The sequence below is a fragment of the Helianthus annuus genome, chromosome 16, assembly GCF_002127325.2.
Source record: "Helianthus annuus cultivar XRQ/B chromosome 16, HanXRQr2.0-SUNRISE, whole genome shotgun sequence".
Classification (NCBI taxonomy): Eukaryota; Viridiplantae; Streptophyta; class Magnoliopsida; order Asterales; family Asteraceae; genus Helianthus; species Helianthus annuus.
The window spans coordinates 133555188-133627276 of NC_035448.2; the positions used below are offsets into that span (position 1 = coordinate 133555188).

Sequence of the window (72089 nt, forward strand, 5' to 3'; positions counted from 1 at the left end):
ATAGTGTTCAGACAGAGATTGTTAAGAGCACAGCTGAAAGTGTTTTGATGTCTGATTCAGCTGAAGATGATGGATGTTTCTTGGATAAATACATTCCGAAACAAAAGTCCAAAAACAACTTAAATGATGAACCTACTCTTGTCATGTACAAGATGTCGGGATCTGATAAGTTGTATTCGGATTCAGAGTTTCCCATTGAGAATGTGAATGTGAAAAAGTTAACAAATGTTTTCAAGTTGGTTTAAGTTGAATTGTCGGAAGTGAACAGTCTGAGTCAAACAAAGAGACAAATGAATTTTGAAAAAGATAAATCATACTACAAAAAACCTGTTGTTCCACCGCGTTTTTATAACAACAAGAATCGAAACAATTGGTCGGGTGGTTATCAGGGTGGTAAGAGTTATCAAAAGAGAAATGTTCAGAACAAGAGGTTTGTTGAACAGAAAAAGTTTGTAAACAGTTCGAGTTCACTTGCTGATGAAGAGAAAGAAATTTTTTCTAAATCGAATGAAGAATTCTTTGAGAAGAGAGCTTCACAAGCTCAGTCTGAAGGCACAAGTTGAGTGGTTGATACTCGAACATGCTTCAGATGTAATCAAGTTGGTCACATTGCACGTAAGTGTACCAACGTGAAGCCTAAGACTGAGACTGTGAAGATTCAAAAGAAGAAAGTTGACGAGAAGGGTAAAGCAACAATGGTTGTTGAGAAAAAGAGTGTGAAAAATGACAACATCAAAGTGAAAAATGAACCCGTAAAGAAAGTGGTAACTAAAAATGACAAATTTTACAAACGGGTAGCATTATCTCAACAAATTTGGAAACCGAAAACTGAGAAAAAGATTTCACCTTCTGAGGATTCAATTCCGATTGATTATGATGCAAATTTTCCACCTCTAAAGGCTGAAAACTTTAAAAATCAAACTGCGAGAGTTAAAAGTGTCAAGATTACACCCAAGGCTGATGAGGCCTGGGTGGACACAATGTTTGACTAAACAGTTTGAATTGCCGGAGCTTCCTTGATCGCGAAGCATGAATCGGCATCCTTATTGAAGTGTTTGAATCATGTTGTTATATGTGCAGGATCTTCCGAGATTGGTCTCACGCTGGATTATGGACAGTGGAGCGTCTCGACATATGACAGGGAAGACTGCATTGTTATATGATGTGAAGAATATCAATGGAGGTTATGTTGGTTTTGCGGGTAATCAAGGAGGAAGGATTATTGGTGAAGGAACGTTATCCAACGGGATTGTGACGTTTGAAAGAGTTAACTACATTGCTGAGCTGGAGAACAATCTGCTGAGTATCTCGCAGATCTGTGACAGGATGTATACCACTCACTTCACTGATAAAGAATTTTTGATCTTGAAACCAGGATTTGTTATCCCTGAGGAATGGATTATCATGAGGGCACCAAGAGTTAATGATCTGTACGTGTTGGATATGAGCGTAGCTACTACAACCACGGGTCAGGCTCATTGTTTCGTGTCTAGAGCAACTGAGAAAGAATCGAGATTGTGGCACCGGAAGATGGGACATATACATCTTAGAAAAATGAATCACTTGGTGCACAATGATTTAGTTCTTGGAGTTCATGTCAAAGGTTTTCATCTGGAAGGGGAGTGCATTAGCTGTGTTAAAGGCAAACAGAAGAAAAAGTCACACCCTACAAAGCAAGTCAATTCAGTCTCAAGACCCCTGGAGAGACTTCACATGGATTTGTTTGGTCCGGTGAATGTCAAGAGTATTACGGGAGACAAATATTGTCTTGTGGTTACTGATGATTATTCCAGATTTTCGTGGGTTTCTTTCTTGAAGACGAAAGACGAAACGTTTGACAGTTTGATGGCGTTGTTCAAGAAGATTGAGAATCTGTACCAAAGGCGTATCAAAAGAATTCGAAGTGATAATGGTACTGAATTCAAGAACAGCAAGATGGAAGAATTTTGTGATGAAAGAGGTATTTTGCATGATTTTAGTGCTCCATACACTCCGCAGCAGAATGGAGTAGCAAAACGCAAAAATCGGACACTAATCGAGACGGCCAGAACGATGCTCGCAGATTCAAAGTTACCAATTAACTTTTGGGCTGAAGCTGTTTCCGCCGCATGCTATACGCTCAACAGGGTTCTCACTGTCAAAAAGTTCAACAAAACATGCTTTGAGTTAATCAATAACCGCAAACCGAATTTGAAGTATCTTGAACCGTTCGGGTCACCCTGTACTGTTCTAGAGCCTTATGGAAAGTTTGGTCCGAAATGCATTGAGGGTATATTTGTTGGTTATTCAAGTCCTTCGCGACGTGTCTTCGTTCCAAGTGAAAAGCGGATTATTGAAGCTGCAAATGTTGAATGTCAAGGTTATACTATGCCGCCACAAAATCCAGGAGATTCATGGCGTTACCATTATGACAAGTTGTGGGATTCATTTGACATGAGAGAAGAAGAAGAAGAAGAAGAAGAAGAAGAAGAAGAAGTAGAAGAAGACTTCTTTGATGAGTTGGATATATTGCGCGAGTATGAGTCACAGCAAAGGTTCCCAGTTGAGTATTCGAGGCGACCACGGGAAACTTCAAATGATGATGAAGCAGGTCCGAGTAATGCTGGTGAACATGATGATGTCCAACAAAATGAAGTTGCTCAAGATAATCAGTCGGTTGAGAATGATAATCAAGAAGCTGAAAACATGCCGATCTTTGATCATGGAGATTCAGATTCTGAGGGGGAGCAGATTCAGGATTTAAGTCAAATAAACCAAATGAGTGAACAAGGTGCAAATCAAAATGTTACTAATCTGGAAGGCGATGTGGATGTTCCAAGCGAAGTAATGCCGCGAACTCTTTCATATCATCCAGAGGAGTTGATCATAGGAGAATTGCAAACAGGCGTTCGCACGAGACGTCAAATTGACCAGGGCTTTACATGTTTTTATTCTACAGTAGCACCGTTACAAACTGAATTTTCATTAAGTTGTTTCATTTCGCAGATCGAACCGCGAACTTATAAAGAGGCGCTTACTGAAGACTCTTGGGTCATTGCGATGCAAGAAGAGTTGAGTCAGTTTGAAAAGTTGGGAGTGTGGAAGTTAGTGGATTTGCCGGATGGTCATAGAAAAATCAATACAAAATGGGTTTTTAAGTGTAAGAGAGACGACAGAGGAGTTGTTGTAAGGAACAAAGCTCGACTCGTTGTTCAAGGCTTTCGTCAACAGGAGGGGATTGATTTTACTGAACTCTATGCTCCTGTGGCACGACTAGAGGCAATCAGAATTTTCCTTGCATTTGCGTCTTGGAAGAACTTCAAAGTATATCAGCTAGATGTAAAATCGGCGTTTCTTTATGGGAAGGTTAAAGAGGAGGTTTATGTCTGTCAGCCGCCGGGCTTTACTGACCCAATCCACAAAAACAAGGTCTACTTATTGGATAAAGCGCTGTATGGTTTACACCAGGCCCCGAGAGCTTGGTACGAGACTTTGTCTCAACACCTACTAGCCAACAGCTTCATACGTGGAAAAGTGGATGCCACTCTCTTCACTAAAGAGGTCGACGGTCATCTTCTGATAGTTCAGATTTATGTGGACGATATAATATTTGGGTCGACAAATGAGAATCTATGCAAAGATTTTGAATCAATGATGAAGCAAAAGTTCGAAATGTCATCAATGGGGGAGATGAAATTCTTTCTGGGTCTACAAGTTGAACAACTACCTGAGGGAATTTTCATTCACCAGACGAAGTACGTTTGTGATATTCTAGAGAAATGTGGGATGTCAAGTTCTACTCCAGCTGCTACCCCACTTGCAACAAATCATGGGATTCACCCAGATCTCACCGGAGACAGGGCTGATGAAACGTTTTATCGATCCATGATAGGTTCTTTGATGTACCTAACTGCTTCACGTCCTGATATCATGTATCCAACGTGCCTCGCAGAAAGATATCCATCTAACCTGAGAGCTTCGCATATGATTATTGTGAAGAGGATATTACGCTACCTGAAAGGAACTCCTTCATTGGGGTTGTGGTATCCTAGGAAAGGCGACTTTACGCTCGAAGGGTATTCCAATTCGGATTTCGGATGCTGCAAAGTCAATTCAAAATCAACAACTGCAGGATGCCAGTTCTTTGGACCTAGATTGTGATATCATTTGTAACCATTGGAGCGAAACCAGGTCATGCTATAGGTGTCGAAACTCTGTCAAAATCTACTCAGAAAGCATTAATAGAGAAGGAATTGAAAGGAAAAGCTGTTGTTACTTTGTCTACATTGATTCCGCCTTTGTACACGAAGATGAACTGCCTTAACTGACTTTTTCGGGTCAAACAACGGTCCAACACACTGCAATTTCTGCAAAGCACCAGGACACAAGGAAGAAGATTGTAAGAGGAAATCTAGTAATGGACTGTGCTGCAACTGTGGAGAAAAAGGTCACATCAAGCCAAATTGTCCGAAATTGGCTCCAGCTGCGAACAACAAGAATACTAAAAATGCTAGAGCATTTGTTCTGACTGCTGACAAAGCCAAAATGATTCCGGACGTAATAGCTGGTACGTTTTTAGTTAATGATGTTTTTGCTAAAGTATTATTTGACTCTGGTGCAAACCAAAGTTTTACTAATACTTCGTTTTTCAAACTTCTAAATCAATCATTAACTAAACTTCCACAAGAATGTCTAGTAGAGACGGTAAATGGAGAAACCGTTAGGATTTATGAAGTCTTGCAGGGAGCAAGAATAGAGTTTTTAAATCAAAAATTTATTGCAAACCTTTACCCAATGAATCTGGCAGGATTTGATGTCGTGTTAGGAATGGATTGGTTAACAACCAATAAAGCTAATATTTTGTGTGATCAAAAGTCAATCCAAGTAAATTCACCAAGGGGTGAAAAGATCACAATTAAAGGAGATAAACCATTTAGATACACTAAATTCATCTCTGTGATGAAAACTGCAAGTTATATAAGAAAAGGATCTATAGTGTATTTGATTTCTGTAATCACTAACACTAAAGGAAAAGAACTAAAAGACATTCCAGTAGTGTCTCAGTTTTCAGATGTATTTCCAGAAGAATTACCAAGGCTACCGCCAGACAGAGTAGTTGAATTCAGAATCCACCTGCTACCAGGAACAACACCGATTGCCAAAGCACCCTATCGTTTGGCACCTGCCGAAATGCAGGAACTGAAGAAACAGTTAGACGAATTATTGGAGAAAGGATTCATACAGCCAAGCTCATCACCGTGGGGAGCACCTATTTTATTCGTCAAAAAGAAGGACGGATCACTGCGTATGTGCATTGACTACCGTGAATTGAACAAGGTCACGATTAAGAACAGGTACCCATTACCAAGGATCGATGATCTGTTCGATCAATTTCAAGGAGCTCGATTTTCTCTAAAATCGATTTAAGATCAGGATATCATCAACTAAAGGTACAGGAAGAGGACATTCCTAAAACTGCATTTAGAACAAGGTATGGCCATTATGAATTTACTGTCATGCCATTTGGTTTAACCAATGCCCCAGCCGCATTCATGGACATGATGAACCGAATATGTAAGCCGTATTCGGATAAATTCATAATTGTTTTTATCGATGATATTCTCATTTACTCTAAAAGTAAAGAGGATCATGCAAAGCATTTGCACGCACTTTTAAGTTTATTAAGAAAGGAAAAGCTTTATGCTAAGTTTTCAAAGTGCGAGTTTTGGTTAGAACAGGTACAGTTTCTCAGACACTTAGTTAATCATGAAGGAATTCATGTGGATCCAACAAAGATCAAGGCGATTACCAAATGGAAAACCCCTGAGTCACCAACCGAGGTTAGAAGTTTCTTAGGATTGGCCGGTTATTATAGAATATTTATTAGAGATTATTCTAGAATAGCCATTCCCTTAACCAAGTTAACCTGTAAATCCATTAAGTTTGAATGGGGACCAAAACATGAAGAAGCCTTTAGAATCCTTAAGCAAAGACTAACCCATGCACCTATACTAGCATTACCAGAAGGAACTGAAGACTTTGTAGTCTATTGTGACGCTTCTAAATTAGGTTATGGATGTGTATTGATGCAACGCCAAAAGGTCATAGCTTACGCATTTAGACAACTTAAGAATCATGAAGAGAATTATTCAACCCATGATCTAGAATTAGGAGCCATAATTTTTGCTCTTAAGATTTGGAGACATTACCTTTATGGTAGTAAGTTTACCATATTCACTGATCATAAAAGTTTAAGGTATGTTTTCGGGCAAAAGGAGTTGAATATGAGACAAAGACGCTGGATGGAAATGCTTAGTGATTATGATTGTGATATTTAGTATCATGAAGGAAAAGCAAATGTAGTTGCTGATGCTTTAAGCCGAAAGTATCACGAAAAGCCAAAAACAGTACGTTCTCTTAAATTAACTCTATAAGTAGATTCATGGTTGCAAAAGTCGCTAGGCGCTCCATAGTCGGTCGACCGGGGAGTTGAGAGTACTCGGTCTAGGCGGAGAGTATTCGGGGAGTACTCGGACATGTTAAATTATAAAGAAATTACTTGTTGGAGATTAAATATATGTAAATAACATAAATTTACTAATATTTATAATAAAATATGTGAAAATAATATTTACTCCTTAATATGATAGGCATAGAAATTATGTTTTATTATTATTTAAGTCAAACTAGGCCCGAGTTGACCTACTAGATCCAATTCTGGCCAAGGTTGACCGCGTTTGACCAACTCCGAGTAATTAGGCGGATTCGAAGAAAGTCGGCTCGGCAGCCTACCTTGTAGCGACTACCCGGAGAGTACTCGGCCTTGGAAACCTTGTTTTACAACCATGAGTAGATTTAAATGATCAAATTAGAAAAACTCAAGAATAGTAATCAAGGATGATACTGAAAAATTAAAAGGAATGATTAAGGAATTAGAACAAGGAACAGATGGAATTTGGAGATTCCATAAGAAGAGAATGTGGATACCTAAATTAGGAAACCTACGTCACCATATATTAGAAGAAGCCCATAAATCTAAATATACGATGCATCCAGGAAGTGATAAGATGTATCAAGATTTAAGAAAGAATTTCTGGTGGATATAAATGAAAAAGAATATAGCAGCTTACGTTTTTAAATGTTTAACTTGTTCACAAGTCAAAGCTGAACATCAGAAACCCTTAGGATTGTTGCAACAACTGGAGATGCCAGTGTGGAAATGGGAATTGATAACAATGGATTTTGTTACCAAATTACCCAAAACAAGAAAAGGTAATGATACAATCTGGGTGATTGTAGATAGGCAAACTAAATCAGCTTATTTCTTACCAATGAAGGAAACTTTCAGTATGGAACAATTAGCTAAATTGTATGTAAATGAAATAGTTTCATTACATGGAATACCTTTATCAATTGTTTCCGATAGGGATCGCCGTTTTACCTCTCATTTTTGGGCAAGTTTCCAAAGAGCAATGGGAACCAAGTTAAATCTAAGCACAGCTTATCATCCTCAAACGGACGGACAAAGCGAAAGGACAATCCAAACAATGGAAGACATGCTTAGAGCTTGTGTAATTGATTTCGGAGGTAATTGGGATGATCACTTACCTTTAATAGAATTTTCTTATAACAGTTATCACACAAGTATAAATGCTGCACCATTCGAAGCACTTTATGGACGAAAGTGCCGAACCCCAGTCTGTTGGGCAGAAATTGGGGAAAAGCAACTATCTGGACCTGAAATAGTACAAGAAACAACCGATAAGATCATTCAAGTCAAGGAACAACTAAAAGCAGCACGTGATCGACAGAAAAGTTACGCTCATAACAGACGTAAGTCGTTAGAATTCCAGGTAGGTGACAAGGTATTGTTAAAAGTCTCTCCTTGGAAAGGAGTGGTAAAATTCATCAAAAGAGGAAAGCTAAGTCCTAGGTATGTTGGACCTTTTAAGATTATTAGAAGAATAGGAACTGTAGCCTATCAGCTACAACTGCTAGAGGAAATGGCAGGAATACATGATGTATTCCATGTATCGAATCTCAAGAAATGCCTAGCTGATGAATCACTCATAGTACCTCTTAAAGATATAGAGGTAAATGAGCAACTCAAATTTGTAGAAAGGCCTCTACAAATTGAAGACTAGAATAATTAAGAATCTCAAGCATACGAGATTAGTTCTGGTCAAAGTAAAGTGAGACTCCAAAAGAGGACCCGCATACACATGGGAGCTTGAATCAGAAATGCAAAAGAAATATCCACACTTGTTCCATTAGACCTCGAGGACGAGCTCTAAAACAAGGTGGGGAGGATATAACAACCCTAAACCGACACCCTCGTAATATTTTCCGACACTCTAAAAATATTTAAAATATCCCAATATGTCCCTAAAAACACCCCATACACGAAAACGGACCCCGAATACCCTAAATATTATTAAAAATAATTAAAAATTGAATTTTTGGGGTTGTCGCGGGCCACGTAGACCCTTAAGGATCGTACGCGGACCGCTAGAGATCAAGAATGTGGCACAGCCCGGTGCTGACACGTGTCTGACTCGTGTTGAACCTATATGCTGACCCAGATCACCTACGCTGTTGACCAGCGTTGACGTGGGCCGCGTAAGCCTTTGCTTACATTTACGCGGGCCGCGTAAAAGTCGAAAACCAGCCCTATAAGTAGAGGGCATCGGATCTTCAGTCTGTTCGTTCAAATTTCTTTTCTCAATCTCAAAACTGAAGTGTAGGCATTATACACGGGTATAATACCCCCCCCCCCCTTAATAGCGAGGTTCTGCTCCGATGTAAGTATCATAACCCCTGGAGACGTATTAGATACTCTGGCCGATTGATCTAGGGTTCCGTAACGGCTGTCGTGGTTCTGCCCGACGTAGTCGTTGGAATGCCGTCTCGGGGAGGGTATTACTAATGTTAAAATGGGTTATTATACTAACACGCGTGCATTTGTGTAATTTATAGATTATCACCAGGAAACCGTAAAGGATAATCTAAGACAGCAATGTGAGTTTATCCGCTTTTTGTAAACCTTCTGTTAACTGTTTTTACAAAACCTCACATGAATAATTATATATTAATCAGTTATTGAGTATTTGTAAGAATACAATTATCGTGGGTATGTTGGGGTTTTGTATACAAAATTTGTTACTGGAGGGGTAACATTTCCACAAGTCAGGTCTGACAGTACCACGGGTGATAATTGGTATAACTTGGAAACAAATGTAATTGCGAGACCGCCCTCAATACTGTACAATGGTTTTTATTAAAACTTGATTAAACCGGGATTCACTCACCAGTATTTCCCACTGACAAAATGTTTTAAAACGCGTTCCAGGTAACAAAATGTGAAAGCCAAATAGAAGCCAGCTGGACAGCACTGAAGGCTTGGAAAAGTGGCAATAAAGTTACCTAAAAATAAATAGATGTTATATTAAATAAAATAGGGTGTATCCCTATGAAAATGTGTGTACTGAAAACTTGGGTTTTATCCCATGTGTTTATTATTATGAAAGTGTGGTATTTTACTCTGATAAAATATTTCGTAACTACGGTCCTGATGAAAATTCCGCTGCCAAATTAGACAAAAACAAGATACCACCAGAATTGGTCACGGCCGCCCGTTCCCGGGTTTTGTACTAGGGGGACGGGGGTTGCGACATTGCAAAATGTCTAACATGTTCATAAGTGAAAGCGGAACACCGAAAAGCGTATGGAAAATTGGAACCGTTGGAAATACCGGTGTGGAAGTGGGAGAATGTAACCATGGATCTTGTAACCAAGCTTCCCAAGACAAGGAAGGGGCATGATGCCATTTGGGTTGTTGTAGATCGCCTCATAAAGAGCACCCATTTCTTACCCATTCGGGAAACTTACTCTTGGAAAAGATGACGAAAATTTATATGAACGAGATAATATCTCGTCATGGGCTACCTGTGTCTATTGTGTCAAATCGGGACACTAGGTTGTCTTCTCTGTATTGGCGGAAATTTAATGAAGAAAGGGGTACCAAGTTGCACCTAAGCACCGGTTACCACCCCTAAACGGATGGCCAATCAGAAAGGACCATTCAAACACTCGTAGACATTCTTAGAGCATGCGTTTTGGATTTCGGGGGAAACTGGGACGACCACTTGCCATTAGTAAAGTTTTCATACAATAATAACTACCATAATAGTATTCAAATGGCACCCTACGAAATGTTGTATGGACGGAAATGTAGAACCCCTGTGGTAGCAAGAACGAATGAGAAGATTGACTTAGTTCGAGCTCGTTTGAAAGCGGCTCAAGACCGACAAAAAGCCTATAAAAACCATAGAAGATGCCCCCTTGAATTCCAAGCGGGAGACCGAGTGTTGTTGAAGATCTCCCCATAGAAAGGAATAATCCGATTTCGTAAACGGGCGAAGCTGGGCCCTCAATATATTGGGTCTTTCAAAATTTTAGCTCGAGTTGGAAAGGTAGCGTATCCAGTTAGAATTATCTTTGGCATTGGATAGAATACACAACACGTTCCACGTATCACAACTATGGAAGTGTCTTGAGGATGAAACGACCTATGTACCCTTTGATGATATTGAAGTCGCTGAAAGAATGAATTACATGGAAAAGTCGGTAGCTATAAAAGAAGCACCTTCGTAACAAAGCCATTAGACAAGTCTTGGTCCAATGGCAACACCAGAAGGGATCCGATCTTACATGGGAATCAGAGGACGAGATGCGGGAACACTACCTGGCTTTATTCGGTACGTAATCAGCTTTCGGGGACAAAACCTTCTTTAAGGGGGGTAGACTTGTAACGCCCCAAAATTATATTTTTTTTATTTATTTTGAGTATTTAAAACTTATAACTTGAGGTGTAATGACTAGGAATAGCTAACCAAGTTAATATAGCCTTTTAATAGAAAGAAAAGAAGGTTATGACCTGATAAACTAACCAATAAAACTGTAGGGACTAAATGGGTGCATGTGGGATACTTAATTTAATAAAAAGAATGAGAAAAAGAAGAAAATGCAGAATTCTTATGTGTGTCTAACGTGTTTTGAGAGAGGGAGAGAGAAAGAGAGCCTCAAGACCTAGATTCACAAATCTAGCAAGTTTGGGGTGAAATTAGAAGCAAAATCTTTGCATGAACTCTAAATCTTAACCATCTAGGCTTGCTAATCATAAGGTATGTTACATTATTTCATTTGGTGAAGTTTTAGTATGAAGGTGAACTTGAAAGCATCAAAAAGTTAAATGGGTTTTGATAATAGGGCATAAATTGAAGGAGAAATTTCGTTTAGAATCATTGATTGAATGAATTTGTGTGAGTAATTTATGTATGAAATCAATAAATGTAAGAACTCATATGAAGAACCTAAAAGGTTTAAGTGGGTTTTGTCATAATTATGAAAATTTGGGCTTTAAGTAGGAATTTTGGTGTTAATCAGATAACATGAAGATTAATGATTAATGTTGTCTACTGACTATTGTGATGATTAATGATTCTTAAGATATAAATTTACATGAAAAAATGGTTAATGATACCATGGAAATGGTAGTTTTCTAAGTATCTAAAATTGCTGCACACCAAATGTTTGATGAAATGCCTTGAAAGCGAATTATGTGATATTGTGATAAAAGCATCAAATTAATCATGATTTGAACGTAGGAACCTATGTGTATGGTGATTTGACATCTCCGTGTTTTATAAGTGTGTTAATGAATGAAATTCATGAAAACTAAGAATGAATTATTCAAGTGTAGGAGTGAAAAAAGAAGGTCTAAGCAACAAGGAATTCAAGATCGAGGTAAGTTCTTTTAGCTTTCAAGTTTGTTTATTAGTTGTTAGTAGTGTCAATTGAGTTGAGGTTTATATGAAATACATAATATAGATGGTATTTTAATGGCATAAAGTTGATCCGTCGAAACGGGTCAAATGGGTAAAGAATGACAAAATGAAAGAAAAGACAAGAAGATGTTGAGCTTGGGTATGATTAGGTTAAATAATTTGATACCAAGTATGTTTAGAAAGATTTATTTAGAATGGAAAGAAGATAAATTCGGATGGAGTAAGAACTATGTTTTGAAATATCTTAGTATGTTTATGAGAATGGAAGAAATTGGAAGCATGGTTATCATGTTGGATGAGAAGTTTGAATTCATGTTTATATGCATTATTTTCATTAATTTGTGTTGTCATAGTTGTAGGTAAATCCTCTTTCTAGGTAGTTAGTGAACTTGGAACGAATGCACCACCCACAAGCGCTTCCGAGATGTTACATGGCCAAACGAGTCAAAAGAAAAACTTTTGTAGAAAACTATTATGATCAAAGTACAGTGGTGTTAATCACTTTTTTTAAACTCTTGTTTTGTATGTTAGTTATGATGGTTTGTTTAGTACAACTATGTATTTTAAACTTCGGACTGTTAAACTTGGTTCTTTTGGAATCATGTAAGTAATCTGATTTTGTTGTGATTGTAAATATTTTTGGTTATGTAAAGTTTGAGCATTACAAATGTGACCCACTGTTGTTCACTGCTTCAATGTTCTTCAACAATGTTTGAATATGATGACGAACTGTTGTTAGTGTAGATGCGTACAATATATAAAATAATTCTCAACCGACCACTGCTCAGGTTTGTAGGAGATCATAGAATTCTCAACCGATTAATACCACTGCCCAGGTTTGTAGGAGATCATGGGTGGCAAAAGGTGAAGGTAACCACTGACTGCAAAAACTGACCATGACCTCCGGCAACCACTACAAGAGTGGTTATTTTTGTGAGTGTAAATGGTTGAGATTTAATATCATCCGGATCTAACGATGGAGGTTGAATTGAGAGTTGGTTAGGCTATGTAGGCTTAATATAATATATAATTCCATAACTATACATATCAAAAGGTCAAGTTAACTTAATATCAAAATAACCATTCTATAATTAAGCATACTTGAAACATAATGACTAACTTAATAATTAGGCATAATCAAAAGAACCAAATTAGTATTATACTAGTCTTGGTGAAGGCGGGTGGTGATTGCTCTGTGATGGCGGTAGTGAAGGGGATGATGGTATTGCTGGGATGATGGTTGTGGTGATGGTGATGATGTTAGGGTGATGGCAAGAACATTACAACAACGTTGAACGCAAAGTTGTTCAACCATCTTACAACCACCGTCACCCGCACAACGGTGTGTTGGTTCCGGGTCTCTGTGACCCTCACTCTAGCTAAATTTTGAAATAAAATAAGTAATTCAAGTGAAAATGGCGTAAAGAAGCTTAATAAAGTTAAATCAAGCTTAATCAAGTTATTATTCAAGCTTAATCAAGTGAAAATCAAGCTTAATAAAGTGAAAATCATGCTTGCAGTGGTGAAAATCAAGAAGGAAATCATTCCATGAATCAAATCGTTTTCAACTTCATCGGAGAACTCCATGATCGGCGGTGATTTTGCTTGATTCCGACGACTGCGTGTGTGTGGTAGAATGTGACGGTTTGGTAAAGGGCGGGTGTTAGATCGTAATTATGTAACGATAAGTTCTTCAAGCATATATTATAAGCTTCAGTATATTATAAGCTTCAGCTGGTGAAATGACAATTATACCCTTCATACTGATAATCAACATAACGTCTGACTAACGTTGGGTGTCAAGGAGTTATGGAATGTCCACCAAAGGGTATCATTTGGAAAAAAAAAAAAAAATGGAAGATAAGGTGTCAATATGCAATGTGAACCAAACCACAAGGATGGCAAATTGCACTTTACTCTTTTGTTTATGTATTATTCAAAATGATTAAAAAATATTAAAGGAACTTGTTGGTGTTAATCATTTATTTAATGCTATTAACGTTTTGACAATCACTATGGTTTTTCTTTGAAGGGACTACAACCACAAGATATAAAGCAACTTATAACATGTCCAAACATTCCATCATTAAAACATACTTGATTATTAGTTGATTATAATAAAAGGTTAAAATCATAATTCATAGTTTCGTATAAATTCATTCACTTTTGTGTGTGAGCATAGAAAAAAAAACATAAGTATTGTCAATTATCGGTCATCTAGGTTGCCAGCTGGATTCTAATCATATGTTGTTTTCATTGCTCCGACCAAGTTTTTACCCGATCCATTTTAACCAAAAACTAAAATTTTTGTAGTTGTCATTGCTAATGACTACCAGCTCAGCTGCTAATAGATGTGAAGGTTTACTCACAGGTTACAGGTTTGATTTCGGGCAAGTAGGGTTTCTATACGGGGCTTAGGCCAGACCGACCGGAAGGTGCCGCATTACGTGCCTGCGGATTCAAACTTGAGCGGATACGCCTAGAGACGGCCAAGGTAACCGATTGATCCACTCCTTTCCAAAAAAAAATAATCTTCTATGCATCTCTTTCTACCATTTGTCATATAATTGCACACTATGTCATCCAAAGGCACTATTGTAGGTTGGCCACTTAGGGGAGTGGGGGTGGTCATAAGTGATAGAATTTCATCACTCACAAACATCCAATCACATTCCGTTATGTCATCAACCACTATTCTATCACTCACAAGCCTTTTTTAGTGGCGGTGGTCATCACTAATGATGGAATTCCATCACTCACAACTTTTTTTTTTATTTTTTAAATTAGAAATTAACAATAAAACACTAAATTATAAATTTCATTAAAATTAAAAAATAAATTACATAGCCAAATTAAAAACAACTAAACATTGGAAAAAAAAAACTTAAATTAAACGGATGGCATTTTCCAACCCCACCTTTCGCAAATATCGCGCTTCTGTTGAATTACAACCGACTTAAACGGTTCGTCGAGATGGGCGTGCGGCTTACACAAGATTTTTAAATCATTTTGTCTTTCTACCGTTTTCAAGTGTCCCATGTACGCGTGCTCGCGTTCAACTTTTACGGACACAAGTTTTTCTTTTCTTTGTTTGGCCTCGTTGTATTGCGCCAATTTCACCTCTTCGATTTTGAAGATCGACTCCGCCACCGCTTCCTTTCCTTTGCTTGACGATTCACCACTTTTCTTGCGGCGTGGCCTTGTAGGTGTATCTTCTTCAACGGGTCGTGAACGGGTTGATCGGGTTCGTCAAGGGGGTCTTCGTTTAAATTCATTTGGGGCAAGTTATCCGACGCGGAAGTCGTGTAGTTCCCCGAATCGGATGTCTTTGATCTTTTCGGACCTCCTCTTTTTTTTGGAGCCGTAGGCCCACGCATGTCGACCAAATCAACCGGGACCCACTTCGGGTGACGTCTCGCAACCTCCCACGCCGCCACGTGTGAAAAACTCCTCTTATGGTAGAGTTGACAATACTCTTCGGTAGCTTGTTGCATGATTGTCGTCTCGCTCGCTCCACTTTGTGGATTTCGGTTCTACAAAAAATATAAAAAGTTATGTATTTTAAAAAAAAATTGTTTTCTGTTTTAAAAAAAAAATCTGTTTCGTTTTTAAAAAAAAATAATAGTGGAACGAACGGTTGGTTTTGATACGTTTGAGATTGAAAGGGTGAATATCGTTGGGTTTGGAAGGGTGGATATTGTTGGGTTTGAAAATGTGGGACTTGCTCGGGTTCGTCTTGCAACCTAAAGCGCATCGGCTCACAAAGATTCGCTCGAACCTTGGGTCTTACGGGATTTTTCTTCATACCCGAACCTCTTTTTTTCGAACCCGCACCTCTCTTGCTTGAACGTTCCATGTTTGTTGTAAAATTTTTGAGTTGAATTGGAGAATTTTTGAGTTGAATTGGAGAGTTTTTGAGTTGAATTGGAGAGTTTTTTAATTTTTTTGATTGAGTGGGGGAATGATTTGGATTTTATATAAAAAAACCCTAAAAAAATTAAATCCCAACGTTCATATTTGTGCCAAACGGTCAAAAAAGGAAACGGTCATCTTCATTTTCCACGCGCGATATTTTCAACGCGTTGAATTGTTCACGTGTGATGTTTTGTGGTGGCGGCGGTGTGCAAGCTTGTTTAACGCGTGATGGGGTGTCATCACAGACCACCCCTAGTCCCCTTAGTACAATCTTAATAATTGCATTTTTTTTTCATGAAGCTGAAACAAAACTACAAACTTTAATTGATCAATTATTTATGTTGGAAAATTATTCTTTTGAATTATTACCTTATTATTAACACCTTAATAATATTTTTCATTACAATGTATTAAGTAATATAAATATAAAATAGTTAAAGAACCTTTGAAAAATATTTAAAAACGTATGAAATTTAAGAAAATGAAAGTCAAAGAATGGAGTTGGCTGTGGCCTGTGGGGAAAGATCTGGCATGGCTTATACCACAACTTGGGAGGCATGAAGTGTAACAGACAGCGTGATAAGCCATTTAAGTAATAAGTTTTTTATATTGAAAAATAGCTTTCTTTAATTGGATCATATATATTTTTTTTATCAAAACGTTGATTGATAAATAATTTAGTTTTTCTTTAATAATAAAATCACGTTGCTTTTACTTTTTTTCTTTAATCTTAGTAGTTTATCAATACCTAAAGAAGGGTAAAAAAGACCAAAATTTATGACTTATAACATTGGTGACAAATGCAGCGATCATATACCAAGTATCTCATGGCCTAGTAGTCAAGAGGAGATGGGAAGCTTTTACTTCTCTTGGAGGTCCCGAGTTCAAATCCAGGCAATGATGATTTTAATACTAACTTGATGATACTAACATACTAAATACTAAGCCAGTTAACGACATCCTAAGCGTACGCTGTTAAAAAAAGACGACGATCATATTAGGTACCTAGAGGAAACGGTCACAAAAGTAGCTACTGAAAATGTTTCGGTCGTAAGAAGTTCACACTTGTGTTATAAAACACAAAAAAAAGGAATTAAAATAATATTTGATCGCAAAACTAGTTGCTAAACCTTTATAAAAAGTGAAAGTAAAAGCCGTTCGCAACGTTTATTTGAAAAACTTATAGAGAAAACCAGTCGCAATATTTATTTCAAAATCTAACAAACATCAGTTGCAAAACCGGTTTTAATAATTGTTTAAAATATTATATAAAATCAGTCACCGGTCTCAATATATATTTAAAATAATAACATAATTAAAATAAAATCCAGTAATGAAAATCCGTAGTAGTTTTTATTGGAAAAAGTTAAACAGAATTCCTTAGCAAAATGGGCAGAAAATGGTTATTTTTGTTGATAAAAATCAAACTTCTTACTAAATCTATGGGATAATTTGTCATTATTTTCAAATTGTATTCTTTGGGTTATTTAAATCTCTAGATTATCGGGAAAAATGTAGGAATTTTGTATTTATTAAATTAATATTTTACTGTCCATATTTTAATTTTAACTTAAAAGAGTAAAATGCAATTTTACCCCTTGGGGTTTGACTCTGTTGACACTCTTACCCTCTAATTCCAAAATCTTGTTGTCTTACCTCCGAATAAGTCCTAGTTGCATTAATCTTGGCCCATGCTGTCAAACGACTTAGCAATTCTGTTAGTTGTCATGTGAAATGACAATTTTACCCTTTCTTATTACCCCTTATTCTTTGTAACAACAAATAATCTTACCCCATGCACCACTCTTTACCATTCCCGCCTAAATTAGTTGACCTAGGCAAAGTCAAAGCCTGCAACTGTTAGGAATGCTATGAGACTCAAATGCACATCAATTCCTAATCCTAATTCTAAAATTGAGATCACTTCATAATCAAACGAGTTCCCAAAACTGTGATTATTCCTAATGAAAATGGTGTATATCAATAACTGTGACAAACCTATAATGCCCTAAACTGTTATCAATAAATGTGATCGATTGATTCAACTGTAATCCAAATGCACATCATCTAATCCGATCAACAGGTAATGCTAATCAACATATAATGGCCAGTTTATCAACAAAGTTCAACTGCATGTTTGAACTTTCAAAGTCAAATGCACAAATATGATCAATTGCCTGTCTAAACTTCCTGTTATGACCAACATATAATTCTGAATGCACAAATATGATCAACCAAACACTATTTAATTAAACATCGGTTCATTAGAATTTCATAAAATCATCATCCATATTTAAGTTAGCGCACATAAAAATTAACATAAGATCATCAAAATATCTTACAGGTATCTATATAAATATTAATCAGAATGTCTTGATGGTCACTACTCAAGCCTTTTATTATCAGGGGGATACTAGAAATTAAGGAAAGGGCAACCGCACATTGTGACCACAATGTGGAACACCACAGCTGTGAATGATATACACATTCTCATCTCAACTGCAAACAAACAATCAACAAGTAATTAGGAACCCCTGTGATCTAATGAAACAAACATTGAACATGGAATTTGTAAACAATTATCCTTGTTTCAGTAAACAATCAACATAATCATGAACCAGTGTTTTAGTATCACTTAATCAAAGAATGATCCATGTTTCAATATACTAAATCATTTGCACTTAACTATACACATTAGCACTTAATCAAACAAAGATCCATGTTTCAGTATACTAGATCATTAGCGCTTAATGAGCAAGTAATCAACATTTTATCTTCATCCCCTTTTCAATATACTAAGAGTGAACCCTATGAAACTTGTATACTCTATTTCAATAGACTTACACACCAATTAATCGACTGAATTGTATACTCTTTATATCAATGTAGGTGTCTAGTTCATCATGAACACTTAAGTAGAAACAATCGACGATCGGTTGATGGATCGACCTAGTATAAGTAGAAACATACATGCCATCTCCCTGATTAGGTTTCGAATCATATTCCCTATCGGCATTGTACTGATCTTGAATCAATGAGTGTGTGATGATAGATGGCCGGAATTCTCACCGGAGAATGAAACAAGTGAGTCTTGCGAAGAAGAGGTGATTCGTGTGAATGGTTGGGGGTAATTTCAATGTACTTTACATATAAAGAGGTTTGGGAATGATAGTGTTAAGTAAAAGGCAGTGGAAATGACCAACATACCCTTTGAGTGTTTAATAGGAACGTTGACATTTAACAGCATTTGGTGTCAGGGGGTAAGATTGATGCAATTGGGACTTATCCGTGGGTAAAACAACAAGATTTTAGACTTAGGTGGTAAGAGTGTCAGCATAGTCAAACTCCAGGGGGTAAAAATGTATTGTACTCTAAAAATAATATTTGGGAAAATAGACACCAAATTGTTAACTTTAATATGTACATTTATTTTTTTTACATAAGGGAAAGAGAATTAATTTTTAAATTTCCTTTATATATTTAAAATAAGAGAAAAAATAAAGTAAGTGGGACAATTGTATCTGACCTTTGATACACTAAGTCAACAAATTTCAGACGCATATTATTGCACCGTCTCTTCAATTGCTGAATATCCATCTGTTGGTAGGCCTTGTGAGCTTGTATTGTCTCTTTCATATGAATAGTTATAGTTTACACACTTTGTTTTTATTAAAAAAGTATACATATATTTTAGGGACAATCACGGATGGACAATAAACGTTAAATTAAATAAATTTTAATTTTAATTAAATTATTGGGACCTATACAAGATATAGGAATTTATAACTAGTCAAAAAAGTCATGTGAACATTGAATTTCTAACCCAAATAAAAAACGTCACGTGAACATAACATGAACATAGTTATTATCTTTAGTGGCGGAGTTTAACTAAAAATTTTGTGTGGGTAAAAAGTTATAGGATTCAATTTTTTTTTCTATCGTTATATTTCAGGTTATATGTTTGGGTCGGCTATTCGATTCGGGTCGGATCAAATAATAATTACTCCAAATAAAACTAAATAATTTTTATTCATTCAAACGACTTGTTCTTCCATTTAAAAACCTAAATTAAAACCCTCAAGTTTTATTTATATAAAAACTAGCCAAACTTTATTTAAACTCACTTCAACTTTAAACACAATTATAAAAATTACTAATAGCCTTACTTTTCATGTTATGTGTAATTTTTTTTTGATAATAAACTTGGTAGGAGCAGAGAATTTTTAGGCAAAATAACTGGCGTGAGCGAACCTATATAATTTTAAATTTTTCGAATAAAAATCGGAAAAATTACACCACTAAACAAAATATTGGTGAAGACGGGTGCACCCTCTTGCCCCTTAAAAGCTCCGTCCCTGCCTCCCTGGGCTTGGTTTCGTGATTGAAAATCACCAAACTTTAGCCTAAACATATGGTTAATGTTGTCACGTATTACCTCCGCATTGGTGAAATATCTTTCTATTTTGACTAAACAACCTTTCAAAGCCTCCATTTGCGCCACTGGTTCATCTCGCGCGGCCGTGCAATTTTCATGCATATATGTGTAGCTAAATTCATCATACAAATAGATGGGAGGTGACATGTGTTACATGCAATTATATATATATATATATATATATATATATATATATATATATATATATATATATATATATATATATAGTGTGAGGTTCATTGGGGAACACCAAAAAAGTGGGGAACCGGGGAACCCCCTTAGAAACCCTTAGATCAAATCGATCAATGGCTGTGATTTAATCCATTGTTTTTCACTAAAAAAGACACGGGAGGGCATTTTAGTCAATAGATTCAACTAAATCTATTCACCATCTTCCAGACTTCCAACCTTTACACCGCCCTATCACCTCCGCCCTCCCCACCGCAACCGCCACCACCACCTCTCGCCGAGTCGCCGTCACCTCTCCTCCACCTTATTGATCTAATCGACAGATTACACACTGTGTAGAGGTTTTGGAGCTTATATTTTCGGTCACTGTTGGTTCCAAACCGATGAATATCGTGATTGCTTTTCTAATCGATCGTACCTCCCAACATAAAATCAAAAACGGTGCGATTAACATGACGTAGGCTATAGATTTTTTATGGATCTCTTCGTTGATCTCTTCTAATTCATCTTCTTCTAGGTGTGAGTATGTTTTTCATTGCACAATTTAGGGTTTCTTTGAATTCTGATTGTATTATGTAGTCTGATTTTGAAATTACCAGTCGTTTTTTTGCATAAATGTGGTTGTTTTGCTATAAATTTGGGTTTCTGGTTATAAAACATTATGTTTAACATGTAAAGCAATTTAGTACAGACAATTAGTATTTAACATGTAAAACAAATTTGACTTAAAATCACATAGAACGTTCTATGTGATTTTAAGTAACCTCATTTGTTTAACTGAACACTGTTCTTAAATGTGTTTGGAGATAAATCTGTTTCCCAACCTTAAAAGTCAAATTTGACTTTAAAAATTGTGAAATAAACTGAAAGGTTCAAAGAAAAAGAAGTTGATGTCTTTCGTAAAGTAGAAAGTTTTACAAATGATTGTGTTGGTGGTATGTTGGAGCATTTTGGAAAAGCCGAAATGATCTAATTTTCTCGGGCGAAACAGTTGTGGTGGACGGGATCTTTGCAGTTGCATAAGCCATGACGTTGATGTGGATCAAGAGCTAAGATAGGCGACAAGAATTAGGTTGGAAGGAGTAGCATAATTTTAATTTTTAAAATATGAAAGTGTAACTGTCTAGGTGAGGAGTGTTTTTGGGTGTAAGGTAATCTGTCTTTCTAGCTGCTAGCTAGAAGAAGATATGTACATAATTTGGTGATTAATAAAAGTATCTTGCTTTGTTTATACATAATATCTTTGTTGTGTGTGCTTAGGTTATGATTGTACTTTGACACAAGGCTTACGCATGGCTTTGACGTGTAATATCAGGATTGTTCTTTTAGCGGCGAAAGGTGGAAGTTGTTAAAGCAAGAGAGAGAGAGAGAGAGAGAGAGAGAGAGAGAGAGAGAGAGAGAAGAGAAGCGACAAGGAAGAAAGAGGATCCGAGATGTTCCGTTCGCCGGTCACGACGGAGCGGTGGTGGTTTGGGGTGGAGGTGGAGGTGGAGGGTTTCGTTGTTTATTCAAATCAACTCAAAAGATCAAGATCGTACACATAATTATGATAGTTCAGGAAGATGTTAACAACCAAGAACAAATATGCGGAGATCACTAAAGGCATCGATGGCTTACAATAAGTCATCCTACTTGAAATTCACGGCAGCAGTGTTGAGGTATGTAGACTGATTCATACTTTTTCTACTCTGCTTCGTTAGCCTGGAGTGATTTCAGTTTTTAATTGTGTGCTTCGTTGGTTGCTGACTCGTGCATCTAATTTTGATTTCAAATTTTGCAGTCAGGTTACTTTCAAGAGGGAAAAGTGAAAACTCCAACGACTCTACAATATCGAAAGGTAATTGTAAATTTACTAATGAACGACTCTTCAGTTTGCCCTTTTTTTTCTGAATACATTTTGGTGGTAGTTAATTTTATATCTAAAGAAAAGGTGTGTTGATTGTTTGTGTCTTGAGTTTGAAATCAACTGAGTGAATTGCAGTCATGTTTAGGCTTGTAATATTGACGCCTTGATGTACTTTAGGCTTGTAATGTTGATGGAAGCGGTGCTAATCTCTAGCAGCGGAAACTCCAACGACTGCAAATTAGATGAATGATGATTATAGTGTTCCATAGACTTAAAAAATGAGAATACTTATGGCCATGAGATATAAAATCAATACATTTTTCGACTTGGAACTTCATCTATGTAGCCTACCAGAAGTATTACTTTCTATATTATTTGTTTTCTTGTGACCGCTGCATCAAGACATTGTACTATGTGCATTGATTTTTGTAACCTATAATGCATTATAAATCCATTAATTGCATCATATGTGGGTCAACTATATAATTAGCGAGTAGGCTTGCGTATATTGTTATAGTAGGCTAACAAGGTTACTTTCTCATCTTTGAGAGCGTTCAATGAGCTTGCATTTAGTTTCACAAATGCGCTTTCATTTGAACATGCAGGCTCATTTACAACTAGAGGGTATGCATCATTGGATTACAATTTAGTCAATAGGCCCAAGCTAGAAATTGTTGATATGATGTAAAATCTAGTAACTAATAAAAACGAAGCCCCACATAAATCTCGTAACGGCTTCAATTTCTAAGATTATGAAAAGACTCGGTTTAATTTGAATGTTATTTTGATTAACATTTACAACGGATTTATGTTATGAATTGAGTTCAATGTGGAACACTTAAAACATAGAGAACCGGGGAACCATACATTTAACATGTTAAATATATCATAAAAAATCTTAACATGTTAAAAAATCAAAATTTCTTTCATAGTTTTTAAATATAAATACACGTCGAAACTTTTTTAATTAAAAAAGTAAGTAAATAAAAAATGCTTTGAAAACATTTAAAAATGTTTTTTTAAATGATTTTTTTATTAGAGTGATTCCACGCATCTTTACATACAAAAGACCTTAAAAGTTTTTGAGAAAAAATAATTTTAACATGTTAAATTTATTTTATTTATAATATATACATGCGAAATACATGGTTCCCTAATTCACCATTCAATGTGGAACACTTAAAAAATAGAGAATTGGGTAACAATGCATTTAATATTTTAAATATATCATAGAAAATTAATTTAACATGTTCATTTTTTTTCCAAAATTTCTTTTGATGCTTTTGAATATTAATACACGCAGAAACTTTTTAATACATCTAGAAGCCTTTTTAATAAAAAAAATTCAAAATAATTTTTTTTTTAAAAACAGTTGATAAAAGGTAAAAAAAAATTACAAATTGAGAACCATATATTTAACATGTTAAATATATTATAAAATTAGATTTAACATGTTACTTTAACCAAATAAACGGTAAAACAAATTAAAAACCAAGGAACAATGTATTTAGCATTTTAAATATTTAACATGTTAAATATATTGTTTTTTTTTTCACAAAATGCATAAAACACTTAAATAAACGGTAAAAAAATTAAAAACCAAGGAACAATGTATTTAGCATTTTAAATATTTTATAAAAATTTAATTTAACATGTTAAAATATATTCTAAAAAACTGTTTTATAAAAATTTAATTTAACATGTTAAAATATTTTATAAAAATTTAATTTAACATGTTAAAATATATTCTAAAAAAAGTTTTGGAATAAATACATCTAGAAGCCTTTTTTAATAAAAAAATTCAAAAATAAAAAATTTCTAATTTTTTAATAAAAATTTAATTTAACATGTTAAAATGTTTTATAAAAATTTAATTTAACATGTTAAAATAATTTATAAAAATTTAATTTAACATGTTAAAATATATTCTAAAAAAAGTTTTGGAATAAATACATCTAGAAGCCTTTTTAATAAAAAATTCAAAATTAAAAAATTTCTAAATTTTTTTTATAAAAATTTAATTTAACATGTTCAAATGTTTTATAAAAATTTAATTTAACATGTTAAAATATTTTATAAAAATTTAATTTAACATGTTAAAATATATTCTAAAAAAAGTTTTGGAATAAATACATCTAGAAGCCTTTTTTTAATAAAAAAATTCAAAAATAAAAAATTTCTAAAACTTTTTTTTATATAAAAATTTAATTTAACATGTTAAAATGTTTTATAAAAAAATTAATTTAACATGTTAAAATATTTTATAAAATTAGTTTAACATGTCAAAATATATTCTAAAAAAGTTTTGCAATAAATACATCTAGAAGCCTTTTTAATAAAAAAATTCAAATATAAAAAATTTCTTAAAAACAGTTGATAAAAGGTAAAAAAAATACAAATTGAGAACCATATAATTAACATGTTAAATATATTATAAAAAATAGATTTAACATGTTACTTGAACCAAATAAACGGTAAAAAAATTAAAAACCAAGGAACAATGTATTTAGAATTCATATATGATAAAATTCAAAGTGAATGAATAGGGAATTTAGGGTATAATAGAATATGGGGTATGGGGTATGGGGTGGGGTTGTGGCGTGGGTTGGGTACAAACGCCTAAGTCATCACTCCGAGTGGGTTTGGGTTTCGGCGTGGCCCCTTGGGCGGGGGTTTCAGCCCGGGGGCGGGGGTTGTGGCGTGGGTTGGGTACAAACGCCCAAGTCACCACCTCGGATGGGCTTAATGAACAGTGAATTTAGGGTATATTAGAATATGGGGTATGGGGCGGGGGTTATGGCGTGGGTTGGGTACAAACGCCCAAGTCACCACCCCGGGTGGGCTTGGGTTTCGGCGTGGCCCCTTGGGCGGGGGTTTCAGCCCGGGGGCGGGGGTTGGGGCGTGGGTTGGTTACAACCGCCCAAGGCACCACCCCGGGTGGGCTTGGGTTTCGGCGTGGCCCCTTGGGCGGGGGTTTCAGCCAGGGCGTTGGACGGGGCTATTAAGATGACATGGCAGGATCTCATTGGCCAAGACAAGTAGCCGTTTGGGCTAATCGTTGGCCAACGGCTATGTGTTAAAAAAATTATTCACTATAAATACTCACACTTCTATTCATTTTTTTACCACAACTACTCCACCTCTTCTATAATCATCTCTATCTTATTTAAAAAAAAATTCTCATCCAATCACAATACGAAAAATGAATCCTCATAATCGTGGTTTTGACCCGAACAATCCGTGGTCATTCCAAGAAACACCTAGCCCAGCATCCAATCGTCCAATTGCTCCCTTTTTAATACACTCCACGATGCCGGATATGGCTGGTTACGCATCGTTTATCTCGAATCGTTTGAAGAATGACGTCGGTAGAAAACATCAATGCCTTTCGCGCAACGCGCGTCATTGAAAAACACTAGTTTTAAATATTTAACATGTTAAATATATTTTTTTTTCACAAAATGCATAAAACACTTAAATAAACGGTAAAAAAAATTAAAAACCAAGGAACAATGTATTTAGCATTTTAAATATTTTATAAAAATTTAATTTAACATGTTAAAATATATTCTAAGAAAATATTTTATAAAAATTTAATTTAACATCTTAAAATATATTCTAAAAAAATTAATTTAACATGTTAAAATATTTTATAAAAATTTAATTTAAAATGTTAAAATATATTCTAAAAAAATTTGGAATAAATACATCTAGAAGCCTTTTTAATAAAAAAATTCAAAAATAAAAAATTTCTTAAAAACAGTTGATAAAAGGTAAAAAAATTACAAATTGGGAACCATATATTTAACATGTTAAATATATTATAAAAAATAGATTTAACATGTTACTTGAACCAAATAAACGGTAAAAAAAGTTAAAAAAAAAATAAAAACCAAGGAACGATGTATTTAGCATTTTAAAAATTTAACATGTTAAATATATTGTTTTTTTTTTCAAAAAAATGCATAAAACACTTAAATGAACGGTAAAAAAAATTAAAAACCAAGGAACAATGTATTTAGCATTTTAAATATTTTATAAAAATTTAATTTAACATGTTAAAAATTCTAAAAATGCTTAAAAACACACTCACATAATAGGTAAAAAAAATAACGAAACCGGGGAACCATGTTAAATATATAATAAAAATTCAATTTAACATGTTAAAAATTAATTTTTTCAATATCACTTTTGGGTCTTTTTCATATAAATCTATCTAGAAGCCTTTTTAATAAAAAAATTCAAAAAATGCTCAAAAGCCAATTAATAAAAGGTTAAAAAAATTTACAAACTGGGGAACCATGTATTTAACATAATAAATAAATTGTAAAAATAAATTTAACATGTTAAAAATCATTTTTTTCAAAAAAAAACGTTTTGGAGCTTTTACATATAAATACATCTAGAAGCCTTTTTATTAAAAAAAAAAGTTAAAAGCTTATAAAATTTCAAAAAAGCGCTTAAAAACAATTAAATAAAACGTAAAAAATTACAAAACCAGGGATCCATTTATTTAATATATGAAATATATTATAAAAATTTAATTTAACATGTTAACAATTAATTTTTCAAAAAGAAAATTCAAAGCTTTTGCATATAAATATATCTAGAAGCCCTTTTAATTAAAAAAATAAAAAAAAATGCTTAAAAACACAATAACATAAAAGGTAAAAAAATCAAGTTTAGTTGATCAAAGCAAAATTTTCTTTAACATGTTAAATTTATTTATTTTAATATTTTGAGCACGCATAAACTTCGCACAAAACTTTATTTTAGTATTTTATACTCTAATCCAAAAGTTAATATATAATATGGTCAAATAAAGTTAAATCGAACCTAGTAGATCAAGGCAAAACTCTCATTTAACATGATAAAGTTTAATGTACAAAACTTATTTTAACATGTTTGGTCAAATAAAGTCGAATCAAGTTTAGTTGATCAAAGCAAACTTTTCTTTAACATGTTAAATTTATTTATTTTAATGTTTTAAGCCCGCATAAATTCCACATAAAACTTTATTTTAGTATTTTATACTCTAATACAAAATTTAATATATAATTTGGTAAAACAAAGTTAAATCGAACCTAGTAGATCAAGGCAAACTCTCATTTAACATGATAAAGTTCATAATACAAAACTTATTTTAACATGTTTGGTCAAATAAAGTCGAATCAAGTTTAGTTGATCAATGCAAACTTTTCTTTAACTTGTTAAATGAATTTATTTTAATATTTTTAGCATGTATAAACTCCATACAAAACTTTATTTTAGCATTTTAAACTCTTATCCAGAATTTAATATATGGTTTGGTCAAATAAATTTAAATCGAACCTAGTAGAACAAGTCAACCTTTCATCATGTTAAAGTTTATTTAACAAAAATTATCTTAATATGTTTCTTCAAATAAAGTCAAATCAAGTTTAGCTGATCAATGCAAACGTTTTTTTTAACATGTTAAATTAATTTATTTTATTATTTTGATCCCGCATAGACTACACACAAAACTTTATTTAAGTATTTTGAACTCTAGGCCGAAATTCAATATATAATTTGGTTAAATAAAGTTGAATCATACCTAGTTGATCAATGCAAACTCTCATTTAACATGTTAAAGTTTATCGTACAAAAATTATTTTAACATGTTTGGTCAAATAAATTCCAATCGAGTTTAGTTGATCAATGTAAACACTCATTTAACATGTTAAATTTATTTATTTTAATATTTTAAGCCTGCATAAACTCCACACAAAACTTTATTTTAGTATTTTATACTCTAATCCAAAATTTAATATATAATTTGGTCAAATAGAGTTAAATCGAACCTAGTAGATCAAGGTAAACTCTCATTTAACATGATAAATTTTATTGTACAAAACTTATTTTAACATGTTTGGTCAAATAAAGTCGAATCAAGTTTAGTTGATCAATGCAAACTTTTCTTTAACATGTTAAATTAATTTATTTTAATATTTTGAGCCCGTACAAAATACACACAAAACTTTATTTTAATATTTTGGACTCTACGCCGAAATTCAATATATAATTTGGTTAAATAAAGTTGAATCACACCTAGTTGATCAATTTAAACTCTCATTTAACAGGTTAAAGTTTATCGTACAAAACTTATCTTAAAATGTTTGGTCAAATAAATTCGAATCGAGTTTAGTTGATCAATGTAAACGCTCATTTAACATGTTAGATTTATTTATTTTAATATTTTTAGTCAGCATAAACTCTACACAAAACTTTATTTTAGTTTTTTAAACTCTAATCCAAAATTTAATTTATAATTTTGTTAAATAAAGTTAAATCGAACCTAGTAGATCAAGGCAAACTCTTATTTAACATGATAAAGTCACTACAAGAAAACTGGGTTCTTAGTACGCACAAAAGCGTCCTAAAATGTTATTTTATAGGACCTTTCATTTAATAGGACCAACGGTAAAAGCGTTTCATGTAAAGGGGTCGTAATAAGTCCCGGAACTAAAAAAGCGTCCTAACATCTCAAATAAGATTATGAAACCAATTTTATGGTCGCGTAATATGTCTTTGAACAACCAAAATAGTGTTCTCATAAAAACATATTAGGACACTTTTACAATGTTCTATCATGTGTTTACATACTTTTAATCTTTTGATACACTTACAAGCGTCTTTAGAAATTAATTGATAGGACACTTATGATGTAACATTATAGCTAATTTAGTACCAAGAAAAGGGTCCTAATATACCAAATAAGATTATGAAACCAATTTTATGATCGCATAATATGTCTATAGACAACTTAAATAGCATCCTAAAAAGAACATATTAGGATACTTTTACAATGTTCTAATATGTGATTATTTACTTTTAATTTTTTGATACACATACAAGTGTACTTAAAAATTAATTTATAGGACCCTTATGATGTAACGTTATAGCCAATTTAATATCAAGAAAATGGTTCTAATATCCCAAATAAGATTATAAATTTTATAAACAGACCATCAACATATAAAATCCTAATAGTTATTGTATAACATCAACTAATGAAAGAATCATTATATTTCAAATAAGCATGTTCATAACAAAAACACTAACCATAAATAAGTTATAACATTATCTAACATAAAGTCTTAACATTTAACACAGAAATTAAAAGCAATTAAAGAAATAAGAAGCATAAAATCTTGAGTCATCGTGCGTCCTCAATCCTCATGGACTACCTACAAAAAAACCATCCATGTATAAGCATTAAGTTCCATGATATTAAAATTATTTGTATCACAAATTTAACAAATACATACCGAGATGAATGGATAGGGCCATGTGATGGATACACCAATACAATCTTTGATTGTAGAAAGTAAACCATATGGTCTTACCAAGTTTTCATCTTTTTATTGATACTTGAACGTTACCTCACACCATTCTGGTCCAATCTCTGTACCACCAACTAGATCATTTGGGTCCAAGCTCCGGACCCTTCCTCTTGCTACAATCTCGGTAGAGTTTATAATGCTTTAGAGTAAAACTTCATCTCCGACCTAGATTTTATTTTTCAAGAAATATTTATTAAACTCTAGATTTTATAATGCTTTAATGTGTATGGCGTAGGATTGATGTGTGCTTGAAAAATAAAATACTGGAATCAGACATGTATCAAATTAGATTAAAATAAAATATAAATTTATTTTACCTTTTGACACTTAGTTATGACGACCAATATGAAACCGATTATCAAAATTTATTTGACCCATAAATAGCCAGAAGTGATGTTATTAATCCAAACACCCTGTTAACTTATGCTACATTTGGCATAACTACTTGCGCATTCATTTAATAGTAGATTTGTTCATTTCATACACATAGTTATCAATAGCGAACATAGCGTTCGCTATCGTGCGCTTCGTAGCGAATCAACCATATCTTGCAATATGTTAGTTAGCGACTCCATAGCGTGATTATAGCGGGATTCCGACCACCAATTCCGAATCTGGTGCTGTAATTTCTGCCGGAAACCTCTCAGAAGTCAGTAGGAAGAAGCGAAAAAGAAAAAGGGCGGTTGTGTTCTGTTTTTAGCTTTTTAGGGTCAAATAAATTTTTGGATTGTAACCTTTAACCCCTCTATCTTTTCACTAGTTAACATATAATTTTGCAGTTTGAGTTATAACTTTGATTTAAAAAAAAAAAAAACCTTTCATTATTAACTTATTTGAAGTTACCACTTGGGTCGTAGCCCAGTGGTAAGAAGCAAAGCTTCTTTGGAGAAGACCCAAGTTCTAATCTTGAGCAACACGTAATTTGGAAGTAGTGTGGTGAGTGTGTGTCTAGCTTTTAAACAAAAACTAATTTGCAATAGGTTACAAAACAACGATTAACAATTTCAAAATTCTATACCTGTTTTGGTAAAATAAGCCTATTGATTGTTTTGCTCAATTATGAAGCATTTGCATATGCTAACAAAACCTAAACTTCACATTATCTATTTAAAAATCCATTTTTGTTGTAGTGAGTTTATTGTACAAAACTTATTTTAACATGTTTAGTCAAATAAAGTAGAAGCAAGTTTAGTTGATCAATGCAAACTTTTCTTTAACATGTTAAATTAATTTAGTTTAATATTTTTAGCCTGTATAAACTACATACAAAACTTTATTTTAGTATTTTAAACTCTTATCCAGAATTTAATATATAATTTGGTCAAATAAATTTAAATCGAACCTAGTAAAACAAGTCAACCTTTCATCATGTTAAAGTTTATTGTACAAAAATTATCTTAATATGTTTGTTCAAATAAAGTCACATGAAGTTTAGCTGATCAATGCAAACGTTTTTTTAACATGTTAAATTAATTTTTTATTATTTTTAGCCCGCATAGACTACACACAAAACTTTATTTAAGTATTTTGAACTCTAAGCCGAAATTCAATATATAATTTGGTTAAATAAAGTTGAATCGCACCTAGTTGATTAACGCAAACTCTCATTTAACATGTTAAAGTTTATCATACAAAAATTATTTTAACATGTTTGGTCAAATAAACTCCAATCGAGTTTAGTTGATCAATGTAAACGCTCATTTAACATGTTAAATTTATTTATTTTAATATTTTAAGCCCGCATAAACTCCACACAAAACTTTATTTTTGTATTTTATCCTCTATCCCAAAATTTAATATATAATTTGGTCAAATAGAGTTAAATCGAACCTAGTAGATCAAGGCAAACTCTCATTTAACATGATAAAGTTTATTGTACAAAACTTATTTTAACATGTTTGGTCAAATAAAGTCGAATCACGTTTAGTTGATCAATGCAAACTTTTCTTTAACATGTTAAATTAATTTATTTTAATATTTTGAGTCTGCATAAACTACACACAAAACTTTATTTTAATATTTTGGACTCTACACCGAAATTCGATATATAATTTGGCTAAATAAAGTTGAATCACACCTAGTTGATCAATTTAAACTCTCATTTAACATTTATCGTACAAAACTTATCTTAAAATGTTTGGTCAAATAAATTCGAATCGAGTTTAGTTGATCAATTTAAACGCTCATTTAACATGTTAGATTTATTTATTTTAATATTTTTAGCCGGCATAAACTCTACACAAAACTTTATTTTAGTATTTTAAACTCTAATGAAAAATGTAATTGGTCAAATAAAGTTAAATTGAATCTTGTAGATCAAGGCAAACTCTTATTTAACGTGTTAAAGTTTATTGTACAAAACTTATTTTAACATGTTTGGTCAAATAAAGTCGAATCAAGTTTAGTTGATCAATGCAAACTTTGCTTGAAAATGTTAAATTAATTTATTTTAATATTTTGAGCCCACATAAACTCCATTCAAAACTTTATTTTAGTATTTTAAACTCTTATCCAGAATTTAATATATAATTTGGTCAAATAAATTTAAATCGAACCTAATAGAACAAGTCAACCTTTCATCATGTTAAAATTTATTGTACAAAACTTATCTTAATATGTTTGTTCAAATAAAATCAAATCAAGTTTAGCTGATCAATGCAACCGTCTTTTTAACATGTTAAATTAATTTATTTTATTATTTTGAGCCCGCATAGACTACACACAAAACTTTATTTAAGTAATTTGAACTCTAGGCCGAAATTCAATATATAATTTGGTTAAATAAAGTTGAATCGCACCTAGTTAATCAACTCAAACTCTCATTTTAGATGTTAAAATTTATCGTACAAAAATTATTTTAACATGTTTGGTCAAATAATTTTCAATCAAGTTTAGTTGATCAACGTAAACGCTCATTTAACATGTTAAATTAAGTTATTTTAATATTTTAAGCCCACATAAACTCCACAAAAAACCTTACTTTAGTATTTTATACTCTATTCCAAAATTTAATATATAATTTGGTCAAATAAAGTTAAGTCGAACCTTGTAGATCAAGGAAAACTCTCATTTAACATTTTAAGTTTATCGGACAAAACTTATCTTATCATGTTTGGTCCAATAAATTCGAATCGAGTTTAGTTGATCAATGTAAACGCTCATTTAACATGTTAGATTTATTTATTTTAATATTTTTAGCCAGCATAAACTCTACACAAAACTTTATTGTTGTATTTTAAACTCTAATCCAAAATTTAATTCATAATTTGGTCAAATAAAGTAAAATCGAACCTTGTAGATCAAGGCAAACTCTCATTTAACGTGTTAAAGTTTATTGTACAAAACTTATTTTAACATGTTTGGTCAAATAAAGTTGAATCAAGTTTAGTTGATCAATGCAAACTTTTCTTTAACATGTTAAATAAATTATTTTAATATTTTGAGCTCGCATAAACTCCATACAAAACTTTATTTTAGTATTTTAAACTCTTATCCATAATTTAATATATAATTTGGTCAAGTAAATTAAAATCGAACCTAGTAGAACAAGTCAACCTTTCATCATGTTAATGTTTATTGTAGAAAACTTATTTTAATATGTTTGTTCAGATAAAGTCAAATCAAGTTTAGTTGATCAATGCAAACGTTTTTTTAACATGTTAAATTAATTTATTTTATTATTTTGGGCCCGCATAGACTGTACACAAAACTTTATTTAAGTATTTTGAACTTTAGGTCGAAATTCAATATATAATTTGGTTAAATAAAGTTGAATCGCACCTAGTTGATCAACGCAAACTCTCATTTAACTTGTTAAAGTTTATCGTACAAAAATTATTTTAACATGTTTGGTCAATTAATTTTCAATCGAGTTTAGTTGATCAAGGAAAACACTCATTTAACATGTATCTTTTAGCCTGCTCCTGAAAATTCAACATGTATTCCATGTATCAAATGTACACTCGCCATACCAGCATTATCCAGTCGAGAATTTGACCCATTTAGCTATGAACAAAACCCAAAAACATCTTAATTGCATGAGTTAGAAGCTGCCCTAAATTAAAAAAAAATAAAAAAATGAGCCCAAAGAGGAGGGCACTGCATATACCATATAATTAAATAGGAACTACAACTATCACTCACTACACTCGGCCTTATAAGATTACGGACACGGTTTGCTAAATATTGGGTTGTCACATGCTGGAGACCTAATAAGCAGTGTCATTAGCCCTCTAATACGAGGATTCCCAGTAGGGGTGCAAACGAGCCGAGATACTCGAGCTCAGTTTGAAAAAATCTTGAATGAGATGAGCTTAAACAAGCTCGAGCCCGAGCCTAAAAACAAGCTCGTTTAGTAAACGAGCCCAAGCCTGAGCATTGCTAATCGACTGAGGTAACAGAATAAAAACATGCACATAATATGTTAATGACACTTTTCTCAGGTTTTAAGTCAATTAAAATTCAATATTTGACAGAGGTGACATTCTTAAGAAGCATGTCAACATCATCTGAAATTATACCAGCTTTTGTCTTTAGATTTTGAATCTTTGCCTCGGTTTCCTTCTCAAGACCTTTCACATTATCACCCGAATCTCCACCAGTCTGTTGGGGATTTCAAATACTTTAGGCAAAACATTTAGTATAATTACTGCTTAGTCTAGGGTGTGCACATGTCGGGTTTACCCTCTAACCGTACCATAACCGAAGGTGTCAGTTATGGGTAACTTCCAACAAGTCAACTCCATGTAAACGGTTTGGTTAATGATTGTTTTTACCCTCTTTGCCGTTTCCAACTTCTATTCTCTTATCAACCAAAAAATGAACAGTTCTTTTTAATAATTTTTATTTGTAACATACCTCTGTAAGTTTTCTCTGATAACCGGCTTCCATTTAAGCACGAAATTCTGCAACCTCCATATCTGCCTCCTCTTTGGCCTATTAGCCATGCCAATTTTGCTGAAACCAGGAAAAGGATGAAGTTTGGTCAATCTCCATAGCAAAAAAAAAAGTAAAAAAAAAGTTAATAAAAGGATGAAATGATTAAACGTGACCGTCGTGTGCATCATTCAAAATTTGTTGAGCCTCTTTCTCTGCGGTTAACAACAGTTGAATTCCAATTTGTCCCCTACTCACATCCATGTCAACTAAGTGTTGACACACCACGACGGCTGCATTGCAAGACCCTAAGATATCACAAACAACAAAAGAAGCCCATTTCAATTATTATGAATCTACGTAGTTTTTCAGTCACAGCTACGCGCATACGTAGAATTTTTCTAATATAAATAAGTCTCTGCAAATGAGACCTAACCTATAAAGTATAGTTGCATGTAATAAAATCAATATATATGCCCTTGCAACAGCAACAAACTTATTGTGCATGAGGCGTGAGACGGTTAAGAAAGTGCATCAGGGGCTTAAGGCGTCCCCTCATGTACTTTTTGGTCAAAACCGGGGGCTTTAGGAGTGTAAAAACAACCAAAGGGAGGAAGAAATTATGCAAGGTTTACTATACAAAAAGGTTGATCTGCAAAGCAGACGGGAGATACGCAACACAACTACTGGATGTAACTAAAGCTTTTCTAGTTTCACACAGAGCAATGCTTTGAAAACAAATTATAATATGTTGCAAATTAAAAGCAAAATATCTAAGGTGATAATTTCCCCTAATTTATGCATATAAATGCTAAACATATGATGACAATGGCCTTCAACCATTAATATCTATGTACATAACGTTCAATATAACGATTCATATGAGGTAACGAGATTATATAGACGTTTACGTTTCTCAGCATGAATCATGATCACATACACAATAACTACAGAGTTCTAGATCATTTCAATCTTGCTAAGGTTTTTAAATCCAATGACACACAATACAGGGAAAGATGGAATCATAATTCACTAGTCCAGCTAGAAATGGTTTGCCTTGTTTAACTTCTGGTTGTTTTACATGTTAAATAATTTCAATTTAGCATGTTAAATATTTTATTGATACAAATATGTATGAAACTCCATATCAAATAAAAGAAATCGAGTTTAAATCCATTTTTTTTAAGAATCTGCAACTAATACTCATAAAACCCTAAAAATCGAGTTCCAATTAGCAAAACTAGAAAGTGAAATAAGATTTAGAATTATTTGATACAAAATTAATCGTTAAATTAAATCTATGAAATCCGTATGAACGAATTGATCGTAAACTAATATCCATAAAACCCTAGAAATTGAGTTCAAATCGGCAAAACTAGAATATGAAATTAAATTTCGATTTACCTCATACAAAATTGATTGTTAAATAAGTGAAATCGGCATGAACGAACTGGTCACGATCTATGAAATCCTGTTGAAGAACCTGATTTGAGAGAAAATCTATGAAGATCTCTGTCGTGAAAGACCGTCGTGTAACTCCACCGTGAAATTCTGCAGTAGGATTTGAGTTTGATAGCCTAATGAGTTTTGTTTTAAAGTTGGACAAAAATACCCTTGGTTCCCCAGTTCCCCACTTTTTTGGTGTTCCCCAATGAACTCTCCCCTATATATATATATATATATATATATATATATATATATATATAAAAGAGATTTTAAATGAGAACGCTAAATATTGTGAGAACCGTGAGAACAAATGAAAAAACCGCAAGAACTTAGTCAAAAACAATTCAAATTCATATTTTTTTTTCTACGCACATCATTATTATTCGAATACAATGTTAGAAATTTAATTTACACGTTTAAATATACGTGAATTCGTAAATAAAGAAAATTTACACATGTGTAAGTTTCTCATTTACACATGTGTAAATCTGTTATATTTACACATGTGTAAAAAATCTAAAAAGAGTTATTTTGAAACGAGAAAATGAATTACTTGATGTTATAAATTATTTTTTTGATGTTGTATCTTAATTACAATGAGGTTTGTATTAAAAAAAATTGGTTTTGATTGGTTTTTTTGATTCGTTCTCACGGTTCTCGCAATATTTAGTGTTCTCAAGATAACCATCATATATATAGGGGAGGGTTTAAATGAGAACGCTAAATATTGTGAGAACCGTGAGAACAAATGAAAAAACCATGAGAACTTGGTCAAAAACAATTCAAATTCAAAATTTTTTTCTACACTTATCATTATTATTTGAATACAATGTTAGAAATTCAATTTACACGTTTAAATTTACGTGAATTCATAAATAAAGAAAATTTACACATGTGTAAGTTTGCCATTTACACATGTGTAAATATGCTATATTTACACATGTGTAAAAAATCTAAAAAGAATGATTTTGAAATGAGAAATGAATTATTTGATGTTATAAATTCTTATTTTGATGTTGTATCTTAATTACAATGAGGTTTGTATAAAAAAAAATTGGTTTTGATTGGTTTTTTCATTCGTTCTCACGGTTCTCGCGATATTTAGCGTTCTCAAGATAACCCATATATACATATATATAGGGGAATGTTATTTTGAGAACGCTAAATATTGCGACAACCGTGAGAACGAATGAAAAACCATTCAATAACCAATTTTTTCAATACAAATCTCATTGTAATTAAAATACAACATCAAAAAAATAATTTACAACATCAGATAATTCAATTTTCCTCTCAAAATTACTCTTTTTAGATTTTTTACACATGTATAAATATAACAAATTTACACATGTGTAAATGGCGAACTTACACATTTGTTAATTTTCTTTATTTACGAATTCACGTGAATTTAAACATCTAAAGTAATTTTCTAACATGGTATTCGAATAATAATGTTAGGCGTAAAAAATTTTGAATTTGAATTGTTTTCGACCAAGTTTTCACGGGTTTTTCATTCATTCTCACGTTTCTCGCAATATTTAGCGTTCTCATTTAAACCTTCTCATGCATACATATACTTTTGAGTCATCAAAAGTTTTTTGTTTTTACTTTTAGCCACATGACATATAGGAATACTTTCTTTTATTTTTATAAATCAAATACAAAATATAAATAACTATAATTATATACCTAAATAAATTTTTTCTATGTATGGGTAAAAAATGTGTGTTATATTTTCTATATTATTTTTACCTTTTTTAATATTTATAGCTTAATATGATATTTTTGTATTATATCATACTATATATTAAAGAGCATCATGTAGCTACAATATCAAATGTCCTTTCTATGTTTCTTTTAATTATAAGAATGTCACGTAGCACTTGCATATTAACTTTTTATGTAATTTACACATTTTGAATGACATTTGTAATTCTCGCACAATTTTTTTTTTTTTTGTTTTATGTATTGACAACCAATGTTTTTGTTCTTATACTTTTGCCCCCTTAGCTTTGTTAGTTTTTTTTTAAACCATCTCACAAGAGTTCTTTTATTTTATTTTGTTTTATATTTTGACCACCAAGGGTTTGGTTCTTACACTTTTAGCGGCTACATTTATTTCTTTCTTTCTTTTTCCTTTTTTTAAGTTTCAAATTAGCCTTGTACATTATAATAAATTACGTCTTTAACTTTATAGTTTTATTTTCCTTTTATAACTTTCATTCGTTAGTTTTTTTACATAAAAATAAATAAGCGATATAATTTTTTTTTGGAAACGGTTCAACACCACGTCACCCCCACCATTTTTTCCGTCCGTTGTTCGGGTCGCAACACCTGTTCATTCATTCAAAGGACATGTTCTTCCATTTAAAAACCTAAATTTGAACCCTCAAATTTTATTTATATAAAAACTAGTCAGACATTATTTAAACTCACTTCAACTTTAAACACAATTATCAAAAATTACTAATAGCCTTTTTCTTCATGTTTTCTTAACTCAATACGAAAATATATAGTTTTTTTGGACAATAAACTTGGTAGGGGCAGAGAATTTTTAGGCAAAATAATTGACGGGAGCGAACCTATATAATTTTAAAATTTTCGAATGAAAATCGGAAAAACTACACCACTAAACCAAATATTGGTTAAGACGGGTGCACCCTCTTGCCCCTTAAAAACTCTGTTTCTGGGCTTGGTTTCGTGATTGAAAATCACCAAACTTAAGCCTAAACATATTTACGAATTTACGTAAATTTAAACATCTAAGTTAAATTTCTAACACGTTATTCGAATAATAATGTTAAGCGTAAAAAAATTGAATTTGAGTTGTTTTTGATCAAGTTCTCACAGTTTTTTCATTCATTCTCACATTTCTCGCAATATTTAGCATTATCATTTAAACATTCCCCTACATGATGCTAACTATAGTAATTTTACTTTTGAGTCACCAAAAGTTTTTTGTTTTTACTTTATCCACATGACACATAGGAATATTTTCTTTTATTTTTATAAATCAAATACAAAATATAAATAACTATAATTATATACCTAAATAATTTTTTTTCTATGTATGTTAAAAAGATGTGTGTTATATTTTCTGTTTTTTTTTTTTTTTTTGAATATTTATAGCTTATTCTGATATCTTTATATTATATCATACTATATATATTAAAGAGAATCATGTTGCTACAATAACAAATGTCCTCTCTATGTTTCTTCTAATTATAAGAATGTCACCTAAACTTGCATATCAACTTTTTCTCTTTATGACATTCGTGTAATTTACACATTTTAAATGACATTTGTAATTCTCACACAATTTTTTTGTTTTATGTATTGAACACCAATATTTTGGTTCTTATACTTTTGTCCTCTCAACTTTTGTTAGTTTTTTTTTAAACCATCTCACAAGAGTTCTTTTGTTTTGTTTTATATTTTGACCACCAAGGTTTTGGTTCTTACACTTTTAGCGGCTACATTTCTTTCTTTCTTTCTTTTTTTAAGTTTCAAATTAGCCTTGTACATTATAATAAATTACGTCTTTAGCTTGATAGTTTTATTTTCCTTTTATAACTTTCATTCGATAGTTTTTTTACATAAAAATAAATACGCGATATAATTTACCAATAAAAAACCCTAGGGATGGGCGATCGCCGACCTCCTCCCAAAGTCATCCCCGATCATATTCAACGTCGAATTACCAAGTTTTTTGTGACGAATCTTCCTGATAAATACAGCGGTAATGATTTGGCTCAGTTTGTTCGTGAGTTTGGCCATATTTTTTATCTTTACATTGCGAGAAAAAGAGACAACAGAAGTAATCGTTTTAGTTTTATTTCTATGTTGGATGTTAAAGATAAAGAGGATTTACTTAAAAGTTTACGTAAGATTCGTATGGGAGACTGTCATTTATGGTTTAGCGTGGCTCGTTTTGTACTAGAAGATGGTGAGATTAGGAATGATAATGATACTGTTCAAAACAAGTCCAACGTCCATGGTCCGGCATATAATGTTGTACGTGAGAATGGAGAAGCTAAGAATCCGATATGGAATGAAGGTGATTTGTCGTTTAGAGATAAGCTTCTGGGTATTAAGATGGAGAATTCTTCCAAAACGATTTGGATTTCGGATCATATTAGTGCTTTTTCAGGCGTGCATGGGAAAGCAATTATAGCGCGTATGGTTGATTTAGATGCTCTCAAGAAGGTTAAAAAGATCATGCACGAGTTATGTCCGTCTTATAGTAAGATCCAATATGTGGGAGGCCTTGATGTGCTCGTTACTTTTGAAGAAGAAGAAATTGCAGTGGCTGTACGAGAAGAGGCTCGGTTGTTAACAGAGTGTTTTTCAAGGGTTGAGTTCTGGTAGGGTCAAGTAGTGGGATTTGAACGACTCGCATGGATTAAAGTACAAGGTATTCCTCTTAATTTACTATCGAATGAAGTTATTGATTCGGTGGCCAATCTTTTTGGGAAGGTATTGCATAAAGCAAATAGGTCAGAATCCGATAATGATTTGTCTGTCGAATACGTCGGTATTTTGACCGGGGAGGGGAAGAGAATTTCAGAGGAAGTAGTGTTGCATTGGAAGGATAGGAAATTCCGTGTCTGGGTAATGGAAGAATTGGGAGATTGGGTGCCTGAGCTAATTGATGAACTTAGTCAACAGTCGAATTGTGTTGCGGATGATTCAGTGACGAAGTCGCCGGACATAGAGAACGATGGGAGGGACGAGGGCAGTCAACCGGTTGAGGTAGAGTCAAACGAAGGAAATAATGGTGCAATGAATGTTGAGGATTTTGTGGCTATGAATGAAGATCAATCTTCTCCTTTGATCGAGCATCGGGTGCAAAATGAGAGGAATGATGGAGATAATTTCACTCCAGCGGTCAACTTTCCTTTTGACCAACTCATGGAGAATAATAACACATCGGTTTCAAAACAAGTGAATAAAAGAAAAAAGTTCAAAAAGCTGAAAGGATTGGGCCGGTCCAGTAGGTCCTACTCTTCTAGTCTGGAAAAAATTAAGATAGGCAAGAAGCCCAAGTTGTCTAAAAAGGATTTATTTGGTCTTAACAAACTTTTGGGTCTGGTAGATGAGTCTGATCAAACAGAATCCTTTAACTCTGTTAATTCTGAAACTAGTAAATCGGCTGAAATAGACTTGAACTCCATAACTGTATTGAAAGACCATAACTCGCTAGTTCAAAGTCATAGAATTAATGGTGATTTTAACGATCCTCCAGCAGAGTCTTCTGCGGGAAACGGAATTGTTGAACAAGGAGTTGAAGCTCAAGACAATGATCATAATCTTATTCCAGAAGAACATAAAGCAGAGATCGAAGCTACGAAAGAGTTGGGAGGAAAATTGGGTGTTTGTCTTGAAAGGTATGATGGCTTAATTAGCAAATCGATTACAAAATAAGGATTACAGATTGGTAAATCATGAATATTTTGTCGATTAACATATGTGGGGTTGGTATTTCTGGTAAAGGGGGCTAGATTAAAAGACTTAGGAATGAGTTTGGGGTGTCGTTTATTAGGATGCAGGAAACGATGAGTGGGGAGGTTCAGGAGGGTATTTTATCCGGTTTTTGGGGAGGTTTAGGGTTCGAGTTCGAAGTTGTTCATTTGAATGGTCACTCCGGGGGTATTGTCAATTTGTGGGATCCTAAGGTATTCAAGAAAGACAACGTTATAAAAGATGGGAATTTTCTGTGTATGTCGGGTGTTTTGACTGATGGGGCGAACCGGGTTAACATTATTAATGTGTATGCCCCGCAGAGTAATGGGGATAAAAGGGAGTTATGGGGTAGGTTGAAAGAGGTTATTCTTGCGGGTCAAGGCTGGTGGATAGTTATGGGAGATTTTAACGCGGTTAGATATGCAGAAGAAAGAAAAAACTCGGTTTTTGATACGATATGTGCGAGGGATTTTAATGAGTTCATTTTTTGTCTTCGGGAGTACAATCTTAAAGGTTTGAAATATACATGTTTGGTCACTAGAAGGGGTGTGTGCAAATTGGGCAGAATTGACAGGATGTTCGTGTGCTCGGAGGTGTTTAATAAATGGCCAAATGCTTGTGTCCGAGCTTTACATAGGGAGATGTCTGATCATTCTCCGCTGGTTTTGTCTTTGGTAGATAATAACTTTGGCCATAAACCTTTTTGCTGGTTCGACTCGTGGCTTGATTTCCCTGAATGTGTTGAGTTGATCAAATCGGTGTTAGGTGAAGAAGGGATACAAGGTCCGGCTGATGCTAGGTTCTTCTCCAAGCTCAAACGGCTTCGACTTAAGTTGAAAGATTGGAGCTACAAACACCGGAAAAAAGAGGATGCGGATTTGATTGTTCTCAAGATCGAAAAAGAGGAATACGAGTCAATTATGGAGACTAGGGAGTTAGACGAAGCTGAAATGTGGATTTGGTTAGAATGTCGGAAAAAGATTGAAGAAATTGAGATAAGGAGAGTCCGAGATATTCAACAAAAATCACGGGTTAAGTGGGCCTCGTTTGGTGATGAAAATTCGGCTTTTTTCCATGGTGTTGTTAATGGGAGAAAGGCGAGGAACTCTATTCCAGGTTTGGTTATAAATGGTGAATGAGTTTCGAAACCGGCTTTGGTGAAGAGAGAGGTGTTGAAGTTTTTTCGAAATCATTTTCGTGAAGAAATTAATTTACGGCCTGCTTTGGTGTGTGAGGATATCAATTAAGTCAAAGATGCTGATTGTGCTTCTCTGGCTCAGGCTTTCTCATTAGTATAAATCAAGAACGCGGTCTTTGAATGTGGCTCTACAAAAGCCCCAGGTCCGGACGGTTTTAATTTTGGCTTTGTGAAATATTTTTGGGAGATGTTGGAAACTGATTTCGGATTGATTCTTGAGGAGTTTCATTCGACAGGCTCCATTTCTGTTGGCTGCAACTCGGCTTTCATATCGTTAATTCCCAAGGGTAAATCTCCTCTCGATCTTAAGGACTATCGGCCTATCACTCTCATTGGTATGGTTAGCAAAGTAATTTCAAAAATTCTTGCTAATTGTATTAAGAGGGTTATGGGAGATGTTATATCGGAAACTCAAACGGCGTTTTTAAAAGATCGGTTTATCCTGGATGGCCCGTTAATGGTAAATGAAGCTTTAGAATGTTTAAAAAAGCGTAAAAGAAAGGTGTTTCTCTTAAAAATAGATTTCGAGAAGGCATACAACAACGTTAACTGGAACTTCTTGATTTCTGTGTTAGAACAAATGGGTTTTCAGCCTAAATGGTGTTTGTGGATTAGAGGTATTCTTACTTCCGCTCGGGCTTCAATTCTGGTCAATGGTTCGCCTACCTTTGACTTTAAATGTGAAAAAGGTCTTCGCCAAGGTGATCCTCTGTCCCCGTTTCTCTTTGTTATTGTTATGGAGACGCTTTCCTGGATGTTGAATAAAGCAAAGGAGGTGGGTGAATTTAGTGGTGTGACTTTCTCGGGTAATGAGGTTAGTTTTTCTCACCTTTTTTACGCCGATGATGCTTTGATTATTGGAGAGTGGTCCCATGAGAACTTAAAGAAAACGGCTCGAATACTTCGTGTCTTTTACTTGTGTTCGGGTCTTCGTATTAATCTTAACAAGTCTAACTTGTTTGGGGTTGGTACGGAAGATTGGGAAGTTGACAATATGATGGAGGTCTTGGGGTGTAAAAGGGGTGTGATACCGTTTGAGTATTTGGGGATTAAAGTGGGAGCGAATATGAACCGTGTTAATAATTGGTTGCCAATTGTGGACATAGTTAAATCGCGGCTTAGTTCGTGGAAAGCCAACACTTTATCTATGGGTGGTAGACTCATTCTTATTAAATCGGTTCTTGAAAATCTTCCGATTTATTATTTTTCACTTTATAAAGCTCCCTTGGCGGTGATAGAGCAATAGAAGGGGTTATGAGAATATTCTTATGGGCGGGGTTGATCGGAGTGTCGCGCTCCGGTCAAAGATAATATTTATATACCCTAATTACCCTTAACAAATAGCTAGTGGTAGCAAGGGGTCGAACCACGAAGAGTATGTGGTTTGTGTGTGGATTTGATTGAATTATGAATAGATGCCACTTTTATGAAGCTTGCTATATTGTTTTTGTATATTTTTGTTTGATTGAAAGATGTAAGTTGAAATTACTAAAGTGATTAACTAAATTAACTACTAACTGCAAAAAGTGGAAATGATTGTTTAAACAATAATAAGAAAACAAGGCTCACACCCGGTTTCAACAATTGCAAGACCTAGGGTTACTATGTATTTTAATTAGCTTTACTTGAAATAGTTCGTTAACGGGTCGCAATCACAAAGCTTAGGTGTCAATCGCTATCAACGTTGTAAACAACGGACCATGATACACTTCATTACTTTGGACTAACAAATCCTACCAAAAGACAAAGCATAAATACGTGCATTCATTTCACAAAGTCAAATTTAATCATTCACTCGACAATTTGCAAATTCAATACCAACGTAGGACAATTGTCTAAGATTCAAACGCAATTCAAGTTGTCACAAAACAATCAACAAAACATAGTAAACCCTAAATCTTACAAAAGTCTACACCGGGGTGAAACCTCCAAGAAATTAGCCGCTCATGGTGTAAACGGTACAATCAACGGATGCACAAGACTTCAATTGGATCATCTTGGAGCTTGAGGATGGATGGTGGAATGATTAGGGTTTGGAAACGGTTGGTGGTGATGGATGGATTGAAGGTGGTAGAATGGTTGTGATGATGATGAACTAGGGTTTGGAATCAAGAAGATGATGGTGCCTTTGTTCTTGATTCCGGATGTAGAAGTGATGGATGATGGATTGGTGATGAGATCTCGCTGAATAATGGCTCCAAGTTGTGTTTTCAAACTCAAAACTAGGTGTAACTCCCGAATTGAATGAGCTTGGACCAATCAAAATCGAACTAAACCCCCAATTGATCAAATTCCCGTTTTCTGTTTTTGGCAGGCCGTCGCCGACGGCCATCAACCCGTCGGCGACGGGTCTTGGATTTTCACTTTTTGTCCGACGGCTAAAGCACCTGGTTACGGGCATTACTAGCCTACGGGCATTTTAAGGGGGCGTCGCCGACGGCCTGGTACCCGTCGGCGACGGGTTCTCAAAACCTGATTTTCAGTTTTCGCTTGTTTCGCTCCCGTTTGATCCGTAATGCGTTCCGATGTTCCGTTTTTCAATCCGATGACCCGTAAAGCTCCCGAAAAGCTCCTTAAACTTCATCAAACCTGCAAAACACATTCTTGATTAAAAGTAGGCTATTCGAAACTAAAACTCACGTAAAAACGTTAAGTTAAAACAATTACAAGCACCGGTTTTCACCCACGTATCACATCCCCACACTTGTCTTTTGCTTGCCCTCAAGCAAATCTGTTTTTCACTTTCACGTGGGTCAAACAACGAACATACATCCCATTCCCGAGACAAGGTTAAGGTCTAATGTTATACAAAAGTTCAAACTCTTTATAATATTCAATGTATTTAACGGTGACGTGCTTTAGATACACAAATGGCTACCCAAAAGTAACCCGCTCGTAAAACTAACAACTCATGCATATCCCTCACAATGTGCTCTCCACTCGGCTTAAAGTTTGCTAACATGTGTAATGTGTTAGCTTTTCAACAATTAATCGCTCAAAACCAAATAGAACACGTACCCGCATAGGCTTGCAACTCAATCAGTCTCCACTATCGAACACAAATACTAAGCACAAGTCAAAAAGGTCTTTGAGGGGTTGTAACGGGGCTAGGCGAAGGGTAGGAATAGGGTATTTTTAAGTGGCTATGGTGATGAGAAATTCGAATTTTATTACCAAAGACTATCCTAAACAAAAGCAAACTATAAACATCCAACATGGGCAAAAACTTTCGCCTTTTATTCAACAACTACTAACACATCTTTTTGTGTTTTTCTCACTACTTTTTCATTCTTTTTTTTTTTTCATATATAAACCATAATTATGCAAACAAATAATCCTAAAATCGAATTTCCATCACACGGGTTTAAAAGAAAAAGGTTTACGGTTATGGGCTATAGGGTGGTCAAATGAAAGGTTTAGGCTCAAAGTGGGCGACTAGTGGATTTATTTGGGTAAAGGTAAGCAAATGGTGTAAAAGAAAAAGGTTTACCTAATGCCTTAATCATTCTCGTGCTTGTATTCGGTCTATAGTCTCGAATGTATCAAAAGTTGCAAGTTCTACAATACGCGACTAATGGCCCACTCAACAAAGAAACATATAAATGTGAATCTATGATGTAGAAAGGCTCAAACCTCACGTATAAGGGTATGATATGTGATATGCATACATTGCTAGTTCCTTAGGCGAATTATTCTCAAATAACCACCCACTAAATACCCGATATGCTTATTAATTTGAACTTGACCATGACAAAAGACCAAATGGTTTGTGACATCCCTCGTTGACTTGGTTACTTGTGCTTTTGAGATTGCTTTGAAAACAAGACATTTTTGAAAAAATTTTTGAAATTTTCCCCCATCCCCACACTTGAGGTAAACATTGTCCTCAATGTGTAGTATTTAAATGAACGGGTCAAAATCGAAAATTTTTACTACTCCCCCATCCCCACACTTGAGGTACATATTGTCCTCAATATGTAAGAACTAGAGTTTGTAAAACGCAAGGAATGTGACACGGCTAACCTCCCCAAAATTACACCCCGGAAAATAAAATACAAAATACACTCCACTTATTTGCTAACTAAAGATCAAAGGTAAAAAGAAACGTATGCACCTGGTTTTTCGCTAGTTCCTTGTGTGCTCTTCATCTTTTCACCAAGCAGTTGTCTCACGAACATAATGTACCTACAAATCTTAACCCTTGTGTAGAAGCATGCTTCTCACAACCATCAAAATTTGTTAATTGCCTAGTTCTACCACTTTTATGAAATTATTACCAAGCCATACGTTATTGTACCTTTGACTTTATGTGGAAAATATTTTACAACAACAATCAACCTAACTCACTTTCGTAGGAATCACGGTTGCATTTAGCTTATGCAACAAGCCCTTTTAAACCTCCCGATAGCTCGGGAGGACGAGTAGGTCTCGTGAGGGTTATATAGGGAACACACCCACAAAGTTCATTTAACTAGGCAATAATTAAATAAAAACAAAAAGAAATAACGGAAAATAATATACAACAACAACAACATAAAACATACCATACCTCTACCGCTGATATCGCTCGTTTGGATCCATGGGCGGGTTGGGTTGGTATGAATAACCAGTGAGGGCCTCGAACATCTCCCTATAGTTATCTAAGGGGCTTTGCTCCCCTTGGGGTGGTGGTTGGTACGGGATTGGAACGAAGCTAGACCCTACCGCTTCAGGCCAATGCGGAGTCGGGTTGGATGGGCCTTGAGGATAGGGAAGATCGGAGTAATTTGTCCACCCCGAGTGCTCGGCGTAGGGGAGGCCGGCTTGGTAGTCTCTATGGTGTCGCTCCTGATCATGCAACACTTTGGCGTTATTAAGCGCCATCTCTTGAGAGACATACATGGCACTCCAACGGCGGCGGTTCAATTCTTCTTCTTGTTGTCGACGCGCCGTTTCCGCTTCTTCCCATGCCCGCCTTCGGGCTGCTTCATCCTCCTGTTGCTTTGCTAACTGTTCCATATGTGATCTTTGCATGGCTTGAAACAGTTCTTGCTCTTCCATGAACTTATTCATTCTTTCACGTTGGGCTCCTTGAGCGTCCCAATATTCTTGCATTGAAGCTCCGTAAGACCCTTGCCAAGCTTCTCTCCTTTGATTGTATTCCCGACCCTCTCCTATACACGCGGAGACATTATCATATATCTCCTGTTGCCCCCTGTCAAAGTTTTTGTAGGAGGGTACACGTCGTCGGGTCACAAAACCTGCCACCTCAGCGTTTATCTCCCTATGTGGCCGCATATAACGTTGCCTTGGCCTTCGTGCCTCGGAGGGTTCAGCTTCCTCCTCTTCTTCCTCTTCTTCCTCTGTTGTGCCTGTATGTAGCAAAAGAAAATGGGATTGATAAAATATGGAGGGCTAAAGAGCCTCCCACGTGTCTGAGGTTAAATGCCTTAAATACCCTTAACACTGTTCATTCAGTTTGTTTACTATCATATAGTAATTGTCATCAAATAAAGCGTATCTAAAATGCACCGATTTTGATGTGACCGTGTCGTCCCGATCAGTCAAAAACCCAATTAAACCTAGGTAGCTAGGGTAAGTCGGGTATCGTATCCACGAAGAGCTTGTGGTCAGTATCGCACGACCCGTTCGACTAGTTAGACTATTTACAAACAATGTACAACGTGATTATGAAGTTTGCTAATTTTATTTGCTCAATTGATTTGAAAATAAATCGGAGTGAACCAACAATGGGTATTATCTAAAACACTTTTGATTAACTAAAATTGCAACTAAAATACTAACTAGAAAGTTGAAACAAGAAATGAGAATACGGATCACACCCGGTTCGATAATTGCAAGACCTAGGGTTCCTACATGTTTTAACTTGATTCAATTGCATATAGTGATTAACGGATTACTATCACGAAGCTTAGGTGCCAATTGCTATCAACGTCATAGACAACGGACCGTAATGCACTTCGTTGCCTCGGACATGTAAATCCTAACCTACGATAAGGCATAAGTGCACAAATTCATTTCGCAAAGTCATAACTTTTAACATCGTTCGACAATTTACGAATACAATTCAAATGCACGACAATTATCATAAGTTTCAAATACTAAACAATTTGTCACAAAACCAAATTAAAATACAAATGTATAAACCCTAGAAATCTTACAATAATCTACACCGGGGTGAATCCGAAGAGGCTAGCCGTTCATCGCGTTCAAAGTCATCAACACCAAATTCCCGTTTTCTCTTTCTTGGTCTGCGTGCAAAACAGCCAACGGCGCTGCCTTCTCTCCATCTCCACATCTTCTTCCTGCACGGGTGGTGCCCCGGAAGTACGAACCTCAAACTTGTTCCCCAAATCATCGGTCACCACATACCTATTTCCCGAAAACTTGACCTCTATCCTCCAATTTTTCTTCATGTAACCCCAAGTAAATTCCTCCACTGGCTTAGAGACCCATAGTGCCTCCGAAGGTAAGCAATTCTGCTGCACAAGCATAGCACTGATGAGGCGAGCATACGGAATAAATCGCCTCTGAGACGACTCCCGGGTGGCCCATGTGTTCATCATGACTATGTGCCTCCATGACAGTGTCGGGGCCCCATACAATAGGGCATGCACCACCCTGCAATCACTAACTCGCACACCCCCACGATCACCAAATCTTGCTAAAATGTTCTCAACCGAGATCCCTTGAAGGATCTTTCCCTCGAGTGACATATGCTTTCGTTTCATATCACCCCCTGGGTGGGTTGGCAAGATAACATCTACCAATTGATCTATGTCGTTGGTGTTCAAATGATTATCCAAAAAATTTTCAATGGATGGATAATCATAGGCTTGTACCCCCAAAGAGTCAAACCCAGCAATACGATTCATAGTTTCGAAAGACATCGTCATGTTTCCTCGAGATGTCTTCCCCACTAACTTCCATTGCGAAGGGGGTTCATTCTTGTTGACAAGCTTCAATGTGGACAACCACTCACATACTTCTGACAAGTAAATCCGGTGAGTGTTGTCTTCACACCAATCCAATACACTCTCCCAGCCCAACCTCTCGAACATTTGCACAATTCCGATTTTCCGGAATTCTTCTACATTCACGGTCCGTTCACATATCACTCTTGTTGGAACCGATGTGTTCACCCCATTTGTCATCTTCCATTTCCATAACTTAGCTTCCAGCTTTCTATCTTGGTAGCTCGACAACTGCTTGTTCTTCTCATCATCCCAAATTCGGGCATTTTGACTATCCCTGAACTTTGCCCATTCCCAATCTTGTCGGTATAATCTTGGATCATTTTCTGCAACAGTGCTCGGTTGTTCCCATTTCTTCGGTATTAAACCGGAAGAAGACCCAATCCCGGATGATGACGCTTGACCCGTAGTCTTTTGTCTCTTGCTTCCTGCCATGACTACAATCAAAAACAAGCAAAACATCAACATAGATTCAACCTTCCTTAACTCCCAAACTTTGAACATGATGTATGATGTTGACAATTTAATTAACAAGTATACGCAAAGTCGCCTCTTTAAACTTCCAAAGTCGCTCACTTTGTCAATAACTTATTAATCTTTTGTCAATCTTACAATATCTTATAATTTCAACAAGAATCAACATCATATTCATGTTCAATCATGTTCATAACAGTGTAATCACTTCACTATGGTTATAACATGCTCAAATTCCATTCAAAACCACTAATCTTGCTCAAAATCATACTATCATAACATACATTGTCTAAACAACCTACTCTTAAACCAAAAAGTTTAAAATTTCGGAAGAAAAACACTAATATATATAATAATCAAGCATAAATTTAAGAGGAATCCATACCTTTGATGTTGTTAGACAAGAAAAACTAAGAAAAGATGACAAGCAATCACTTTGATGAACACCCTTTCAAAAACCCTCAAGAACACGCCCAGAAATCTTGCACAATAGCAAGAATTGATGAAAACCGTGTTAGGGGTTTTGATCGTCTTGAAAAATTACTCAAGATGGACCCAAGAATCAGAGGATTTGGTGGAAAATTGAGAGAGTTATGGTAGCTTGAAGGTTTCTAGGGTTTGGGGAAGAAGATGGAGAAGATGAATGAGTTGAGTAAGTTTGGAGAGAGAGAAAGCAGGGAATTTGTGGTGAAAAAGTGAGGTAAGATGATTGGGGTTCGAGTTTGTGGTGCAAAATAGGTTTGGAAGAGGTTTGGTAAGGTGAAAATGGGTTTTAAATCGTTTTTTATGACCTTAGAACGAATCTGCGTCGGAACCATTTTGGGAACCCGTCGCCGACGGGTCCCACCCCGTCGCCGACGGGCTATGGATTTGAGAGGGGGAGACGACGGGTTATGTACCTGCCGACGGAGAAAAGGGTGCCTACGGGCATTTTTAGAACCCGTGGCCGACGGCCACCACCCCGTCGCCGACGGGTAGTGTATAATATTATTTTTTTTTTTTTTATGAAGAAAATTATGAATATTTACCAAAGGGACTATTTACATCAAAAATTCCTAAAAATATTAAAAATATTTTTGTGATTTTTATAAATTAAAAATTTTTAAACAAATAACCGTTAACGGCCCTACCACCCCCCAAAAAAATCGTGTATTGTCCTCAATGCACCAAATCAAGTCTAAATCATACCTTGTATCTTCACGACCCGTTTGGAATGCCCGAACTTCACACAATCAAGAAAGGTTAGTATGAACCGGAAACGATTCACATCCAATTACGTAAACAATTAAATAAGTATACATAACTTTACAAAACGTGTTACCGGTCCTTTTAATTCACCTCATATGTTGGTACGCTTCCCAAGAAGCATATCAACTCCACATTTGCATCCTTTTTCTCTTCATTACCATCGAGGAATGGTTTAAGGCGGTGACCGTTAACCGTTTGCTTCGACCCGTCCTTCGGGTCCTCGATTGTGACATCTCCAAGTTTCCCGACCCGTGTTATCACATACGGGCCCATCCACTTGCTCTTGAGCTTTCCCGGGAAGTATTTAATCCTCGAATTGTAGAGCCAAACCTTTTGGCCTACTTCAAACTCTTTTGGCTTCAACTTTGCATCGTGTGCTCTCTTCATGTCATCCTTGTACTTTGAAGCACACTCGTACGCTTCTTCCCTAAGCTCCTCCAACTCACAAAGCTTCAACTTTCGCTCCTTTCCTGCATCGTCATATTTCATGTTAACCTCTTTTATAGCCCACCAAGCACGATGCACAAGTTCCACCGGCAAGTGACAATTTCGCCCATAAACTAAGCGATAAGGAGTAGTTCCAATAGGTGTTTTATGAGCCGTTCTATAGGCCCATAAAGCATCATTCAACTTTGTTGACCAATCCTTTCGGTCGGGTCGAACAGTCTTTTGCAAAATTTCTTTTATTTGCCTATTGGAAACCTCAACTTGACCGCTTGTTTGTGGGTGGTAGGGAGTAGCAATTCGATGGTCAACACCATACCGTTTCAAGAGTTTGCCAAAATTAAAGTTCTTGAAATGAGATCCCCCATCACTAATGATTACTCGGGGAACCCCAAATCGAGAAATTATATTTGTTTGAACAAAATTGCAAACAACGGTATGGTCATTTGTTTTGGTGGCAATCGCTTCGACCCATTTGGATACATAATCGACCGCCACCAAAATGTATAAGTTGCCATGTGAATTAGGGAATGGGCCCATGAAATCGATCCCCCATACATCAAAAATATCTACAATAAGGATCGGTTGCATGGGCATTTCATCCCTTTTAGAGATACTCCCCAACTTTTGACACTCAACACAGTTTTTAGCGAAATGAAAAGCATCCTTAAAAATAGTCGGCCAATAAAGGCCGCTATTTAGCACTTTGTGCCCTGTTTTGTGACCACTAAAATGGCCCCCACAAGCAAATGAATGCAAGTGCATCAAGACGCTAGGAATCTCCTCGTCGGGTATGCATCTTCGAACGACTTGATCCGGACAGATCTTGAATAAGTCCGGTTCTTCCAACGTGTAGTACTTGATTTGAGACAGGAAATGCAACCTCTTCCTTCTATCCCAATGAGCCGGCAAGTCACCTGTAACCAAATAGTTAACAATGTTAGCATACCATGGTAAGATGCCAATTTTTAAGATGTGCTCATCTGGAAAAGTCTCATTAATTTCTTCACGGGAAGAATCCTCTACACTCAACCGAGACAAATGGTCCGCGACCACATTCTCACTCACTTTCTTATCTCGAATCTCCAAATCAAACTCTTGTAATAGGAGTACCCATCGTATCAACCGCGGCTTAGCATCCTTTTTCTCCATGAGGTACCTGACAGCACTGTGGTCAGAATAAATAATAACTTTGCTACCCCATATGTAAGCCCGGAATTTATCTAATGCATAAACTACCGCAAGTAGCTCTTTCTCAGTTGTTGTATAGTTAAGTTGTGCATCCGAAAGAGTCTTACTTGCGTAGTAAATGGCAACCGGCTTTTTGTCTACCCGTTGACCCAACACGGCCCCAACCGCATAGTCGCTTGCATCACACATAATTTCAAATGGTAATGACCAATTTGGTGATTGCAAGATTGGGGCTTCAACCAATTTCTGTTTCAACACATTAAAGGCATTTTCACACTGTTTGTCAAAATTAAAGTCTCGGTCTTTTAACAAAAGATTACATAGAGGTTTTGTAATATCACTAAACCCTTTTATAAACCTCCTATAAAATCCCGCATGACCTAAAAACGACCTAACACCTTTAACGGTCGTGGGATAAGGTAGAGTAGATATGACTTGTACCTTAGCACGATCAACCTCTATCCCACGACTTGACACTACGTGCCCCAACACAATTCCCTCTTGAACCATAAAATGGCTCTTTTCCCAACTTAGAACCAAACTAGTTTCAACACATCTCTTTAACACTTTATCTAATTGGTCCAAACAAGTCTCAAACGATGATCCAAAAATTGAGAAATCATCCATGAAGATTTCTAAAGACTCTCCCACCATATCGGAGAAGATACTCATCATGCACCTTTGAAAGGTAGCGGGAGCATTACATAATCCAAACGGCATCCGCCTAAATGCGAAGGTACCGTAAGGACATGTAAAGGTAGTCTTTGCTTGATCTTCCGGATGGATGGCAATTTGGTTATAACCAGAATAACCATCTAGGAAGCAATAAAATTTTTGCCCCGATAATTTCTCAACAATTTGATCAATAAACGGTAAAGGAAAATGATCTTTAGAAGTTGCGTTATTCAACTTCCTATAATCAATACAAATTCGCCACCCGGTTACCGGCCGGGTAGCTACCTCTTCACCTGCGTCATTTTTGACGACTTGTATGCCGGCTTTCTTGGGAACCGTTTGTGTTGGGCTTACCCATTGGCTATCCGAGATCGGGTAAATGATACCCGCATCAAGCCACTTCAACACCTCTTTCTTCACGACCTCCCTCATGTTCGGATTTAACCGTCTTTGCGCATCTCTAACGGGAGTCACATTCTCCTCCGTGATGATTTTGTGCATCACCACCGAGGGACTAATACCTTTCAAATCCGCAATGGTCCATCCAATCGCCGCCCGATTGGTGACCAACACCTCCATCAACTTTTTCTCTTGCTCTCCGGTTAAGTTGGATGCAATGATAACCGGGAGAGTATTGCCCTCTCCAACATAAGCATATTTGAGATGCTTTGGCAATGCTTTCAACTCAACTTCCGGAGGCTCCACTAAAGACGGCTTCAATTTAGTATCAATGCTCTCCGGTAAGCTCTCGACTTGGTGCGTCCATGTCGGTTTTCCTTCTCTAACCGCAAGCACCTCTAAACTCCTCACTTCCTCGTCCATGCTTCGTTCCACCTCCACCTGTGACCTGTCAAACACATAACAATCCCCCATTGTGTTTTCCCCATAAACGACTGTGTCGCAAAGAGGTATGCACGTGTCAACAATGTCTGCCATAAAGCATTCATCATCAACTGGAGGGTTCATAAGTCCGGAAAAAACATGCAACCTCAACCTCCGGTTTCCAAATGTCATGTCAACCGTCCCCGTTCTGCAATCAATTTGAGCATTTGCAGTTGCTAAGAACGGTCGACCCAAAATCACCGTAGGTTGCTTGGTTGGGTCCTTGGCCACATAGTCAAGTACAAGAAAGTCCACCGGATAGTAAAAATCCTCGATTTTCACTATCACATCCGAAACAACTCCACGGGGTAGTTTAGGTGTCAAATCGGCTAACACCACGGTGGTGTTTGACGATTGAAGTGGACCAAACTCATATTGGTCATATAAACTACCCGGTAGGATGCTTACACTAACACCAAGATCTAGAAGTGCCCGGTTGATTTTAAAATCGCCCACTTGAATTGAAATGATAGGCGCACCCGGATCTTGGAGCTTAGGTGGAAGTGTACCCGAAAGGATCGAACTCACATTTTCGGTTAAATCTAATTTCTTTGGAAATTTGTGAGTGCGTTTTTGGGTACACAAATCTTTCAAGTACTTAGCATAAGACGGTACTTGTTTAATTGCATCCAAAAGAGGTAAATTGATTTTTACTTGTTTGAAAATTTCCAACAACTCTTCTTGTTGTGGACCTCTTTTGTTTACAACCTTTTTTGTCGGTCCCTTCAATGCTTCGGGATAAGGGGCGGTATTAACCTCCACACCCTTTTCCTTAGCCTTGGGGACGGGGATGGCCACAACGGGGGTAACATTATTCTTTTTCAAATCGTTTTTGTTTTGACCCGTTTGGCCATCCTCAAGCTCATCATCACTAGCATCTTCCACCACCCCTTCAACAAATTGGGGTGGTGGTGTTTTGACACCATTATCAACAACTCTACCACTACGTAAAGTAACTTTATTAATTGGTACCTCACGTGTGTTCCTTGAATTCGACCCTTGATGCTTAGGGTTTACGGTGGTGTCACTCGGAAGCTTTCCCGTGCCTCCCTTGATTTGGGCTACTTCTTCCGCTAGTTGGCCCACTTGCTTTGCTAATGCTTCATGTGCTTTGTCTCGAATCTCATTCTCCTTCTTGGATTCTTGCATCATCGAGAGCATCACATCCATCTTTGTATTCAAGTCATTGCCACCGGTTTGGTTGTTTGACCCACTTCCGTTACCGCCTTGGTTGTTGTAATTCTTTTGGTATCCACCTTGGTACCCTTGATTGTAATTTCGTTGGTAGCCTCCTTGGTTACCACCTTGGCGGTTTTGGTATGATGACCCGCTTCCCCCTTGATTACCCGCTTGGAAATTCGGGTTCATTTGATTTGAAGCATTACCATACCGAAAGTTGGGGTGATTTCTCAAACCCGGATGGTAAGTGTTGGAGTTCATGTCATATTGCTTCCTATCTCCATACACTTGATTGACTTCTTCGGGGTAACCACTCGAACCCATTGAACATTGCTCGGTCGCATGTCCAATATCACCACATTCCTCACATACTTCGAATTGAACCGCGTTCACCTCTTTTTTCTTTTTCAATTGAGCTATCTCCCTTTCTAAAGAGGAAATCCGATCCTTAGAATCGAGATCGGGGAGTGACCGGGAAACTGGATGCCTTTTCGCTCTATCGGCCGATTCTTTTTGTTTGGACCGTTCGCTCATTCTCTCCAAAAATTCCCAATCGTCATCCTCATGGTTGCTCAAAAGTGTGCCATTGCTTGTCGTCTCAAGCCGATTCCAAGTCGCATCATCTAAGCCCCGTACGAAACATTTCACCAATTCCCATTTTTCTATTTGGTGATGTGGGCATCTCCTCATTAGCTCTTTGAATCGGGTGAATGCTTCATGTAACGGCTCACTTGAAAGTTGACGAAATGACCGAATTTCATCCCTAGCATCATCGGTCTTGGCCATGGAATAGTATTCATCCAAAAATGCTTGTTGCATTTGTTCCCAAGTTCGAATACTATTGGGCGGAAGTGTAAAGAACCACTGCTTTGCCTTATCTTTCAATGAAAACTGGAATAGGCGAAGCTTCACTTCCTCTAATGCGAAATTATGTCCTCCAATAGTGTCACAAATGGATGAGAACTCCGTCAAATGGTTGTACGGCTCATCGTTAGACCTTCCATTGAAATGAGGAAGGATATTGATGTAATGAGGTTTACAATCAAACATCCTCCTTTCACATACTATTGGAGAATTGTTTTCGGTCACTATCGGTCGGAAACGGTCATTGACTCCCCGTGGAGGTTGTTGACGACGTTGTGGCCCGTTGACTTCTTGATCGACTTGTCTCCGATTACCCCGTCTTTCATCCCTTCGCTCCTCTCTTCGATTATCTCTCGGGTTACCACCTCCCACAAAACGAGGAATCCGGTTAGGGTTTACATTGTTGTTGTTATTGTTGTTGTTGTAAAACCCTTCATTCCGGTTTCGTCGGTTGTTGTTTTGTGGTTGACGGTTGTTCCCATAACCCTCATTTCTTCCACCTCCATAACCATATTCCTCTTCCCCAACGTAGTTGGCGTTTTGAGACCCGAACTCCTCATCATCATACCTTCGATCATTATATACGTTTCCCCTATTCAAGTAACCCCAATCTTCATCATCATTGGCTCGATCATCATAATAACCCCCATCGTCCGAATTTTCCGTATGAATGCTCACGTGTTCCGGCGATTGATAACCGGGAACACTATACGGTTCGTCATCGGGAATTGCATTCCTTAAATCGTCAATGTTGAAGAATGGGTCTTCGTTCACGGGATTGCCGTGATCACGGTTACCTCTTCGATCGGAGTTGACATTCCGATCATCAAGGTTAATAGGCAACGATGCTTGTCGGTGAATAGGTTGTTGCTGAGGTGTTCGTTGGGTGTTTTGGTTTCGGAAAGGTGGAGTGGGTGGTCTTGCATTGGTGTTACCACCCGGTAGCTCTTGAGCGGGGAAAAAAGTCCCTCGGGTTTGGAATTGATTTGGGTGGAGGTTTTGGTTTGGGTTAAACTCTTGGTTGGAATTGTGGTTCGCCATTGAATCGGTTTCAATGGTTGGTGTGAGTGGTGGTGTTCGGTTGGTTTGATTAGAAGCAAGAGTTGCTTCTAACCGGCTTGCTAAGTTTCTTCTTGCGAGTCTTTCAATTTCCGGTTCGTAGACTAGAGGTGAAGTCCTCCCGGAATTTCGTGTACGCATGCACTACCTGTAACCTGCACAAGTAATACACCCCGCGTAACAAGGAAAAAGACAAGTACAAAAAGAAAATTAAACAAATTAAACAGTTAATCACGAAATTTCAAACAATATCCAAACACAAAGCGCACGCACTCCCCGGCAGCGGCGCCAAAATTTGATCGGAGTGTCGCGCTCCGGTCAAAGATAATATTTATATACCCTAATTACCCTTAACAAATAGCTAGTGGTAGCAAGGGGTCGAACCACGAAGAGTATGTGGTTTGTGTGTGGATTTGATTGAATTATGAATAGATGCCACTTTTATGAAGCTTGCTATATTGTTTTTGTATATTTTTGTTTGATTGAAAGATGTAAGTTGAAATTACTAAAGTGATTAACTAAATTAACTACTAACTGCAAAAAGTGGAAATGATTGTTTAAACAATAATAAGAAAACAAGGCTCACACCCGGTTTCAACAATTGCAAGACCTAGGGTTACTATGTATTTTAATTAGCTTTACTTGAAATAGTTCGTTAACGGGTCGCAATCACAAAGCTTAGGTGTCAATCGCTATCAACGTTGTAAACAACGGACCATGATACACTTCATTACTTTGGACTAACAAATCCTACCAAAAGACAAAGCATAAATACGTGCATTCATTTCACAAAGTCAAATTTAATCATTCACTCGACAATTTGCAAATTCAATACCAACGTAGGACAATTGTCTAAGATTCAAACGCAATTCAAGTTGTCACAAAACAATCAACAAAACATAGTAAACCCTAAATCTTACAAAAGTCTACACCGGGGTGAAACCTCCAAGAAATTAGCCGCTCATGGTGTAAACGGTACAATCAACGGATGCACAAGACTTCAATTGGATCATCTTGGAGCTTGAGGATGGATGGTGGAATGATTAGGGTTTGGAAACGGTTGGTGGTGATGGATGGATTGAAGGTGGTAGAATGGTTGTGATGATGATGAACTAGGGTTTGGAATCAAGAAGATGATGGTGCCTTTGTTCTTGATTCCGGATGTAGAAGTGATGGATGATGGATTGGTGATGAGATCTCGCTGAATAATGGCTCCAAGTTGTGTTTTCAAACTCAAAACTAGGTGTAACTCCCGAATTGAATGAGCTTGGACCAATCAAAATCGAACTAAACCCCCAATTGATCAAATTCCCGTTTTCTGTTTTTGGCAGGCCGTCGCCGACGGCCATCAACCCGTCGGCGACGGGTCTTGGATTTTCACTTTTTGTCCGACGGCTAAAGCACCTGGTTACGGGCATTACTAGCCTACGGGCATTTTAAGGGGGCGTCGCCGACGGCCTGGTACCCGTCGGCGACGGGTTCTCAAAACCTGATTTTCAGTTTTCGCTTGTTTCGCTCCCGTTTGATCCGTAATGCGTTCCGATGTTCCGTTTTTCAATCCGATGACCCGTAAAGCTCCCGAAAAGCTCCTTAAACTTCATCAAACCTGCAAAACACATTCTTGATTAAAAGTAGGCTATTCGAAACTAAAACTCACGTAAAAACGTTAAGTTAAAACAATTACAAGCACCGGTTTTCACCCACGTATCAGGGGTCGAGTGTTGGAAATAAGATTTGTTGGGTGGCGTGGGATGAAACCACTCGGCCTAAAAAAGAAGGGGGTTGGGTCTCAATAAGCTCGTCCATATAAACGACGCTCTTCTCCTTAAATGGGTTTGGAGATTTACAAGAGAAGAAAGAAGCTTGTGGAAAAACATCTTGATTGGCTGTAACGGGTCTTCTCGCACGTGGTCTTTTCTGCCATGTACCCAGAATGCTAGTAGTTGCTGGAAGAATATTGTTAAGATGGGTGATAAAAAATTGCAGGATGGTAGACAGATTAGTCGCTTGTTTGCAGGGGCTGTTGGGGATGGTTTAAACGTGAATTTCTGGACTGATGTCTGGTTACATTCGATTCCTCTAAGAGAGAAATATCCAAATCTGTTTAGTATTGAGAAGAATAAATGGGCTTCGGTGGCGAGTCGTGTGATCATAACCAATAACGGTAGAGATATGCTATGGGAATGGCGTAGAAATCCCACCAGTGCCGAGGAGGTGTCTGAGTTATTTTCTTTATTGCAAGATATTTATGATTACCAATGGATTGATGGCAAAGATCGACGGGAATGGAGAGGTAATTCTGATGGCTTGTTCGAGGTTCGGAAAATCAAGAAACTTTTTGTTATCTGCAGGAACATTACGATGAGTTAAAAATTAAATGGAAAGGGTGGACCCCTCTCAAATGTAAGCTGCTGATTTGGAGAGCTGGATTAAATCGTCTTCCTACGAAAGATCAATTGCAGGAAAGAGGGATAGCGTTGTCTGACCCGTTTTGTCCGTTCTGTAACACAGTGATGGAATCGACTATTCACTTGTTTACAGGCTGTATTTTTGCTTCAGAAGTCTGGTTTTGCATCGGGTCGTGGTGCAGGCTGCAGGATATGATAATCTTTGACGTCAGTGATCTGTTATTGTTTCCGGACAACACGTCATTGGCTGCGGATCAGAAGAACCTGCTTAGGGGTATTATATATACTACCATGTGGTGTTTATGGAACGAGCGGAACTCCAAAGTTTTCTCTAATAAATGCCGGAGAGCTATTGAAGTCGTGGAATATGTTAAGTCGATTTCTTTCTTTTGGGTTAGACATAGATCGAAGATGAAAGTTAAATGTTGGTTTGATTGGTGTAATTATCCCCTAGACTTGATGTAAGCTCGTTTTTGCGCTCTTGGGTCTTCTCTTTGAAGACTCCTGTGGCGGTTTTTGGTTATGAAATTTAATTTCCAAATTTTTTTTTTTTGGAAACGGTTCAACACCACGTCACAACCACCATTTTTTCGGTTTGTTTGTTCAAGTCGCAACACCACGTCATAGGTACCATTTTTTTTCCATTTGCTACATATTTCAATTTTAGTTTTTTACGCATTTATATTTTGCATCTTCATATTGATCTTTATCGTTTAATTCGTATGCGGATTCTCCGCTGCAATGCGCGATGGGGATATCCTAGTAATTTAAAATTGAACAAGCAATTATGTTTAAAAAAAGTTAAAATATTCTTAGCATAAAAGCTTGATTAAAACTTAAAAATGTTGATTCTTAGGATTTCCCCGAATATGATATAACTCAGATTCTATTACTTTAGTTAGTTAGCATAAAAGCTTGATTAAAACTTAAAAATGTTGATTCATAGGATTTCCCTGAATATGATATAACTCAGATTCTATTACTTTAGTTAGGGGTAAGTAAAATAACCGTCATAACTGATAACGGAATCATAACCGACATAATTGAACCACTATTAACCGACAACCGACATAACCGATGGTTATGATTATGAAATTTTGTATAACTGACTAATCGATTATGGTTACGGTTATGAAGCTTTGATTAACCGATATAACCGAAACCGAACCGAACATGTAATTATAAGTCTATATAATGGATTTATGTTTTACATTAACCATGTGGATATTTTTTATTAAGATAAAAGTATGTAAGTAACAAAATGATATTGATGTAGATACCCTTTTATTTTAACGAAGAAGAGAGGAGTTATGATCATATTTTATGGTTAAGAATTTAACTTATTAAATGGAATCTCACATTAGTGGTTTAACCAAAAAGTATAGTGTTGGTTATTTTATAAAAAGACCAAGATAAGTCCTAATAGTGCACGCCCCTAGTAACACCCTAATTTATTTCAAACCTTTCTTGGTTAATTAACCGAAAATAACTGAAACCGAACCATAACCGACTTCATTACCGATTAATCGTAACCGACGTTTGGTTATGGTTAAAAGAAATTTCATAACCGAAGTTAGCGGTTACGGTTTTGATTATTGGTAAAAATCGAACCAAACCGACCCATACACACCCCTAACTTTAGTAATAAACTTATTATTTATTTTTATTCTGTACCGCCTTACATTTATGATTCATGAAATTATAATTGTAAAATAAATCGAGAGGAGGCCCCCGAGGCCTGCACAACTTGTCCGGCATCTCAAATTATAATTGTATCAATGGCCACCCATTGACTTGTTAAGTGTTACTTTAAATAATTAATTGACCCAATAATTTTGACTTCTTTAATGAAATTATGTGGATTTGACTTTTTGTTTTATTTCTTTTCTATATATTCGACGCCACATAAGTATTTCATATATAAAACTTCAATCATTGTGATTAATTTAGTCGCAAGCTAAAGTGATATCATAATATTCTCAAAACAACCATTACAACATGTTAATTTGCCACATCATTCTTTAGATTACTATGACTTCTTAGTGATCATGTGTTCATATGTTGGAAACGGGTGATTCAGGCCCTCCACCACTTAAGTATCTAGATTACGACCGACCAGTCACCAATATTAGACTCTTTAGCATTATTATCGTCGTTGCCAGCCACCAACGTTTCACAGGCTCGTATATCACGTTCAAGTGCGATCAACAGATGGAGACTATATTTAAATTAACGTAAAGAATGCAAAACAAAGTATATATAGTGTTTCCAATCAATCTAACCTAGTTCAAAATGTTTTAACTCGTATTAAAAAATTACAAACAGGTGCTTCTTGTTACTTATCTTTAAAAGACAAATAATTGGACGCTTGTTTTTGTCGGGATTTAAACTTGTAACCTTTTGGTTTTGTAAGCTTTGTTTGATATTTTGGTTAATCATTAATAATCAACCATCTAATGGTTTGAACTTAATCTCTACGCCTTAAATTCAAGGTTTTATTGGTAAAAAGGAGCACATGACAACTATACGACCGTTTTACTCTTGTTTTAGGTAGTTATTACTATCAAAATATATGTTAGAGATTTTGTATAAGGTTTAATCAACAATGGCCTAAATTATAAGAAAAAACAAAGCATGCATTAATCTATTTTACTTAAAAATACATTTTCTAAAAGGTCGGTTGATAAAAATTGTCATACATGGGTAATAATTGTCATATTATATTCACAATATATTTATATTTATATTTATTCCAAAACAATAAATAAAAAACAAAAGGAATCTAACAAATTTCCTTGCACAAAATGTGACTTTGTGGTTTCCAAATAAAAAATAGGAAAAGGAAAAACGATTGGTACCAAAATGAAGTAAGCTTAAAGAGAGTGATATCGGTTTTCTAGTTTCATATTATTTTTTAATCCAAATCCTTTCCACATGCCATGTTACATCACCACATGTAAGCCTATCACACATTCGCACTTTGTTATTTTTATTTATCACCCTTATACTTTCAACATATTACACTTTCATCCTTGTACTAACTTAATCCCAATATCTTATCCTACACTTATCTATGTGCTTTACACAAGAATAATTTATTATTTATACAAGGAAGAAAAAAGTTTCTTCAAGTGACATACACATAGATTGAAATAGATTTATTTACCTAATAATCTATAACTAAAGAAAACAAAAATTTATATTTAAAAATGACTGTAAACTAATCGGCTTAGCGTAATCTCGATTAAGCTTGAACTCTTATTTTTCAACTTAAAAGAGGTATAGCTCATAACTAATTTTACAAGCTCTTTGTTTAAGATTTATTTGTTTCTATTTATCTAAATTAATAAATATATACAATTTATATATTATATTATTTAGTTTTTACAATTATAAATTACATAAGGTGCAACATTAATGCTTATGATTTAGGGTATCAAAGATTGACAACCAATATCCATAGTTTTAGATATAAATTCAATACAAATAACAACTTGATCAAAATTACCTCCCTTGCCCACATTCATAATATCTTTCTCCTATATAACACCTATTAAAAACCTCCATATTTTCTCTATAAATACCACCTTTGAAAAACCAATCTACCATCTCCCATCCTTCATTCACCCCCTCCCTCTCCCTCTCCCTCTCTCTCTCTCTCTCTCTCTCTCTCTCTCTCTCTCTCCTGCATTTGTGTGTGAGAATTGAGAAAAACAAAATGAACTTTAATTGCAAATCATCATATGCATACTCAAAGATGGAAATGGAAGATCCAGAAGAGATAAAGAGCAGAAAAGCAAGATTCTTGATCTACAAATCATTGGAAAAGGCAGACGAATCGATCCGAAAAAGCCGAAAACCATCTTGGTTGAAAGTAAGGATATTCAAACTGAAGATCAAGTTTGGGAAGAATATGAAGAAGTTGAAGAAAAGCTTGTTGGTTGCAAGCAGGTGTGGGGCAGCAAGAGTTGGTGTTTTTCAACAATGGAAGAACATGTTTACTATTAGAAAGGCAATGCTCAAGATCCCCACAGTATTACCATCAATCCAATGATCTGTTCTCCTCTTCATGTCATATGTTTGTTCAAAATTTTGAGTTCTTTTTATTTCTATATGTTCTTATGAGAATCACAATATTTATCATTGTGATTGGGATATTAGCTTGATAAAGGTTGGAACTTGTTTTTTGGGAAAGTTTTCAAATTATATATTATATATAGAGTTATATGTTTGTGAATCATACTCGTAAAATATACAAGTCATATGTCCAGTGCAAGATGCGCTTTATCTGATCCTATTGGTTCACAAAGTATCGGTGAATTTCATTAGTTTAGTTTCTTGATGATAACGGGTTATCTTGTACGGTTGTAAAAAAAGGATATGAGTCGATTATGATTAACAGATTCGTTGTTTGTCATTATTTAACTATGTTTTGGATATGATTATCATATTTTCTAAGAACCATAAACATATTTAACTATTAGGTTTAATTGATCTATGTTTCATTCAGTGAACATGATAACTTTAATGGGTTGCAATGTTAGATTACTTTATTCTCAAGTTGTGTTTTCTAATTTTTCTTTGTACAAACAAGGTGGGAAGCATGGCTTAACTGCATAAGTCAACGAATATAAAAAATTAATTAATAAAAGTTCAAATACAAAAATCGTCCTTGGGTGTACCAAAAGTTTACTTACGGTCCCTTTTATTCTAAGACTGCCCGTAGCCAACTATCAAGTATCAAACTCTACCCATTTTTTGGAATAAAATTTGCGAAACTTTTTTTAATGCAATGGGTAAACGTGAGTATAGGGACAAAGATTCGATATCTAGCAAATGGATCGATATAAATCAGAAATGTCATTCGTTCCAATAAGTTTTCCAACGCACAAAGGATAATTGGGGTGTCACATGCAGGGGCAAATTCAGTGTACAACGAGGGGTAGCCGGTGCTACCCCTCAACTCCGTCTTCATAGTATTAATACAAATGACACCCCTGAATAAATATGAGGACGCCCTCTGAAAAAAATAGGATACTTAAATTTATTAAAATCCCAAATTTGTATAACTAATAAGCCACAACTTGATTAGTGAAATTAAACATTTAATTGAAAGTCCAAGCCCTAATTAATAAACTTAGCTCACTGGCGGAAGAATAAAATAACCTTTGTTTAAAAGTTTAGGCGGCAATTTGTGAAGCTGGAAAAAGGAACGACGCTGAAGATGTCAAGAACACACGCTGTTATCGTCAATTTTTGGAGACTCGTCGTTGACCGATGTGCTGTTGTTAGTTGACCGACGAGTGTATTTTATTCTTGATTTCTTGTTTGGTGTTATTGTTTTTTAGAATTGTAGATTTGTTAGGGTTTATGATTTTTTGTTAAATTTTACAAAAACTTATAGTATTCTAGCTTTCTTGTTAAACTAGCTTGGATTCTTTAAAGTTGAAAGTTAATTCCTTGAAGATGAAACCACAATGTAAATGACAATCTCTAGCTGGGAACTTCTTCAAAAGAAAGTTTGAGGAAATTGATGACAATCGGGTTGCTAATTGTTAGTGCATATGTCTGTTGACTTCGTATTGTATCGAGTTATGTAATAGAATAGATAGACCAGGACGCGTTGTACGAGAAAAACGGGAAACAGGGCTGAACCAGCCACCTCGCACGAGGTGACCGGTTCGTGCGACCTGGCCAGGTCATGCGACCTGGACCAGTTCGTGTGGATGGTTCATGCGACCTGGCTTCTCCTATATATAGAGGGTCTTGGGTTTTCATTTGTAACTTGGAGAACTTTCTGATTCCGGTAGCGAAGCTCTGCCGAAGTGTTGCCAGCTCGTGTAATTGTGTCAAATCAATACAAACGACATTTAATCTACTTCTAAGTGTTAGTCAAGTTGCAATGAAAATCAAATCAATGAATCCCGCCTCTGATTTGGTCTAGAACTCTTCTGATCGACTCGTTTAGATCGATTCCCCGATCCTACAAGTGGTATCAGAGCTCAAGAGTAAGAGTTCTTACCATTTCAGCTTGTTTTCACGGATAAAATCTCATTTCTACACATTTTCTTCAAAATTTCAACGAATTTACGGCTAAAATGATCTGATTTTGACATATAACACGTAAAACACTATTTTAATCAATCCGTGAACAAATAAGAACCTAATTCAACCTAAAACTTGATAAAATTGACCAAATCGTGTGAAACACTTGTCAGATCGTTCGAGATACTTTCAGATCGTGTGAAAATTTGTCCAGGTCGTACGGTTTGAACATCCAAGTCGCACATGGTGTTCAGTTTGCTTGAAATTTATCAAGTCGTTTGAAAATTAGGTTCAGGTCGTGTGAGATTGATCAGTTCGCACGAAGTGGTCCAAATCACTTGAAAATTTAACCAGGTCGTTTGGAAGTTAAATCAGATCACACGAAGTGATCCAGACCGTGTGAAATCATCAGGTCGCTTGGAAATTAGGTCCAGTTCGTTTGAAAAGTTTCCAGCTCGTTTGAAAAGTCTGTTTTTGTGAACTCTCGATACCGAAGCATGGACAACGAATTTTATAATGCTTTTGCTACTGCCCCGCGTACTCCTGTTACCGTTGCTCAGAACGTAAATATGGAAAATGAAACGGGAACGTTGCAAAAACCCCCAAAACTGATGAGCATTGAAGAATATTACAGTTGGCAAGAACGTTTCGAAAACTGGGTTCAAGCAAATCATCTAAGGTCTTGGGAGTGTATTGAAACTAAGTACGTTCGACCTCGTAATAATGTGGGAGTTATAAAGAATATTTCTGAATTTACGGAAAAAGAGAGAGAAATGTACAAGGCAAAAAAAATGATGATCAGTTTACTTCAACAAGCTGTGAAAGAAGACATTTTCATATTACTTCAACATGATGATAGTGCACGTTCGATTTGGGAAGCACTTTGTACAAAATTCGAAGGAAGTACGGAGATGATCAAGAATAAAAAGTCACTATTAAAGAAAGAATTTGAATTGTTCTCAAGTTTGTCGGGTGAAACTACAAAGACTCTTATTGAGAGATATTGTCATTTAGTACGTTCAATGAGTCGGTTGGATATCAATAAAGATCGAGAGGAATGGGTTGAAAAATTAGCCGATGCTTTACCTCAAAAAGAATGGGGTACATATCTTATGATTTTGAAGAATACCGGAGAGTATGATAGATTGACAATTGCTCAATTCATTGAAAAACTTGAAGGACAAGATCTTGAACAACAAAAGATCGCTAGAATGAACAATTCAAGTGGTCAACAAGATATCAAGATGTATTTCAAAGGTAATGTTCAAAATGTTGAAGCTAGTCCAAAGACCCAAACCGCTTTTAGTGCAGAAAACTCATCCGGATCACTCAATCAAATCTCAATCAACAACAGTGGATTCTCTTCATATCCAAGTGTTAATCCAAATGTTTCAACTTCAAATTATTAGTCTCAAAGCTCAAACAATGGTAATGGTCATGTGCTACAATGCAACATCGCGTTGCATCTTCAGAACGGACATAATTTCTCTGAAGAAGTCGCTAAAGGTCATATGGCATTACTAGTTACCTTGTTAGAATCATATGAGAGTTTGGTTGCGGGAAGAATCGGAAATCCTATGTTAACAAAAGAGGATTACAATCAGATTGATGCTGAGGAAATGGAGCTAATGGATATTAAGTGGTGTTTAGCAAGTGTGTTGAGGAGAGCTGAGAAATTTAAGCAGATTAACGGAAGAGATGACTTACGTGATGCTAATGTTTCTACTTTAGGTTTTGATAAGTCTAAAGTTACTTTTTTTCGATGCAGGGAAAAAGGACATTTCAAGAGGGAATGTACCAACCGAGAAGCAGGTGGAGCTCAGAATCCTTTCCGGAACAATGAATATCATCGGAAAGCAATATATCATCAGGTAGCTCAACAACCGTCATCATCCCGTGCTATTTCGATTGAAGATGGAAAGAAGAAAGCTTGTATTACTATGCCTCCAGATCAAGAAGATGAAAGATTTCCAGAGGGATTTAGCTGGGACAAATATATTTCGGCTGAAAGTAATTCAAAGTTTAGAGCATTTATTGCACAGATCATTCAAGAGCCAGAGTTGATGAAAGAATGGATGGATGTCTTTGCAGATGATGAGAAAAGTCAAGATGGAGAGTCTGTTTCTTCAGAAAATAGTTCAGAAAAGACACCAGTCTTTGATCAATCATCAATTGATAGCAGTGATGATGATGAAGAAATTAATCAAATAAACATTGGTAAAACTCATTTATCTCCTGAAAGTTTCAAATTTTATTTTGCAGATAAATTGGAGAAGCTAAAGGAGAAACGAGCAGCAAAAGAAAAGAAAGAGGTAAAATGTGAGAATGTTGTTCAGGTGGAAGAGAAGAATGAACAGAGTGAAGAAGCTAAAGTGATTGAAAAGATTGTAGAGGTCACAAAACCTTGTCTGAAATGTTTGGAACCATGCAAACATTGTGAAGAGAAAGATAAGAATTATAGTGAGCTAGACAAGATGAAAGAAAAATTATTGTTCGATGTTAAGTACGTGAAAGAATCTTATGATGTGTTGAACAGAACAGTAAACCAGTTGGAAAAGACAAACTCAGAAAGGGAAGATGCTTTGACAATGATGAATGCAGTGATGATGTATAAGCAGAAGGCCATTAATCATTATATTGAAGAGTGTGCAAAGTTGAAGCAAGAATTAGAGACTGAAAAGAGTGAGAATGAAAGAATCAGACGATTGCTAATGAGTTACTCAAGTTCGGATTACTTGATTGATAGAATCTATCCGACAGTAGCAGGTTTTGAAGCTTTTCAAGATAAGAAGCCGGGAGATACGAATACTGGTAAGAAACAAAGTGCAAATTATAACAAGTGTCCGCCTCCGATCTTGGAAGGTTATTCTCCCAGAAAACCAAATTCGGAACAAGTCAAAAAGGCAGTCAATATAAAGTTAAAGTCTGAAACAACTGATGAGTTACCAGACAACATTGACGTCACATTCACATCGTCTGACACTGATCATGAGTCTGAATTAATAAAGAAAATGGTCGATCAAGTGTTGGATAAGGATGAGGAGTCAGAGTCAAAGTCTGAATCTGAGAGCTCAAGTTCATCAGTTGACAATTCGAAATCATCGGTCAAAAGGGTTTACAATAAAGATTTTCTGATATCAAAAAATAATTTGAATGACGAAACATTCAAAGTAGCATATACTTTGAGTGATTCAGACAAATTATATTCTGATGAGGAATTTCCAATTAAAAATGTGAAAATTGAAAATATTAAAACAGTTTTTAAATTGATAAAAATAAAGTTTTCAGAAATAAAAGATAAAATGAGATTTTCAAAACCTAAATATACTTCTAGAGTTCAACAACGTTTAAACAAGAAGAAAGGTTTGATCCAGGTCATCAAAAGAAACCGAATCATAAAAGCAATTTCAAAAAGAAGGGGTTGGGTTTTGATGTTGAAAATAATCAAAATATTAAAGATTTTAAATCAAAAACTGTATTTGTTTCAGGGGCAAGTTCTGAAGAAGAGAAAAAGAGCTCATTCTGGAAGCAATCGAACAAAACGTTTCTTGCAGAAAAACAGAAACATGAGAAGAATGAAGCTTATCAGAAAAAGGAGACAAGAACCTGTTACCGATGCAAAAAAAGTTGGTCACATAGCCTGGAATTGTCCAATGGCAACCAACACACAACAGGGAGTGTCTTCTAAACTGAAAGAAAACGTTGTTGATGAAACTGAACCACCAACGAACAAATTCAAAGTGTTTAAAAATTCTACATTTGAAGTTGGTGAGAGTTCAAGACGTTTTTACAAAAGGAATGTGAAACTTAACAACCAAAAGTGGGTTGTTAAGAAATCAGATGTTAAATCTGGCGATGAATTTGTTTCTTCGGAAGCAAAGGAGCCACTTTCTGGCGATAAATCTGACTCGTCAAAGTCAGAGGAGCCACAAGTTGATCGAAAAAGAGAAAAGTCAGTTCCACCAATGGATGATGTAAACTTTCCACCATTGCAGACTGAAAATTCTAAACAAAAAGTTGGAAAAGTAGAGATTTCTAATCAATTCTATTCTGAAAATAAAGAATTTGATGTCGAAAAAGCGTTTAATGGCAAAGTGAAACATATTTTTGGAAAAATGGTCGATGGTAGGGAAAAAGGGGTAAAAGACTTCTATGAATCAAAAAGGAATGTTCAAAGACCGAGTGAAAATAACTCGGATGCACCCAAAGCTGGTCAGGATTGGGTGTCTGTATTCTTTGCTTAAAAATCCTGACTTGCCAGAGCTCCCAAGTTGGTAATCGTGGAGCATGAATCGGCATCATTCTTGAAAAATGTTTGTGTGAAAAAATCTACAAGTGATTGTTTTTACAAGTGGTTAATCAAGGTCATTAAGTTGAACTTGATTTAACTTTCATACAAGTGGTTGAAAGAACAAAATGATGAATTAAACCCCATGATGTGTGAAATCAACAAAACTAATTTTCCGGAAAAACCATTTTGATTAAAACAAACTTAAGTGTTTTGAAATCATAATGGGAAAATAGTTTGTTGTCAGGAGGAGTTCTAATTGTTTAAGCTAAGAGAATGGAGAATTGAAGCAATTCACACCAGTTTGTCATTTTATTTGTACAGTTTTTTGAAAGTAAAAGCAATATTTTCAAATTTTCCTTGAAAATAAAAAATTGAAACATATTTTTGATTTTAGGGGGAGTAAAAAATTTAGAAATTTTGAAAATTTGAAAAATCAAAAAACATGATAAAATCTAAAAAACCAAAAACATTGAAAAATCAAAAATGAGTTTTGTTGTAAAAAAGAGGAAATGATAGTACATCAGTGGACTATCACAACATGCTAAAGAAATGGAAAGTCAAAATGTTTTTAAACAAGTCTCACTGATGATGTGCCAGTAGACTTCGCACGACTAGTAGATTGAATTTGAGATATAAACCTAAATATCAATACTTGCTTATCTCGTGGGGCACATCTCTCGGATATATGGGTAACCCCCGAAATCTTGTTTAAGAGATTGCCTGATTCTGAGATACTAGGTCTTTATATTGTTTGATATCTGGGGTATTATGCTTAGTCTTCTGATATTGCGGAAACAATGGCCTAGACTTCGTATAATACTTTAAACGCTTTAAAAGCTTACCCTCTGCATAAAAACTGAAAAATATCGAAAGATATGAATCAATTGCAGTTGAAGAAAAGATTCCCTAAAGGGAACACACCTAAAGTCGAGCCTTCATCTCTTTGACTGAACAGAAGTTCATACCTGAGCTCTCAAGGTCTCGCACTAACCCAGATACAGATATCAAATTGATATACTCACCTGTAAGACTGAATCTAGGGAATTTTTTCTGAGGTGGGACACGCGAATAAGTTTAAGTCCTTAAAACACTAATTCGTATCTCGGATCAATTGAAACTTGTGTAGAAGTTTAAGTGGACAACAATACTGACAATCAGAAGTGAATTTGTTTAAAACTTAAAGTTAAATAAAGGTCAACGGTGTTAGTGATTTGTCTCAAAAACTGATATGATCCTCTTACACAAACTCACAAAAATATTGTCTGTAAATATTTCTTTATTGCATTTTAACATACTGAAAATCTTAAAAAAAAACCAAAAAGAATATGTTTTAGCATAAAATTTTGAAAATTCAAAAAGATTTTATTTCATCTTATTTTCGATAACTGATGTTTGGAAAGCTGATTTTCAAAATTCCAAGTGCTAAACATGAACGACAACAAGTTTGGGAGAGTTTGTTTGAAATGAGAAATGATTTTAAAATGATTAAATGGTTCATTAATTTGAAACCAAATTTGAGTGTTACAAATACAAGTGGTTAAGCAGAGATTAAAATTGTTATAAATAAAAACCTTATGTTTTAGGTTGAGTTTGTGCAGGTAAAAAGCTTTGAAAAAGCTAGATTTCGACTCCTGAGGATTTTCCGCATAAGCATATGCAGATTAGAGCCAGATTTCTGATTCTGTTGCTACGGAGAGCCAGGAGACTTTCTTGAGCATGTGAAAGCCTTTAGATAGAAGATTCCAGACTGCGATCCCAGCTTATCGAAAGGGGGAGTCTGAAGACGAGAGAGATTGTTA

General features: G+C 35.4%; 1 protein-coding gene and 1 pseudogene across 1 annotated transcript; one reads left to right on the plus strand and one right to left on the minus strand.

The window, feature by feature from the left end:
- Window positions 1-34035: 34035 nt before the first annotated feature.
- LOC110919624 lies at window positions 34036-34713 on the minus strand (annotated as a pseudogene).
- Window positions 34714-63551: 28838 nt separating this feature from the next.
- On the plus strand, window positions 63552-64196 carry LOC110917128. Its single transcript, XM_022161743.2, has one exon. The coding sequence runs from the start codon at window positions 63673-63675 to the stop codon at window positions 64006-64008; it is 336 nt and encodes a 111-aa protein (XP_022017435.1). The 5' UTR covers window positions 63552-63672; the 3' UTR covers window positions 64009-64196.
- The last annotated feature ends 7893 nt before the right edge of the window (window positions 64197-72089 follow it).

Coding starts and splice junctions, on each gene's coding strand:
- LOC110917128 (XM_022161743.2), top strand. CDS start 63,673: ATGAACTTTAATTGCAAATCATCATATGCATACTCAAAGATGGAAATG.